General features: G+C 37.1%; 2 protein-coding genes across 2 annotated transcripts; one reads left to right on the top strand and one right to left on the bottom strand.

The window, feature by feature from the left end:
* Positions 1-50186: 50186 nt before the first annotated feature.
* Positions 50187-53943, top strand: LOC110726179 (NAC domain-containing protein 78-like). Its single transcript, XM_021905636.1, has 6 exons — positions 50187-50949; positions 51152-51429; positions 51551-51742; positions 52410-52889; positions 52967-53072; positions 53206-53943. The coding sequence occupies exons 1-6, from the start codon at positions 50778-50780 to the stop codon at positions 53625-53627; spliced, it is 1650 nt and encodes a 549-aa protein (XP_021761328.1). The 5' UTR covers positions 50187-50777; the 3' UTR covers positions 53628-53943.
* A 3206-nt stretch (positions 53944-57149) lies between these two features.
* Positions 57150-58117, bottom strand: LOC110726158. The gene is made up of 3 exons (XM_021905622.1): positions 57900-58117; positions 57404-57820; positions 57150-57319 (listed from the first exon to the last, which is right to left on the bottom strand). Exons 1-3 carry the CDS (start codon positions 57912-57914, stop codon positions 57179-57181), a joined length of 573 nt encoding a protein of 190 aa, XP_021761314.1. The 5' UTR covers positions 57915-58117; the 3' UTR covers positions 57150-57178.
* Between the last annotated feature and the right edge of the window lie 13972 nt (positions 58118-72089).

Raw genomic sequence — 72089 nt, 5'->3', positions numbered from 1 at the left:
CTTTATGGTTTTATTAATTGCGAGTGGTTCTTTGGGTCGGGGTTGTTTCCGCAGTATGTTGGACTTACCAAACCCCAACACAACCAACCAACATATGTCCAACAACCCACAAATCATTAAAGGAAGAGAAAGGAAGGATATTACCAGATATTAGATAGGTGTAAATACCCGCAAATAATCCAATTAAACCTTCTTGAAGCCGACTACCTCGAAATTGAATCTTTTTTCCATGTGTTAGCAAAACTGGAGTCAAACTTCCTTGATTATTGATCCAAACCAATGCATATGAGTATATCAAATTATGTACCTAGAACAAAGCACACAAACAATTTCCATGAGTAAAAAAACAACTATTCTAAAAAGAAAAGAGAATGAAAGCTATAAAACACAGGTTACTTCCCGATAAAGGCTTGCTTAAGGTCCAAGCTAGACCACTCTAGTAAATAATATTGCAACGAATGCAAGAGCTTTTCAAATGCACTACTACACATTTTGTAAGATAAAAAGTAGGCAAATGAGTGGAAGAGGACGTGCAACAAGGATAGTGCACGCAAATGAGGAGAGAGATGCCAAGAAAAAGAAGAAGAATCAAAAGAAAATTCAACAAAATAAAAAGAAGAAGAAAAAGAAAAAGAAATAAAACTCTCCTCAAAATGTTTTTGGGTGGTAAAATCACCCTTTTCCTCAATAATCAATGATTGGGGAGCTTGAATATCACTAATAGAAGGAGGAACCCCAATAGGCTTGTTGACGAAAGAAGGGAGGGACATAGGATAGTAGGGGATATGGTTAAATTTCCTTGAAAATGGGACATGAGAAGAGGGTATAGGAGCAACGGTCTCACAAATGAACTCTTCTTCACTACCATTCCTCACATCACCAATAAGAGCATGGAAATCAATCATTGAATCTTTAAAAGATAGACACTCATGAAATTCATATCCCTCAAAAATCCAATCCCCAAGAGAAACTATATCATCCTCCCCATCACAACAATGAACAACATTCCCTTAGAAATCCCAAAGCCCAAACCCTCAAAACCATGCATGAATGGATGCAAATTCATTTCAAACTCATCTCTTTCCCATGAAGCATTCTCAATGAACTCACTCAAAAGACTATGGTTTTTCATTTGAACCTCTCAAAATATATGGGACATAAGCTCAAATAAGTCCAAATAATCATGGATAGAAGAATCACAAACATGCACTTGAGATTCATCAAAATAAGAAGGGGGGTTGTGAATAAAAAAATCATCATTTAATTCATTCTAGACTCTCTTTCCTTCACTCATAAGCTCACTAATGTCTTCCTCACACTCTTTTGATTGCACAAAAACATCATCATCATCATCCTCGACACACACAGGGGATTTGAAAGATTCAAGATCACGCAACAAAGATGACAATTGACTTTCTAGCTCTTTCTTTTTCTTTATTACCTCCTCAATACGCTCCTCACTCCTTTTCATCATCTCCAATTGACTTCTCATAGATTTTAAAAACAACTCCTTACTTGGCCCAAAATTAGAATCAAGCTCAACACGCCTAATAAGGGATTCTAAATAATCAATAGGAGACTCACAAGATGAAGAAAATTGAGGGTTAACAAGGGGAGAAGGATCACAACCAAAATTGTAAGCGTCAACATTATTAGAAGGATAAGTATAATCATCACCTTGGGGAAAGGGGGCATAATCAAGCATATAAGATTCATTCTTGGGAGAAAAAGGTACATCACAAGAAGGCATGCTAAATAATGAAGAATATTAAAACACACCATGATCATCAACATTGGAATGCACCTCATCATCACGAACAATAGGGGAAACATAGTTGAAATCTTTTGTTCTAGGTTAAATAATGGTATCATGTGCCAAATCATGGGAATTCATGCTAACATTAGAAAAATCCAAACATTTCACATCAATATTAGAAACATGATTACCCTTATTATAAACATCCCTAGCAAACCAAACATAAAAATCCCAAGCAGCATCTATTGATAATGAACTAAAACCCTAGTTTGCTCATTTAAACCAAAATAACAAATCTGACAAGCCTCCCAAAGACTACAACAATTATGATCAAGAAATCCCTCAAGTCTATTGAAGTATTCACAAAAAGGCTCATTGTTATATTGAGGAAATGAGAAACATACAATTTTTTTATTTTTACAAAAACTAGCAAAAACAAAATATAATAAAATAAAACAAATCAAGCAAAAGTATACACAAAGACCTAAACTCAAGCAATAAAAAACAATCAAGCATTGACACCGTTCCCCGGCAACGGCGCCATTTTGATGCGGGGAAATCAGGTCATTGACTAACCTCCTCACGACCAAACAAAATTTATTATAATCCTAAACTTACCCCTAAACAAGTCTAGTGGTAAGTTCGGAGTCGAACCACAAGAAAGGTAATGTTAGATTGTTCTCAATCTAATGCTTAAGCTACGCCGAATTCGGTTATGGATATTGGACACTACAACTACACTAACACACATATAAAGACAAAGATAATTTAAAGTCTACTAGGGGCAAAGATTCACTTTGAACAATTAACAAGTTAATGAGAATCCATTTGGTAATCAATCATGCAAAGAAAGAATTAAAATGGGAATGAATTACACTCAAGAGCAATCTCTTAAATTCCTAGCCTAGATCCCTCATTGACTAGGTGCATAGAATAAATGTACCCAAAATGCAATCAAATATATAAATTCTAATTCACAACCCCTTGTCAAACTAGAACTAATATGCAATCAAGTTTGCTATCATGGGAGATCAAACCAATCTAAAACAAACAACATGCCATCATCAATTCAATCAATTTAATCACACAATTATCATCAAATTTATCTCAAATAACTCAATTAACCATTACAAAGTTTCACTCAACACCTAGTAGAAGGAAATCTACTCAAACATGATTGCTAAAGCAATTAAAGAAAGCATAAAGAGAAAAGAGAGTAAGAATGCTCATTGATATAAGATGGAGATCTTCAAATCATCAATTTCCTTCTTTGATTATCAAAAATCCATGAAAACCACTGTGTTTCTCACTTTCTCTCTCCAAAATTTGAGAGCTTCTCTCTCTAAAGACCTAAAACTAACCTAAAAGATACTGAAAAAATGAATTCCCCCCTCTAAAATGAGCAAAAAATCTATTTATACCTCTTACTAAATTGCCTAGGAAGCTCCGCAAAAGGTCAAGCAGCGCGTAGAGGAGCGGACGCTCCAATTTCATGCACGGGCGTTTCTAGCTGCAGAAAAATATGGTAGAATCATTCCAAAAAGATTGGAGCGAGCGCTCCTCATAGGGTGTGCGCCCGCTCCTATCGGACTGGGCAAACTGCTAAGCTACAAATTAGCATATCTCCCACGATTTACATCGGAATTGGGAATATGACCTGTCGTTGGAAAGCTCTTGAGATAAGCTTTCATCTCCAATTATAATCGCCCCAAAATGTTTTGTAGAACAAAATATATAGGCGTTTGAATTATGATCTTTGCAAATCAAGTGCACATTTCTTCATTACTCTTTCTTTTATGTTTTATATTTCATCAATCTTGAGCAAAAACTTGTCCAAGTGTTCCCAAAAAAAATAGTAAACAATTAAAGTTTAATCGAATTTCATAAGCCACCAAAATATATAAGAAAAGCCAAAATTGAGCAATAACGACATTTCACACACAAATAGGACAAATGTAGTAAAACGTTACTAAAACCAAGTAAAAAGATAGAAAAACTATGAAAAACTAACTAGAAACTCCTAAAAATAGTGACATAAATGACACTTATCAGCCCTCTCTCTTTTTTGTTTTTTTTTCAAGTTTTTTTTTTGGGTTTAGAACATTTTTTTTCTTTCTTTCGCATTGGGTTTTGGGTTTAGACTAACTTTGTTTCCCCCTTTTATGTTTCGTTCCCCCAATTTACTATTTGTATCTCTTTGATCCATTCCCATCCCTGGGTATGGAATATTGTAGGTTGAATAACTAAGGCTCAATTGATAAGGCTCAAAAGGGTTGCCAAAAAATATAGATTTTCTCTAAGGTTATAAACATGGGATTATATTTGTGGAGTTTCAAGTTGCCTCCTGTGTTGGTGAAATAATCATATCCTTTATTTGTGGGCCAAAGATGGGCCTCGTTAGCCAAAGCTCCTCAAGATTCTTAAAGTGTTGAGTATGTATGTCTTTTAATATTACATGTTTGTATGTATACGTTTTATTTAATTCGAGTCAGTAACAATAAAGAGATTAAAAAGAGAAAAAGATAGACGTACTCGAAAATATATTTTTTATTTATTAATTAATGAGAGTACAAAATAAGTAGATTCGACAACATGAATCTCTTACCTAGTCTATCATAAAAAAAACAAAGGAAAGAAACAAAACAAGACCTAGGGTGCTACATCTTGAATTGTTGACAACTTCTTGAGATCGCGTCTTTGAGATTTGTCCGTTTCTGACGTAAGTGAAATCCTCTCTAAAAATCAAGTCCATCTATATGATTCATGGTTTCATTTATTAAGTCCCTTTCAATTAATGTTCCCACAATATAGAATTTTTTGAAATGTGTCTAAACCAAGGTATTGTAAATGGCACTTGTATGGTGGAGACATGTTGTCTATGAACTTTGGGACAAGTTCATGATCTAGAGGTCTTTGTGAAATAAGAGCAACCTTTGATCACCACCTGGGAAGAAGTCAATGAAGCCTTCACTTAAGCAATTCGAGATTGCGCAAGGTATTTGTGAGCTCGATGTTATCTCCATATTGGGTTAAAAACGATTTTACAACGTCACTCCAAGTGCAAGTTTGTTTTGCATCAAGGTTATAACACCATGATCTAGCAGTTGGGTCCAATGAAAGAGGAAAAGTACATGCATATAGGCTTGGCTCAACCCCTTTCATTGCCATAGTTCTAATAAAGGTCATTAAGTGAGTCCTAGGATTGTCTGTGACCTTAAAGGTTGGCAAAATCCGTAGTCAAGAACTTTTCTTGGAGAGTCTTGCCACTAGGTTGTGGTGCAAGCTCATAATTGAAGTACTTATTCCCTGAGTTAGCTAAAAAGACAAGTTTCTCCAAGGCCTTTACTCTTTCGGCTCTTGCTTTTTCTTGCAGAATGTTTTCTTTTTCTTCTTCTGCTTTTTTATGAGCCTTCATTTGGGCTTCTTCATCTCATAGGGCCTTTATGTTTTGGAGTTCCTCTCTAAGTTTCTCAAATGAGACTTTGTCACCCATGATTGGACTAGTATGCAAATGTGGAAGATGATCTAGTAAAGTGTATCACGAGAAATAGAGCGCGTTCACTAAAAACCTTTTCTGCTAAGCATTCAAATAATGAATCAAAGTCAAAATTATTGTTTTATTATTTTTTTTTTTAATCCTTGTAATACGAATTCACTTTAAGCAAGTTTGTTGATGAAGAATGTTAAAAAATTCACAAACAATCATTAATGGAATGTCATGATTTGTGTTGACTTCAACAAGGCAATCATCTAAGGATTTTACTTTAAATGAATTATTATAGAAAAAGGTACAAGAGAAAGACAAGAAAGTTGGATTGAAAATGCTCATAAAATTTTTAGAAATATTAATCAACCCGAACATACTCCTTAAAATGATCAAATATACTATGGTATTTTTTGATCATTTATATTGCAATAGAGATCTATATAATTTTTTTAATTATGATTCTCATGTTGCTCATCTGATCTTAAAAAGATAATATATTACTATTTGCTTAAATAGAATAATGGCCTCTGAATGTAAAATCCAAGAAATAATTAAACCATATTCTCGATTTTATTCATTGTCTCTTTTTTTTTTTAGAATAGTAATTTTTTTTTTGTATCATTTTTTTTAAGAACGATTTTTTTTTTGTTCTTTTTCTCTTTTTTTTTTTTTTTTTTTTTGTGTGAGAACATAACAAGTAAGGTTTTCGGGATTTTCTTTTTAAACCATAGAAAAGGTAAATAAAATATACTCTTAAATCAAGATTGATCAATTACAACTAAACATTATTCTTTTTTTAATCATCATTCGTGAAAAGAAAAACCTAAACAATACTCGCCTTGTCATAAGTGATAAAATAACGATTCATTATGAAATTCTAGTATTGATTAACAAAAGATTACTATGTGAATTAATTAATTAAAAGTTTATTTAAAGTGATAAAATAACACTATTTATTCAATTAAAGTTATTTAAACAATGAAAAAAAGTTATTTATCTAAGTGCTCAGGAAACTAACCGTTCTTCTTTTATGTTAAATCTCTGTTTAATGCGTTTATGGACTTTCTTTCATCTTCATTCCTCCAAGGACATCAATAGTTTCAATTAGGGTTGGGAAGTATTTGGGAAGATAGAAGAAAAGTAGTATGATAGTTGTAGACATCTACTTTTGGCCCCCTGTCTCGATAGGAAGTGCAATGACGATGAATAAAACCATCTTCGTGTTGGATCAAAGTAAAGAATGCTTATGGATGACTGGCTAAACAGCAAAGACACAAAAAGACTAGCCTAACCCAAAACAAATACAGGAAAAGGTCCAATTAACTAAACCCGATCATAATTAGGCTTAAGCCCGTGCTTAAGACCCAATAATGACGGATTTAGAGGTGCCTAGGTTAAAATTAATGCTGTCGCAGAAAAATCCGCGCGCATCTCAAAGAGTCGCGCTGGTCTGGCGCGCGCAACTAATTCAGTTGCGCGCAACACCCTGCGCAACTTCTAGAGATGCGCTCACGGAAGATTCTGAATTTTGTAAAAATATAAAATCGAATCTTACCATAAAAGCGCGCAAAAGACATTTAGTAACGCTGCCTATAACAGCGCATCTAATTCACTTGCGCTGGGATGCCGCGCGCAACTCATTCAGATGCGCGCGACACAAGCTGCAGAAGAAGGCTTAAAACCCTAATTTCACCCATTCCCTATAAATAGGGGCTTAATACGAGGCTTAAACACACAGAAATTAACTAAAATCCTGGCAAAAACGCTTGTGAACTTGTGCTACTAAACCCTCTTGTTCTAAACACTCACCCCTCTTAATCTTTGTTACTACGGTGGAGGTTCCTGAACAAGAAGGAGTCTATAAGTGTTCTAAACGGAGATCTAGAAAAGAGAAGTGGTAAATTCCCGAGTACTTAGATAAATCACATCTACTTTTCTTGTTTAAAATAACTTTGTTCAACAAAATAGTGTTGTTTGACCACATTAAAAGGATATTTAATTAATCAATTCCACATAGAATCTTTTGTTAAATAAGATTAGAATTGAATAATTAATTGATTTATTGATCACCTAAGCCAAGGCGAATCTTGATTACTTTTCTTCCTTTCACGAATTTGAATTAAATAAAGATTAACAACTTTGCAATGTAATTCCTACGTGATTAATGCTTGTAAATAAAATCAACTAACTTAGTTTTAGGTGTCGCGTTACATATATTGTTTGGTGAAGAAATTATAAAAAAGGAATAGCTAGTTGAGGCCACACTAGGGCTAGAATAGCGATTCTTGTTTAAAAGGGAACGTTATTTTAGTACCCTCGCTCCCGAACTCATTTCTGGTTTATGTAGACCAATTTGGGCATAGGTGAACTTAAGATTTGTGCTAATTATCCCATGAACTCCACATGGGAGAAAGGCATGAACGAGGTTTGTGGGTTTTCCCAAAACTCATTGGCGACTCCTACTTGTTTCTTACAAAAAAAAAGTCATGATAAACAATTCTAATTCAAGGTCCCCCAAACAGTCAGGAATTCAAATCCTAATAAACCCTAACAGGTGTAAAGTCCTAGTCTTTTAAATGGCCATGAGTATCTAAGGAAGGACCCCCTACGATAGGAACACCCTCCTTACAATAGTAAGAGAACTTGAGAGATTAGGGTTCCGAGAATGCTAGGGTTTTAATTCTGATGTTTTGGTCCTTGTAATTCTGAACGAAGAACCCTATATATAGGAGTAGGGATCTAGGTTTAGGGTTTTAGAGTCGCGCCGTCAGGTGTCGCGTGCAACTCGCTGAGTCGCGCTGGCTGCCGCGCGCCTCATTTAAAACACCACACGAGTTGCACTGGGATGCGGTTTGCCTTATACGAAAACGTGTTTTTAAAAATTCCATAACTTTTTATTGCGAAGTCAGATTTAGGCATGTGAGTTATCTTGGAAGCTCTAAATGTATTCTTTCCAATACCGTTAGAATAAGGTTAAAATATGTTATGGATCAAAAGATATGGTCTTTGGAGTGAAAGAGTGTCGGTTTTAGGGCCCTGTTTGGTGTTTTGATTATAACTTCTTCGCTTTAACTCGGAATTGGGATTATAATATACCGTTGGAAATCTCTTTGAAAGGGATATCCATCTGTATAGGCCATGAACGGAAATATGATGGTTGTTTTATTTTTTTGGCTCAGTTTTCAACAATGTAAGATCCATTATATCGATTCCTTGCATTTGCCGCATTTTGGTCCGTTATTAATCAAGTTTACAAATTTATGAGCACGTTTTAGGCCTAATTATTAGTTGGACAAGTCTCTAAGATTACTTGGTCTCAAATATGAGTTTTAGCTTACTTCATTATGCATTTCGTAGTCCATAAACACTTCAACTTTGATCCAACATGAAGAACGGATTTTTTTAACATCATCGCACTTCCTTTCGGGACAAGAGGCTAAAATTAGGTGTCTAAACTTACTTTCACTACTTAGAAATTTTGATATCAACTTATGCTTGTTGCCTATAAAAACTTTATTTTATTATGATTTGCATGCGCTTGTGGATCCATCCTTTGTTTTCTCTTTTTTGGTTTATCTTGAACAGAATTTTATGAGAGTTGTGGGATAAGCTCTTTGGAAACCTTCACAAGATCAAACTCGTCCTCATCGGTGACCTTGAGTTTTAAATGACTTTTTGCTTACGCTAAAAGCAAATCCGGCTTTTGTTTGTTAGTTTTATCTCCTTCTAGCCTTCTTAGCTTGAGGACAAGCAAGAAGCAAGTGTGGGGAAATTTGATGAGTAGCATTTGTGCTACGATTAAGGCTCATTGTAACAGCTTTTTCCCCTTCTTGTGGCTTGTTTGCACCCTCTTTCTTATACTTAGTTCTCTTTTCTTTTATTTGTCTTCTTTCCTAGATTTTACTTCCTTTGCCTATTTTCTGCTTTGATTTCCTTGCTTGTGTCTTGTAGGAACCGGGGTTTTCAAACAGGACAAGGTTTTAGTTGAAGGGAGCTAAGGGAAGCAAGTTCAAGAGGACGTATGGTCAAAACTCTCAGAGATTCGGTCGAACTGAGGTGTGGCTGAACCTACTCAAGTGTCCGACCGAATCTCGAAGGCAGTGTCATATAAGTTTTCAGCATTTTTGCAGGAGAGGTCGAACTCCAAAAGTTCGAACAGACTAAGAGCAGGGAGGCTTGACCGAACCTACCCTTAGTTCGATCAAGCCTACCCAGATGTTCGACCGAACCTACCCTTGGTTCGACCGAACCTACCCAGAGTTCGGTCAGACCTTTTCCTAATTTCAGCCAATTTTATACGGGCTATATAAGCCTCTTTTTAGGACGGTTTAGAGATTAGATTAGCTTAGTTAAATTTTATGATTTTTTAGCTTAATCTAGAGAGAGAAACACCATTAGTTTTGGCACTTTAGAGAGAGAATGTGTGTATTACTCCATTGTTGAGCTTGGATTTGAAGAAGAAGCTTAATCAACCTCTTAGTAGAACTTCAACTTCAATTAATGAGCATTTCCTTTCTCTATTTTCTTTACTTTACTATTTTGTTTTCAATTGCTTTTGTTTTGTTAATTACTCATTAATCATGCTTTTGCTTGTTAATACCATGATTGAGTTGATGATTGCCATGGATAGTGAGTAGTTACTTATCCAAGAGTGTGGGGATGATGTAGTTGGAATTTGTTCATGTTTATGGTGTTGGGATTCAAGTTAATTGTAATAAAAGTCTTAACATGCTTGATTATTCTCTGATTTTCTTGCAAAGTGCACGTTGTTAGTTGATTAAAGGTGAATCTTTGCTACATGAAACTGAAGTTGACTAAGCTAATAATACACTTGTTCAAAGGACATCATTACTATCATCGGGCACTTTAATCATATTAACGTCAAATATATCCCTAGGGATGAGAATAAATTTTCCGATGCACTAGTAAAATTAGTTTCAATTATCAACAATCCTGATCACTGAAATATGATGTCATTATATGTTGACAGAAGAGACAAACCAGCTAATTACAACGCAATAGAGGAAATAAATGACATCGAAGGAGAAAATCTATCATTGGTATGATCATATCCTCCAATATATTACCCATGGCACATATCCTACAAATACTTCATCAAAAGATTAGCGTGCTCTAAGAACACTCGCAGCCCAATATGGGTTAGTAAATGGTCAATTATGCAAGAAGGGACCTAATGTCCAAGCTTATTGTGTATAGACCAATCCAAATCCACATGCCTTATGGAAGATACTCACAAAGGTGTTCATGGACCACACATGAATGGAAAAATGCTTGCTAAAATAATTTCACAACATGGGTTCTTTTGGTTAACAATGGAACATGATTTCATTCAATAGGTTAAGAAATGTCTGGAGTACCAAATGTTTGCTAATTTACAACACCTCCCACCATCGAACTGTATAATCTCACTTCCCTTGGCCCTTTTCAACTTGGGGAATTGACATAATTGGTAAAATCTGTCCAACAGAAGAAGGAGGAAACGAGTACGTAGTTGTAGCCATCAACTACTTTACCAAGTGGATCAAGGCCTCTTCTTACGTTAACATCAGTTCTAAACATGTCATAAAGTTTCTCGAATGAAACATATTTTGTAGATATGGAGTTATACATGAACTAATTAGTTACCAGGGATCTCAATTCAAAGCAAAAGTTAAGACCCTCTTATCTCATTATAAAGTGAAACATCATCATTCGTCACCATATTGACCCCAAATGAATGGAGCAATAGAATCGACAAATAAAAATAAAATAATTATCATTAAGAAAATGGCAGAAAATTACAAAGACTAGCTGAACAAACTACACTTCGATCTTTGAGGTTATAGAACATCCATACTGACATTAAAAGAAGTAACTCCATACTCCTTAAATTTTTGCATGGGCACAGTTCAACTTGTTGAACTTAAAATACCATCCTCACACATTGTACTAGAAAGTAAGCTACCAACATCCGAATGGGTGCGAGCCAGGTATGAAGAGATTTTATTTCTCGATGAACAACGATTAAAAGCTTTTCATCATGTACAAGTCTACCAACAACGCATTACACGACACTTTAACAAACAGGTACGACCCCGTAACATTAAAGAAGGTGACTTTGTAATAAAAAGAGGTTAAGGGTCCACCAACCAATCCAAGAGGAAAATCCAAACCTATTTGGATAGGACCACATTGTGTAATTGATTTCCTATAAGAAGGAGTCGTTCAATTAATGGATATTGGTGGCGATGAAATCCGTTAACTAATAAACATTGATCGAGTTAAAAAAATATACATATGAAAATTCAGATAAACTCGTTCATTCATAATTCACAATCATATCTCTTAGAATTCAATTAAAAGATTCTATGTGTTATGAACTTTACCGAATCACACGGAAAAATTCACAACACTTGGGGGGTAGCCACAAAATATGTCATTCAAAGTGTTCAGATTTTTTTAAGCCTCACGAAAAACTCTTCACACTGGGGGGGTTTAATAATAATGATTAAAATAAAATTTACGCTTGTAGCACAGGTGTCGCGCGAAACTAAAAGGGTCGCGCGCAAATGTCAAACGCATCCAAAAGAGTTGTGCGCTGCAGGCATGCGCAACCTTGGATGTTGCGCGCGCCACCTGATGACGAACTGCAAACCCAACATTATTACGCTCGAATAAAATTTCAATTTTTACTTGTGATAAAATAACGATGTATCCAACATTACATATACTCGGAAAACAAAAAATTAAACTTTGACTTAAAGTTTGATCAATTTTTGATTAAATTTCAAGAAGTAGGATCAAAGAAAAATAATAATAAATACTCTTTCTCAAAGAACTACGCAACACCTGATTTTGTAACACGAATACGTAGGCACTCTTTTCGATTCGCCCATATAAATAAAATTAAAAAAGCTCTATTTTTTATTCCAAACTTAATATTATTCGAAAGAGCATCGTAGAACTAGATAATAAATAATAATAAAAAAAATTAGTAGTGATTACACTTTATTAAAAAAAATAATAATAAAAATAAATAACTTTATTGTGTAACAACCTAAGGCTTTACTATGTCTTGAATCGTCATAGTTAAAGGAGGAGTAGTTTCCATCGCAGTGTTTTCGGCAACATTAGAGCTTTGTCCTTCTACCTTCTTTTTGACCCATACATTGTTCTTCAATTTAGGAATATGAGCCTTTTCAACTATTTTCCCTTATCTTTAGAGTTTGAAGGAGCCTTCTTGTGGGGATTTGATGAAAGTTCCATGATCTTTATGCCTTGCTACGTGGGTTTAGGAGCAACCTTTCTTTTAGGTTCTCTTGGACGAGCCTTAGGTGATGTAGAGAAGTCCAATTTTCTTCTCACTCCTTTGTTTTGGCCAATAAGAAGAGTAGTGGTGGCCGATTGCATGAAAGGCTTGGGTTGATTGCAAGCCAAGGCAGCTTTATTTTTTTGACAAGCTAAGCCTAGTTTAATTCTTCCTTGTCAGCTGCATTCATCCAAGCCTTGTAAAAGGAAGATAACACTATGCTTGTCGTGGGAAGGATTTTGTACCACCCACTTGGGAAGACTAGACCAATACTCAATCTAGTGAAGAATTCTCGCGACCCTAAAACTCAAATCCTTGGGAGCATCACAATCCGGTGGAGGAATGATTTGTTTCATCCTGTGTTATCTTATAACCTTGCAAGGAATTATGTAGTACTAGGAAGGCCTAAAAGACGGATATAGGGACAATTGAAACTATTCCCAATCATACTACTTATGTTCCACCAACGAATCACAAAGCATATGTTAGGAACCCCGTGATAGAAAAAAAAGGACGTCCATTCTTCTTCATTCTTGTGCTTGAACAGAAAGCGACGACTAGGGAATGTACCCACTCCGTTGGCCTCACGATTTTGTGGTTGATCAACAATTCGCAAGCGCTCCATGAGATAAATTTAGGAAAAATAGCTTGCAGCATTATAACAGCATGTGGCGCGTGCAACCTGGTAGATTGCGCAGGTCATCCCAGAGAAACTTCCAAGTTACATTGATTAAAGAAAAAAACGTTCATGTAAACGGAGTGGTCTTCCCGTGAAACCGTTCTCGTTTGGATCTCCTCTAAGACAGTTCAAGCAAAGTACGGTTTCCGCCAAAGCCAATGGAGCGGGTGAATGAAATCCCTATATTTGCTCTACTATGGACACTATTGAATAATCTCCATACTCTTTTCCTGTCCTAAATAAACAATTAATAACAAGACAAAAACATAAATCACGAATTTTAAATCTTTGTTTAGTCAAGTTGTCACTAGGAGCAACGAAGTGATAGATAAATTAAAACAAATTCACGTCTTCCTCTGTCTAAATTTTGGCCAAATAATTGTCATTCAATTCAAAAAATCACTGAAATGCAGGTTTCGAATCTGGCATGTTAAGGGCATAAGTCATAGGGAGAGTATTTGCAGGGAAGTTTAGTAGAGCCTCAAACTCACCGGGTAATGGGACAATTTCATCCCCTTTAAAAAGGAAAAGATGGTGGTTTGAGTCCTAATGATTGACCGCAGCATGGAGAAAGTCAAAATTTATATTGAGTTTCATATAACTTAATAAGGGGTCATGGTGGTATACTTCCTCCAATTATTTTTAATTACAACTTTCGGGTATTATTTGAGAAATGTAAAATATTTCAAAGTTGCAAATAAAAAGAAATCAGAGGTAGTATTTTAAAAGCCAATGTATCCTCATTACGCAGAGAAGTGACCCGTTCCAAATGTTGCTCAAAAGTTTTCACCATTGTTCACACAAGAGAGAAGAAGAAAAAAGAGAGCAATAATTTTCTTTGTGAATAATAACACTATTAACGAATGAACGTGAGATGATCAAAAGCCTATACGAAACAACGCTTAAATAGACCAAAACGGTACAATTTTTTGGCAATTTTCACCTAAAGGAAAGTTCACCGCAGGTGGCGCGCGCATCTTATGAGGTGCGCGTGCTTTCACATGTGTGTGACAGACACGCGCAACCCATGATTTTTGGTTATTTCCGTATTTTGAACTACAAAATAACTAGAATATCAACGAAATCTCATGACTAATCCATACATTTTCCTATTTTATTGTTATTTCCTTTTCTTTCCTTTCCTTTCTTATTTTTTTTTATTATTTTCCTTTGTTTTTTATTTTCTTTTTTCCTTTTTTTAAAACCTTTTTCTTTTGTTTTATTTTGGTTTCTTTTATTTTTGTATATTTTCTTTTCTTTCTCTTTCTTTTATTTTTTAAAAAAAAGTGTCATTGTCCTTATATTTTTGAGGGGGTAAGTCGGGAACCTTTCCCTCCCTTGGAAAATTTTTCCCTCGAAAATTTTGTTGCTTTTTTTAATAATTATGGAAATTAAAAAATAGGATATATACAAAAATATTACATGTACAACAATCATATAAAAAATAAATAATATACATTTTCCATAAGGTATATAAAAAACAAAAAATAAGGGAGTCAAGGTGCTCGGTGGCTCTAAAAAGGTTGTTGTACATCCTGCAAAATCCGAAACAAAGAGTAATACATGTACGTGTAATAACTTTGTAAAAAGACAAACAAAACTTATCGTGACCATCCGATGATCAGGACATGACAAAGCCACGAGGGCTCTCTGATAAGCAACTCGGAATGCACGTATAGTCTTGACGAGGGGTGGAACTAGGTCGTTGAAACTAATCCTCCCTCGATTAAACTAAATTTATAAACACTTAACAAACCTATATACTAGTATAGAGGCAAGTAAAGGATCGAACCCAAAGGAACGGTAATGTTCAAGCACTCTCAATTATGTGTCTGATGAGTGGCATTTATGCCACGATTAAGTTTCATTTTGATGGTAATTTTCCCACAATTGCGGCTTGTTTGCATCCTTTTCTTTGCACTTAGTTCCCTTTCCTATATGCATCTTCTTTTCTAGATTTTGCCCCTTTTTCCTACTCTTTATTTTGATTTCCATGCTTATGTTTTGTAGGAACCATCGGGGTTTTCAAGAGGAGGAATCTAAGCTCAAGGATTGCTGAAGGAAGCAAGATTCAGAAGAGATTCGGCCGAACCAGGGTGTGGCCAAACCTGCTCAGTGGTTCGGCCGAACGTCGAGGCAGAGTCAAGAAGCAATTTGGCAATTTTGTAGGAGTGGTCGATCCTCAAAAGTTCGACCAGACCAGGATCTGGGAGGTTCGACCGAACCTACCCATGGTTCGGCCGAACCTACCCTGTAGTTCGGCTGAACCTTCCCAGTGTTCGGTCGGACCACTCCTCTATTTCAGCTGGATCTGTACGGACTATATCAGTCCCATTTTAGAACGTTTTAATGTAATTTTAGATTAACGTAGTTTTAATTTTCTGTACATTTTAGCTTAATCTAGAGAGAGAAACACTATTAGTCTTCATTTGGTAGAGAGAGAAAGTGTGGATTTCTTAATTGGTGAACTTGGATTTTGAAGAAGAAGCTTGTTTAATCTTTTGTAGATCTTCAACTTCAACTAATGAGCAATCTCTTACTCTTTCTCTTTACTTTTGCATTTAATTTTTCTTGTTTACTTTGATTTTCCTTCTTTGCTTATTAATCATGCATGTTGGTGCTTATTGATTTGGTGATTGATATTGTTTTCAACATGATGTGTGAGTAGTCATTTAGCCAAGGGTGTGGGTATGGTGTAGTTGCTAATTGTTCATGCTTATAATATTGGGATTAAGTTAATTGTGATTAAAATCTTTGCATGCTTGATATTCTTTGATCTTCTTGCAAGTGCACATTGTTAGTTGATTAAAGGTGAATCTTTGCTAACAAGGAACGGAAGTTGACTTAGTTAAGGTTCATTACTATCGATTGTTCTTTGATTGCACCTCCCAATATATGGTTCTAGTGTGGAAACATAGAGGCTATGTTAGGAGAAACCGATTAACCCCGGAAGGCGGTTAGATTGAACCTTATATCGATATTCATGCATGTTTAGTTCACTATTGATTTGCTTTTATGTTATTGCATGATCAAGCGGCATCTACATCTACCTATTTCCCTTGGTGTTTAGTTATATTGATATTAACTCGTTTTATCTTTAGTTTAATATCTTAGTCATTCCTATCCTTTGTCCTGAGATAGCTTAAAGTTTAGTGATGAATGCGGTGTTTATGTGCTTCTCCCTGTGGTTCAACCCCTCTTCTTGCCATATACTTGTATTAGGATAAGTCGAGTGTTATAAAATGTATTTGATTTAGGTGTAGTTTTCTAACGATGCAATTAATCCTCTATCAAATTGGCGTCGTTGCCGGGGAGACGGCTTCCATTGCTATTTCATTGCTTGTTTGAGACTATCTCACCTTTTATTTGTTAGTGTTTGCTACTTTTTTTACTTGTCAGTGCTTACGTTCTTCTTAGCTTTGTTGTATGAACAGAGGACTAACCCGCTCAAGATCTTTGATTCCCGTCGATCTAGAGCTAGAGAGGTCTTTGTCCCTACTTCGAAGAGAAGAAAGAGCAAGGAGTAGAAATTCTCACACCCCGACGAGAGGAGTAAGATAATTAGAAGATACTCCACCCTCTTCACCCTCAAGTGAAGAATTAGACAGCCCTAACTCATCATCGAGTCCGGAAATCAACCCTTTCTCAACCTATAAGTTCGAGAGTGAAGAAGGTCCTAAAATGGGAGAGAATACGCCTTTGAGTCGTCTTAGGGCTCCCGAAGCCTTTAGAGCACAAAGTGGGATCCTAACTTCTACTACTCAAGCCAATAATTTCAAGATCAAGCCTAATTTGATTGCTTTGATTGAGAGTAAACAATTCTCGGGTGGAAAGTTTGAAAGTCCTTATAAACACTTAAAAGAGTTTGAGAAATATTGTGACACGGTAAAGGTCAATGGAGTGACTCAAGAATATATTCGCCACAAGATGTTTCCATTTTCTCTAATTGGGAGAGGTCTAAAATGGCTAGAGATGGAGGTGCCCCCTAATTCTCTCACAACATGGGACCAAGTGACTACGGCTTTCTTGAGGAGGTTTATAACCATAGGAAGACCGCCGAGGCTTGGTCTTTGATCCAAGGTTTTCGCCAAAAGGTGGTGAGTCTCTAAGTGCGGCATGGGACCGATACAAAGAGCTTCAACGTCAATGCTCACACCATGGGATACCCAAGTATCAACTCATTCACACTTTCTATGGAGGTCTCACACCTCAAGGAAGAAAAAGCCTAGACGCCGCGGCCGGCGGTCCAATCATGAACAAAGGAGAGGATGAAGTGGAGTGTATTATAGAGGAGGCCGCAAAGCACTATGATGATTGGTATGAAGGAGAAAGGGATGCTACTTCTAGTAAGGGTGTTTATGCATTGGAGCAAGCCAACGCAATCAACAACCTCTCTACCCGAATCTCCAAATTGACCAAGCAAATGGATGAATTGATGAAAGAAAGATCCAATCCTCATGGTAATACCTCCCCTTCAACCAAGGGAGGCAATGGTATGGATACTTCCTTCTCCTCTTCTTACAATACAATGCCCCAAGGATGCATGTTTTGTTCTAGTTGTGAAACCTATGATCATAATACCTCTCATTGTGTATATTCTTGTGAAGTTCAACCCCTTCCCCATGAACATGATGATAATATGGAAAATGTCAATGCTATGAATTTTGCTCCTAGAATGGGGAATGTAGGGAACTTGAGGCCAAACTCCAATCAAATGGGGAATTGGAATCAAGGTGGAAACCGTGGTTGGAACCAAAGTGGTGGTGGTTATGATAACCAATACCATGGTGGGAGAGGCCCTTCCAATTTCATTGGAAAAGGCTACTCTAACCAAAGGGGGTATGGTAATCAAAACCAACAACCTATTTCCCGATACCATGACCATCAAAATCAAAATTTTGGTGATCAAGGTAACATGGGAAATAATCAACAAATCAATGTTCCTAACCAAGGCACCGGAGTCAATAGGGGTCAATATGTTTCTACCTATGCCCAAAATAATAGGCCTCCGGGTTTCCATCAACCCCAACTTCCTCCGCCTCAACAACCTCTTCAACTTGAAGCCCCTCCAAATGATCCCATGATGGATAAATTAGATGCTCTATTGAAAATGCGTGAGGGGATCAAAAGAAACATGAAGAGGCCAAAAAACGCACCAATGCTCACATGAAAATGCTTGAGACCCAAATTGCTCAACTTGCATCTAATTCATCCCCTTCTTCTTCTTCTTCTTCTTCTCATATTCCAAGTCAAGGAGTCAACCCAAAACCTTTGTATGCCGTGACAACTAGGAGTGGGAATAGTTGGGAGTGACCCTTTAGTTGAGGAAGAAACCCAAGAAGAGGTGGAATTAGAGAATGAGGATGAAAAAACCAATGAGCCATTAAGTGTTGAAAAGGAAAAATATGTTGAGGTGCCAAAGGAAAAAGAAGCCACCCCCTTGCCCCTAAATCTCCAACCTAGAGATGAGAAGCTACCCTTTCCACAACAATTTGTGAGACATAAACTTGATGCCCAATTTGGGAAGTTTTTGGAAGTCATTAAGAATTTGCATATTTCCGTCCCTTTTTTTGATGTTATGAAGCAAATGCCCCATTATTCCAAATTCTTGAAAGATCTTTTGAGTGGGAGAAAGGAGTGTGAAACGGTGAGTTTAACCGCCAATTGTAGTGCAATTCTTTCCAACAAACTTCCTACCAAATTGAAAGATCCGGGTAACTTCTCCATCCCTTGTTCTATTTATGGCATTGAATTTGATAAAGCCTTGTATGATTTAGGAGCAAGTGTGAGTCTCATGCCCTATTCCGTCTACCAAAATCTTAGTGTAGGAACCCTCTCCCCCACTAACATTACTCTCCAACTAGTAGACCGTTCCATTAAGTTCCCCATGGGCAAGGTTGTGGACATTCCCCTTGGGGTAGGAAAGTTCACATTCCCGTGGATTTCAATGTGCTAGAGATGGATGAGGATGAGAGCATTCCTATAATTTTGGGTAGACCATTTCTAGCTACTTCTAGATCTATCATCGATGTGAAGGAGGGTAAGATATCCTTGAAAATTGACAATGATTCCATTGAGTTTGATTTGAATAATGTCATGCATCAACCTTCCTCAAGTGGTGAATGCTTTAGAGTAGATGTTTTTGATACCATGCTTAATGAATTTTCTCGCTCCCACTTGCATGCTACTAATGATCCTCTCGAAAGTGTGTTGTTGAATGAATCAAAGATAGGTACTCACAAAGAAGACATACAATTATATGAGGATTTGCTTGAGGAAAGCAAGAGGGAGTGCAAGGATGCGAGCATGGAAGAAGAGGCTCCCTACATTCATGATGTCTTTCAAGTTAAAGAAAGAGAAGAGAGCCCCAATGGTAAGGGAGCACCAAAGGTAAACTTGAAACCTCTACCTTTGGGCTTGAGGTATGCATTTCTTGGTTCCAATGAGTTTTTCCCCGTGATTGTCAATTCTTACCTAACGGAGGAGCAAACTTCGCTCTTGATCAATGTTTTGAGAAAACACAAGAAAGCTTTGGGTTATCTCCCGTACAAGTTGTGCCTAAGAAAGGGGGCATGACGATGGTGAAAAATGATCATGATCAACTAGTGCCTACTAGGCTTGTTACTGGTTGGTGCATGTGTATTGACTACCGCCAACTTAACACAAGTACATGCAAAGATCATTTTCCACTACCGTTCATTGATCAAATGTTGGAAAGGCTTACAAAGCATTCCTTCTATTGTTTCCTCGATGGTTACTCGCAATTCTTCCAAATCCCGATTGAACCCAAGGATCAAGAGAAGACGACTTTCACATGCCCCTATGGTACTTATGTGTATCATAGGATGCCTTTCGGGCTTTGTAATGCCCCCGCAACATTCTAACGTTGCATGATGTAAATTTTTAGTGATATGATTGAGGATGAGATAGAAGTCTTCATGGATGACTTCTCCGTTGGAGGAGCCACCTATGAAGATTGTCTATCCAATTTATCTCGTTGCTTAGAAAGATGTGAGAAGGCCAACCTCGTGTTGAATTGGGAAAAGTGCCACTTTATGGTGGAAAGTGGGATTGTTCTTGGACACAAAATTTTCCATTCCGGCATTAAGGTAGATAGAGCCAAGGAAGAGGTCATTGAAAAACTTCCTCCCCCCACCAACGTGAGGGAAGTAAGATCCTTTCTTAGCCATGCCGGGTTCTATCAGCGCTTTATAAAACATTTTTCAATGATTGCTAAGCCTCTCATATCCCTATTGCAACAAGATAAGGAGTTTTTGTTTGATGATGCTTGTCAAGCGTCTTTTTGTAGGTTGAAAGAAGCCCTTTGCACCGCTCCTATTGTCCAAGGTCCGGATTGGTCTCTTCCATTTGAGCTCATGTGCGATGCAAGCGACGAGGCCATTGGATCGGTTCTTGGGCAACGAAAGGATGGGAAACTTCATGTCATACATTGTTTGTCTAAAACTCTCAATGATGCCCAACGAAACTACACAACTACCGAGAAGGAGTTCCTAGCGGTTAATCACTCATTTGAGAAGTTTAGAACCTACCTCATTGGTTCTAGGACAATTGTGTATACCGACCACTCGGCTCTCAAATATTTGATAGGAAAGAAGGGAGCTAAACCGAGGTTGTTGAGATGGGTTTTAGTCCTCCAAGACTTCGATTATGAGATGAGAGACAAGAAGGGAACCGAGAATGTGGTGGCAGATCACCTTTCAAGGTTGGGCGGTGCAAGGTTTGAAGATGATGGTTTTCCAATAGAGGATGCTCTAAGGGATGATGTGTTATATGTCCTTGAAATGAAGTCGGAGCCATGGTATGCGGATATTGTGAATTACTTGGCTTGTAGTGCCGTACCTCCGGATTTCACTTCACAACAAAGTCGAAGACTCAAGCATGAGGCCAAGATACATTTGGGATGATCCCATTTTATTGAAGAGAGGGGTCGATGGTTTGTTGAGGAGATGCGTCCCCAACGATGAGGTTCAAAGTGTTCTCCATATGTGTCACTCTTCTCCTTGTGGTGGACATATGAGTGCTCAAAGGACCGCCTCAAAGGTTCTACAATATATGCTCTTTTGGCCTTCTCTATTCAAGGATGATTGGATTTTTGTTAAGACTTGTGATAGATGTCAACGGATGGGGAATATTTCTAGGAGGGATGAAATGCCGCAAAACCCCATCCTTGAGCTTGAAATTTTTGATGTGTGGGCTATAGATTTCATGGGCCCTTTTATTTCATCACATGGCAACAAGTATATTTTGGTTGTCGTTGACTATGTCTCAAAGTGGGCAAAGGTCGTGGCTTCCCCTACGAATGATCCTAAGGTAGTGGTTAATCTTTTCAAGAAAGTGATTTTCCTGAGATTTGGTATTCCAAGAGCCATAATTAGTGATAGGGGGTCACATTTCAAGCACCACACCTTCGTTCGACTTCTTGATAAATATGGAGTGTCTCATAAGCGGGGGCTTGCTTACCACCCTCAAACGAGTGGTCAAGCGGAGATAACCAATAGGGAGCTCAAGGTGATCTTGGAGAAGACGGTTGCTAGAACAAGAAAGGATTGGTCTTCTAAACTCATCGACTCTCTATGGGCGTATTGGACCACCTTCAATACTCCAATAGGGACCACTCCCTATAAGCTTGTCTATGGGAAAAATTGTCACTTGTCCGTAGAGATGGAGCATCGAACGCATTGGCCAATCAAGCAAATCAACTTTGATTTCCATAGTGCGGGTTAGCAAAGGCTTCTAGAGCTACATGAGTTAGAGGAGTTGAGGATGAATTCCTACGATAGCGCAAGCATATACACGGCACGGACTAAGGCTTGGCACGATGCTCAAATTGTCAATAAGGAATTTGTCAAAGGCCAAAAAGTCCTCCTATTCAACTCCCGCTTGAAGCTTTTCCCGGGCAAGCTTAGATCAAGGTGGAGTCGACCGTACATTATCATGCAGGTGTTTCCATATGGCTCTTATGAGATTTCCCAAGATGGGCATACTCCATTCAAAGTGAACGGTCACCGGCTCAAGCCCTACTACGAAGGATTCCCAAGTGATGAACTAATTTTTGTGACTCTTCTTCATATGCATCATCAGTTTAACCCTCCTTGATCGATTCAAGGAACGTCGAGCTAACGACGTAAACCAAAAGCGCTTCCGGGAGGTAACCCGAGTCTCTAACCCTTTTCTCTTTCTTCTTTTCTTGATGCTTTGTTATTTTCCTATCTACAAAGTAGGATTGTTGGATTTTTTAATTTTGATTGTGTTGGAATTTTTAGTATGCTTTGCCTTACCATGATGGTATGATGTTTAGTGTGTTTTGAAGAGGGGTGTTTATGCATATTGTGTTGCAAAATGAGCATTTTTTTGAAAAAGCCAGGTGGTTCGATCGAACTCCCTGAAGGTTCGGTCGAACCTTTTGAAAGGTTTGCCCGAACCTTCTTGAGTTCGGTCGCACCTCCTCTGGAACATAAATTTGAAAACTTTCTGCCAGAATTGCATAATTAAGAATTTAGAGTAGGTTCGACCGAACCTTAGGGGGTTAGACCGAACCTTGGTTCGCCCACACAGCACTGAGTTCGATCGCACCTCTTCTGCAATCAAAAGTTGGAAAGTTTCTGCCCATTTTGTGATTTTGGAGTTAGAGAGCAGGTTTGACCAAACCTTGAGAAAGTTCGGCCAAACTATTTCAAGAGTTCGACCGAACTTACCCAAGGTTCGGCCGAACCTTTGTCGAATTTTTAAAAAAATAAGGGGGTTGCTCTTCTTTTCGACCTTCATTTCATTCGGCCCTCTCTCTCTCTATTCTCCTACTTCTCACTCTAAACCCCATTGCAATCCCCTCCTACAACCTCAAACCTCCATCAAAATCACTCCAATTTTCTCTTTTTCTCACTTATTTTCCATCCTCTACTCAATTTCTACAATCTCCACCAAAAATCCCACACAAAAATCCCATCTTTTCATTTTTCCCCAATTTCTAAGGTTTGAGTGCTTTGGTGTTTTTGGGTTTCTACTTACTTAAAATCAATTGTGGTATGGTTTTCCTACCTTTTGCAAGTTCATTTATTCAATTTCTCATAGTTTTACCATGTTTTGCATGTTTAAATATGAATTGTGGTATTCTTGAAATTGTTAGTAATAACATGTTTTATTCTTATGGTTCTTTGGATTTACTTGTTGCAATTGATTGGTAATTGATAGTAGAACATGTTGTTATCATGATTATGCATGTATACCTTGGTTTTATTTTATCTCAATGTCTTTGCTTAAAAATGTTGATTTCATGCTAGGGTGTTCATGCTACTATTTGATGATTGAGAAATTCATGAATTGGATGTTGTTGGATATTGATTCTTGTTGTTTTTGGTTTGATTTTGATGGTTTAATGAATGATTATCACGTAATTAGAAGACATCATGCCAAAATTCACCTAGAATTTGTTAGGACTTATATGTGAATGTCATAGGGTTTCTTGACCATGCCTTGGTTTAAATGTGTCCATTTATGCCTTGAATTGTATTGTTGTCATCCTCTACATCTATTTCATAACTCTAGGCAACTACTTTCATGCATACACTTTTACCGTGGCTAGCTTCTTATGTCATCTCTTATCAAATTGTCCTAATAATAGATCTTGGTAATTTTGTAGAATCATGGTTTTCGGCAAGAGCAAGTCAAAGAGGAAGAGAGTGGGTGAATCTTCATCAACGAGTTTCCCGCCTCCTCCCGGCATAAATGATCATAGCATAATTACTCCAAATGAGCACTTTTGGGACGTCTACAAAGCCTTCATCAATCGTCCCATCCGTTCAACAATGTTCTTTTGTCCTACAACATTGCAAAAGCTCGGTATCTTGGATGAGGTAGTCCGGTTGGCACAAAATTTTGGATGGGGTGACTTCATCCACCTCCACGCTCACACCTATGAGCGAGTGACTTTGGAGTTCCTTGCCTCTCTCCGCAAGGAAGTCATAGAGCCGGAGTTTAACGATGAGGAACCTCAGCTTATGATTCATTTTCGCATGTTCAATGAGGATCACTCCCTCATTGAGAGTGATCTAAACGAGATCTTCCATTGGCATGCGACCGGGATAGATCATCCTTGCGAGATGACTTCCACTCACTGCATCCCCTACAATGAGCAAGAATGGTGGAGGAGCATATCCACCAGGGATAGTTTCCGAACTAACACATCTAAGGTCAACAACATCATCCACATAGCCATGAGATACTTTACTCGGCTTCTCCAATATGTCGTGTTCTTCAAAGAAAACCTCGGCTCAATGGTTAAGGATGAGGTAGCTTGTCTATTTTTGGCCGACAACCCTCAACGCCTCAAGTTCCAATCGTCCTCCACCTTCATCCAAAGGCTTTTGGATACTCGGAACAACCGTCTTGGTGATGACATTTTTATGGGGGGCATAATCACTATCATTGCCCTTTCCTTAAAGAATGGATCTTACAAGGAACAAATAGAAATGCTCCCCTTTGTGCGCCAAACCCGAGAGGAAGTCACCGACGAGTTTCCTCCCTATTCTCTCTCCCTTAGTGCTCTCTGTCACAACCGCTTCATCGACTACTCCACAAGCAAGCGCAAATTCATCCTCTTAGTGGATAAAGAGGTTGAATGGTATGTCCCTCCGGACCCATATCTCACTACGGTGGACCACTCCTCTCCTCTCAAATGGAAGATCCCCCGGCAGCAAATCCCCAATGAATTGAGAAGAACACGAGCCCGGGGTGCAGTTCCTCATCCTCCACCGGTCCACCGCTAGGAGCAAACCGTTCCCCCCCTTAGCGGGGGAGGTGAGACATCTTCCTCTTCCTCCTTTCCTCCTTTTGATATGAATGCCCTCCGTAGTACCCTCGAGGATATCCGTCGGGATAACCAAGCTTCCATTGAACAATGGGGGTACTACGGGAGGATGAATTACGATAATCTTGTACAAGCGGACATCCAAGGGCCCTATGTTAACTACCCCTACCACCCTCCTCAAGAGGGTACGGTTCCTCATTGGGACCCCTATGACCCCAACAACCATACCCCCAATAACTACCCTTATTGGGAAGGTCCCATCGACCCTTCTCAACGTATTGGCACCCCACCTTACGATCCTTATCGCCCGGGTGGGTGTAATCCGGCTTATGATCCGGCTCGCACAACCACCCCAAACCCTTTTGATGGTGGTTAGGGTGACCAGGGGTGGCCCTATGAGCATTTTAACCAACCATTCCACCCATTTATGGACACTCCCGGGTATGATTTTGAGAACCCCCATCGACCTAGAGGGCAAGGAGAAAGAAACCCATAATGAGGGTTCCCTTCCTCCCCCCGGAACTTCTAACTTTAACTTTTGCTCGGGACGTGCAAAAGACTAGTGTGGGGGAGGATGTTCCTTTTAGGTTGGTTGAAGTGTACATAGGAGGGTAGTGTGGTAGGGTAGTGGCTTGTACATGAGGAGGACTATTGAGGATTGTGGCCTTATTGTAGTTGATGATGTTTTGATGATGATGTTGTGATGATGATGATGGTTATGTGATGATGATGATGATGATGTGATGGTGATGATGGTGATGTTTTTATGATGTTTTTATGATGATTTTTGCTGATTTTTGATGATTTTTGATGATTCTTGAGCTTTGTGTAGGCGAAGATGCTCCCAAGGAAAAATCCAAAATTCCCGACAATCCAAATTCCCTTAATCCAAACTTTGTAGATAACTTTTTATTTATTTTTCTTTTTATTTATAACTTTAGTATTTTTCTTTGGTTTCTAACTTTTTTTTTCTTGTTTTGTCTTAGTTTCTTTTGTTTTGGCTCACCTTTCTTGAAGCTTGAAAGCGGAGACGAAAGAAGTTAAGAAGAAACACAAGCTCCGATCCCTTGGTGAGATTGTATGAATTATCTTGTCTTCCATTTCAAGCGGCATTTGGTGATACCTTTCCTCTCTTTTATTTCCTCTTTCTTTGAGTGTTTAGTCTAGGTTTAGCTTAGGAAGAAGTTGAATGGTTCGAGGATGTTTGCTTTTGGTTCTATGGAACCTGGGATCGTTGATGTTGTTATCGAACGATCACTTGTATGACGATTAGGATTTAATTGGATTATATGCCTCGTGTGTGAACCTTTTTTATTTCTTCCTCTTTCTTTTGTTTTATTTTTCCCTTTTTGTGTTACAAACATGACTATGACAAGTTCAAATGATTTTTGATGTGGAATGTGCTCATTCATTTGGTTGTGTATGCCTTTTATGATGTTGCATCTTTGAATGCTTAAATTATCTTCCTAATTGATGAGGGTTTGCACGGTTTGAGAATGCTCAGGGTTGAGTTAGACACATTGTACGCTAAGGGTAGCCCGGTTTAGAACTTTTAAGGACATTTGAACCCCTAGTTCACGGGAAAGTGGTAAGATGGAGTTGCTCTCTATAGTGGATAGGATTCCCTCTAGTTAGTATTTGTTTTTTTTTTTTATCCCATATGAGCGTCATTTGTTCTAGCCTTCATCATTCTTGTGAGCGGCATTTTGGATCCTTAACTATGCATGTCTTAATCTTTGTGTTGGTATCTAGCTCCCGAGATCGTGACCAAACAACTCTAGAGGAGGAAGAGGGCATTTCTTCTCATTTTTCTTTGTTTTCTTTATGTTTTGTTACAAATTTGGTTTTCATTTTTGCATCCACCTACTTGCTAACCAATTTGAGCCTTATTTCCTTTTCTTGACTTAGCCATATTAAAAAACTATCGGCCTATGTTCTACCAACCCTTGTAGTTAGTGAAGCATTGGCTTGTGAGGTTCGAGTTTGAGAGTGTTGATTTTGAACAAGAAAGTTGTGTAATCGGTTCAAGTAAGGTTATGAAAGTTGGTTATGAAAGCAAAAAGTTTGTGAAGAAGGTTGCAACACATGAAAACCAAGTGAAGTTGAAAAAAAAAATATATATATATATATATATTCATATATATATATATATATAGAAAATATATATATATATATATATATACGACGAAAAAAATGAAATGAAAAGAAAAAAAAATGATGAAAAGAAAAAGATGAAAGAAATGAAAAAGGAATAAAGTAATGTTGTGAGGTTTGTATTGAAGGTTGTAATTTGAGGTTAGGTTCAATTCTTAGGTTGTTCTTGAGAGATGGCCACTCTTTTGGTTCACTTAGGATTTGCCACCAAAATTTTCAAATTGATTCCTAACCTTAACCCCTAGCCATGACATTACAACCCTATTTAAGACCCTTGGACTTAGAGGAGCGCGATCAAAGACCGGTGGAGGGAGATAGATTTCAACCCTATGGAGAGAGTATGCATAGTTGAGATGTCGGGATGACCATATGATTCCACATAAAAATATCTTTTTCCGGTTCCCTCGAGGAATCATGAGGAGCTAGCTAGGGGATGAATTGAACTAGTGGAGAGAACGTGAACCGTCTTGGTTAGGGCTAGGGCAGAGAGTGAAGTCATTAGTTCTCTATGCTTAGCTTAGGTTTGTCTCTTTCAAACTCGAGCATCTTATAACGTGTTTTCCCTCATTGAATTGAGAAAGGTGAGTATTCTATGGTGCATGTCTTTTCGTTCGAGTTCAAATGGAGCATTTTCTAAATAAGTGCTTAATTGGTTTTCCTTAAGCCTTGTCATGTTATGTTTGTTGTGACTTTCTCTTTGTTTTGGCATTCCTTGCTCGAGGAATAGCAAGAGGCAAGTGTGGGGGAATTTGATAAGTGGCATTTATGCCACGATTAAGGTTCATTTTGATGGTCATTTTTCCACATTTGCGGCTTGTTTGCATCATGTTCTTTGCACTTAGTTCCCTTTCCCTTTATGCATCTTCTTTCCTAGATTTTACCCCTTTTTCCTACTCCTTATTTTGATTTACATGCTTATGCTTTGTAGGAACCATCGGGGTTTTCAAGAGGAGGAAGCTAAGCTCAAGAAAAGCTGAAGGAAGCAAGATTCAGAAGAGGTTCGGCCGAACCTCCTGAAGGTGTGGGCGAACCTGCTCAGTGGTCCGGCCAAACTTCGAGGCAGAGTCAATAAGAAATTTGGAAATTTTGTAGGAGTGTTCGAACATCAGAAGTTCGACCAGACCAGGATAAGGGAGGTTCGACTTAATCTACCCATGGTTCGGCCAAACCTACCCTGTAGTCTGGCCGAACCTTCCCAGTGTTCGGTCGAACCACTCCTCTATTTCAGCTGGCTCTGTAAGGACTATATAAGTCCCATTTTAGAACGTTTTGATGTAATTTTAGATTAACTTAGTTTTAATTTTCTGCACATTTTAGCTTAATTTAGAGAGAGAAACACTATTAGTCTTCATTTGGTAGAGAGAGAAAGTGTGGATTTCTTCATTGATGAACTTGGATTTGAAGAACAAGCTTGTTTAATCTTTTTTAGATCTTCAACTTCAATTAATGAGCAATCTCTTACTCTTTCTCTTTACTTTTGCATTTAATTTTGCTTGTTTACTTTGGTTTTCCTTCTTTGCTTATTAATCATGTTGATGCTTATTGATTTGGTGATCGATATTGTTTTCAACATGATTTGTGAGTAGTCATTTAGCCAAGGGTGTGGGGATGGTGTAGTTGCTAATTGTTCATGCTTATAATATTGGGATTAAGTTAATTGTGACTAAAATCTTTGCATGCTTGATATTCTTTTATCTTCTTGCAAGTGCACATTGTTAGTTGATTAAAGGTGAATCTTTGCTAACAAGGAACGGAAGTTGACTTAGTTAAGGTTCATTACTATCGATTGTTCTTTGATTGCACCTCCCAATATATGGTTCTAGTGTGGAAACATAGAGGCTATGTTAGGAGAAACCGATTAACCCCGGAAGGCGGTTAGATTGAACCTTATATCGATATTCATGCATGTTTAGTTCACTATAGATTTGCTTTTATGTTATTGCATGATCAAGCGGCATCTACATCTACCCATCTCCCTTGGTGTTTAGTTATATTGATTTTAACTCATTTTATCTTTAGTTTAATCTCTTAGTTATTCTTATCCTTTGTCCCGAGATAGCTTAAAGTTTAGTGATAAATGCGGTGTTTATGTGCTTCTCTCTGTGGTTCGACCCCTCTTCTTGCCATATACTTGTATTAGGATAAGTCAAGTGTTATAAATTGTATTTGATTTAGGTGTAGTTGTCTAACGACGCAATTATTCCTCTATCAGTGCCTGAGCTAGGTCGAAGACAAAGATAAAGAGAGAACACTAACAACTAATAAACAAAGAAACAAAATCAAATAAAGCACTAGGAACGGGATCAACAAGCAATCATGACAAATATAGTAACTCGGAAATAATATGCAAATCAATGATTGTGAAGACTAATGCCAAGCTCAATCAAAAGAGTCAACAAGCTATCTCCTAGAGGTCAAAGTAGCGCCAACTACGAGAGACTCTAACTAGGAGCATCACTAATCAAGCTCCATCAACAATTGCAATTCCTAAATCAATGGTCCGTATCATTAGAAACTATAATGCAATCTAGCATAATTCTCAAGGCCTAATCGAATTACACACATGAAAACTTCCAATAATCGATTTAATCTCAACAATTAATCAACATAATTCCCAAATGAAGCACAATCAATCAATCATACAAGTTTCACCCATTTCCTAGCAAACAACTACTCTAACATCATCATCTAATCAACTAACAACTAAAGAAATCAAGAATCAACAATATATGAAGAACCACTAGACAAATCAACAATCAAACATCAAAATCAAACCAAACAAATATGAAATCAAACAAAGCAATAAATGAGATAGAGTTAAGAAATGCTCGTTGATAATAGGATCTCCAACACAATTATCACCATTGAATCTTCAATATCTCAATCACCATTGAAATTCCTCACTCTCTCTCACTAAAATCCACTCCTAAACTAACCCTAAAACTAGAGAGAGAAGCTCTCAACTAAGCTAAAATTATGATCAAAATCTAAATGAAACTTATTCTAAACTTGCTTCAAAAATCGGTTTACAAAGGTATTTATATAGGCGCAAACACAAAAACTGAGCAAACAAACACCCAGGACGGCGCGCCCGCGCTGCTGTGGAGGCGCGCCCATGCTACAGAGGTGGCGCGCCCATGCATGCTGGTGGAGCGCCTGCGCATCTTTGGGTTTCTTCGATCTTCTCGCAGCTTCGTGCGTTCGCTAAGGTCTTCGAATGAACGCACAATCATGATGATGATGAACACTAAGTGAGGTAGTCCCAAAAGCACATAATTGTGGGTTCAACACCCCATATTCATGAAAGCACGGTTGGAGAGCGCAAGAGCTAGAACTTGGAGAATCCACTTCCTTGCATCTTAAGCTTTCCAATTGCCATGAGCTTGCTCCAAAAGTTTCCCCCACCTTAGTAAATGGAAATTTTGTCAACAACTATCAATTATAGCCTCTTTTTTGAAAACAACTACCTTTTAAAATTATTTTAAAAAACAACTACCATAAAAATTTTAAAAGTTAGAGTAGCACTACCACATTAGTATTTCCGACTAGAATCTCCGGTGATAGGGGCCCACTTTTCACCTTTCCCTCCAATATGAGTTTATCTCTCCTCTCTATATAACTGTTTATATAGGTGAAAAGTGGGCCCCTATCACCGGAGATTCTAGCCGGAAATACTAATGTGGTAGTGCTACTCTAACTTTTAAAATTTTTGTGCTAGTTGTTTTAAAAAAAAAATTAAAAGGTAGTTGTTTTCTAAACAAAGGCTATAATTGGTAGTTGTTGACAAAATTTCCTTAGTAAATCACCAATATCAAGACCCGAACCTCGTACAATACCTACAACCACGAAAATAGAGCAAATAAAGGAGAACAGACTAGAAAAACCATAGAAAAGCACAAAAGCTACAAAATAAGAGAGGAAAGGTAAGACTAAGACCAAAAGCATAAAACTAAGCATTTATTAAGCATGAAAGCCATGAAAAGAAGGTAAAAGCAACCTAAATGCTCATCAAATGGGTGCCATTTATGACACCCATCAAATACCCCCAAGCTTACCTTTTACTCGTCCTCGAGCAAAACACGACCAAGGGAGAAATGATGAGCTTATTCAAACAAACAAAAAGAAGAGAAGAGACAAGAATATACACTAACTCACTTTCGTAGGAATCAAGGTCAATTTTAGCAACTAAAGACAAGCCATTCAAACCCCTAGATCACCCTAGAGGACGAGTGATGCTCTCGTAAAGGTTTCCTAAGAGATTAACCTATAACTCTCGTAATAATACAAACAAGGCAAAGCACGAAAAAGAAACCAAAATACAATAAAAGCAAACAAATGTTCATGAAAGGACTTTTCCAAATGTACGAGCATAAATGAATGCAAATCTTTCTAAACAAGTAAGGGAGTGCATGTTTCAAGATACCCGAGGTTTATTGAAACATAAATATGCTAAGCATGGGAACTAGAGAAACGCAATCCACTTTCACCCCAAAAGGTCTTACCGCGTTCTCCCTACTAGTCTCATATCTTCCCCTAGTGAGCATCTCAAAAGTTCCGCGAAGGAACTGAAAAAAGAGATAATTTTGGGCTACTCGACGTCTTGACAAAGCATCCCCTTTCCTTTGGCTTTAACTCATAATGCCCTCCCCCGATATATGACTCAACCTCTAGGTCGAAAGGTCTTTCCCAATGGTTGTAACGTAAGGGCAAAAAGGGTTAGGGGTAGGCTAAAATTTTGTGGTACACCTAAGTTGTGAAGCAAGATTGGCCAAATCTCAACGCCAAAACAAAGAGAATACCAAACAAAAACAAACTAACACCCCCAAGCTTATTCAAAGCCATAACAACAATCATATATACAAAAAGCATAAACGCTTCTCTCCCAAGCTTAAAGGAAGCATTGTCCTCAATGCTTGAAAAGGGGAAAAGAATCACATCAAACTATTTTTGATTTTTCTTTTTTTCATTTCTTTTTTTTTCATTTCTTTCAAAGCAATTGTCCATGCCTCTTTAACTTAGGACGGCTTTTTCAATTTTTCATTTATTATGTCCTTGCCTCTTTTGACTTTGGACAGATTTTTCCAACTTTTATTTGCCATTATTCACAATATATATAAAAGACAAGCTTGCTTACAAAAAGAACCAATATCCAACCTTATATACCACAAACCCTAAAACATCACCATTTGCTTCACAAAAACCAAAAATGGAACAAAAAGAAACAAAAGGCTCAAAATTATAAAGATGTGGCTTGAAAAGAAGGGAAAAGGCTCAAATGGTTAGCAAGAAGGAAAATGTAAACCCAAAGAACTAAAAGAATAATTAAACCTAGAAAAAGCAAAATAACAACCCCGAAAATATGCCTTTTTCCTCCCTAGATGGCTCGGTCTCGAGTTTGAGAATTATGAGTCAAGATTCTAGATTAGGTCCGCAATAATCAAGGATCCATGCCGCTCATGCAAATATATGTTGAAGGCTTGAAAATTAATGAACCTCACATGGATGTAGCAAAAACTCACTATTTATGTCAAATCACTTATAGGGAGCAACTACCAACATGCCACAAACAAGTAGAATCCGGTTTCATGGTCCCACTAGTTCTAACCAACTACCTTAGCATGCTGTATCCTAGAATCAACCAAGCATACACACCTTTACCATTTAAGAAGAAAATCATTTAATTATACAAGTCCAAAAGTATTATTTCCAAAGCAAAAACAAAACAAAGACACATTGCAAATTTGCCTTGATAGATACAAAAATCTTTTTGGAGTTTTTTCAAAATATAAGAACATGGAAAAGCATATACAAAGGTGCATAGAATATGTGAATCAACATCCCATCAAACATGATAGAATACCCTCCCCCAAGCTTGAATGAGACAATACACTCAAACATAAATCATAGAAACCATTGGAGGGGAAAACAAGGAGAGCAATCCAACAAACCAACATACGTCCAACAAGTCATCGTCCACCTGAGAAAGAGCAAGGAAGGATATTACCGGATATGGTGGGTGTAAATACCGGCAAATGACCCAATTAAACCTTTCAAAGCTAATTTCCTCAAGAATTGAACCTTGCCTTCCATATGCTAGCAAAAATAGGAGTCAAACTTCTTTGATTCTTGATTCAAATCGAAGCACCAAAGTATATCATCAAGTCATGTATCTAGAAAAAGGCACACAAACATTTCTATGAGAGAAAATCTATTCTAAAAAGAAAAGAAAATGAAATCAATAAAACACGGGTTACTTCCCGAGAAAGGCTTGCTTAAGGTCCAAGCTTGACCGCTCTAGTAAAATAGTATTGCAACAAACGCAAGAGCTTGTCAAATGCACTACTACACATTTCATATGAAAGCAAGTATGTACATGACAAAAATAAGGCATGCATTAAGATTAGTGCACACCTATAAGGTTGAGAAGAGGAATGCCAAGAAGGAGGAGAGAAGGGAAAAACAAGAATATAAGAAAAAGGAAGAGAAATAAAAGAAAAAGAAGAAAGCATACTCTTCTCAACAAAATATTTTTGGTTGGAAATCCCACCATTGTCCTCAAAAGTCATCAAAGGAGGAAATTGGGGGACTAAAGGTTCTTCAAGAGGAGGGGATATGAGAAAAGAAGGTAGTGACATGGGATAGGAGGGAACAAGATCAAGCTTTCTTGAAAATGAGGTGTAAGGTGAAGAAATGGGAATTGGTTGCTCACTTACACCACTATCCATTGGAACACAAGCTCTCTCATCCAAAGGACTCACATCCAAAGGGCTCTCCTCCAACTCGTCATTATTCAAATTTAGCTTATTCTTAATCACATCCTTCTCATAAACTTCACACCATAAATGAGCTCTCAAAAGCTTTATATCATCATTAAGGTTCAAAGGAAGCTCATCCAAGGGTTGAGGGTCAAACTTGGGAGGTAGCTTAAAATAAACATGAGAAGTATGATCTCCCTCTAAAAAGGCCTCACCATTCTCAATGATGGAAAATATAGAAGAGAAGGGATCATCAAAGGTAAAAGAGGAAGGTAATGGTTTAGGATATTAGATAGGGATTGGAGACTCAACCTCCCTAAACTCTTCACTCTCATCTTTATAATCATCAAAAGTAAGCTCTACCTCCTCAACCTTATCATATGGAACCTCTTCTTCATCAAAATTATTTAAGCTCAAGGCCTCACCCTCAAAGAAACCATGGTCATCATTCAAAGGAGATGGGGTGGAAGAAGATTGGTTTTCAAAATTAAAGAATGGAGGAATGAAATTACAATCAAGGGAGGTGGGTGGGGGAATTGACTTATCAATTGGTTTTTCAACACTCAAAACCTTTTGGTCTTCATCACCCTCAAACATCCAATCTCCCATGGAAACTACTTCATCCTTCTCATCCTCACTCTCTTTCCTCGCAACTTCTCCATGCTTCAAAAATTGCAATGTCCCATCCTCCTTGACTTGAATTAAAGTTTCCTCAAAATTAAGAGAAGCCAACATTTTTGGTTTCTCTTCAACTCCATCTAAAGGCTCAATGGAACGAAATTCAAATTTGGAAGGAGGTTCAAAGTGCAAACTCTCTTTTGGAACATCCATATCCATACCCTTTTCCTCTCTCATAGGATCTCTAACATCCTCCTCACACACCTTGGAGCTCTCAAAACAATCATCATCATCATCTTCCATATCTACCAAAGTGGTAGAAACTTCATTTACTTTCATCATCGATGACAATTGATTCTCCATCTCCTCATCCTTCCTAAGAACACCCACATTACTCTCTTCCAACATTTTCAACAATTCCATTTGGCTTCTCATAATCTTCGAAAGTCTCATCTCAACTGGTTCCAAATTAGAATTCATCTCTAATTCTCTCAATGAACCACGAATTTGATTATGAGGAGACTCAAAGCTAGACTCTAAAGATTGGAAAGATGAAGAGCATTGAGGAGTATCATGGGGGAAAGAATTATGTGCAAGCATACGAGAATCAACGTTAGAGATATGAGTGGCATTATCAAAATGGGGAATAGGGGCACAAGAAGGCATGCAAGATTCATCATTTATGGAACATAGAACATAACAATAATCAATAGAAGCATTTGAATAACCATGACCACGTTCATAACTATCTCTAGCAAACCATACATATAAAAGTCCCAAGCATCATCGATTGACAATGCCCAAAATCTACCATTAAACATGCTTTCAAGAATGTCTCTAGTTTGCTTAGTCAAATTATGATAACAAATCTCACAAGCCTCCCAAAGATAATAACCATGGTAACTAATGAAGTTCTCTAGTCTATTAAAGTACACCCAAAATAACTCATTCTCAAATTGAGGAAACGAGGTATTTCTCATTTTTTTATACAAAACAAACAAAAATCAAATAGAAAAGTACATAAAAAGACCTAGACTCAAGCAATCAAAAACACTCAAACATAGACACCGTTCCCCGGCAACGGCGCCATTTTGACAAGGGATGGAATTAGGTCATTGAAACTAATGCTCCCTCGATCAAACTAAATTTATAAACACTTAACAAACCTATATACTAGTATAGAGGAAAGTCAAGGATCGAACCCAAAAGAAACGGTAATGTTCAACCGCTCTCAATTATGTGCCTAAGCTAGGTTAAAGACAAAGATAAAGAGAGAACACTAACAACTAACAAACAAAGAAACCAAACAAATAAAGCACTAGGAACGGGATCAACAAGCAATCATGACAATTGTAGCAACTCGGAAATAATATGTAAATCAATGATTGTGAAGACTAATGGCAAGCTCAATCAAAAGACTCAACAAGCTATCTCCTAGAGGTCAAACTAGCGCCAACAACGAGAGACCCTAACTAGGAGCATCACTAATCAAGCTCAATCGACAATTGCAATTCCTAAATCAATGGTCCATGTCATTAGAAACTACAATGCAATCTAGCATAATTTTCAAGGCCTAATCGAATTACACACATGCAAACTTCTAATAATCGATTTAATATCAACAATTAATCAACATAATTCCCAAATTAAGCACAATCAATCAATCATACATGTTTCACCCAATTCTTAGCAAACAACTACTCTAACATCATCATCTAATAAACTAACAACTAAAGAAATCAAGAATCAACAATGTATGAAGAACCACTACACTAATCAACAATCAAACATCAAAATCAAACCAAACAAATAAGAAATCAAACAAAGCAATAAATGAGATAGAGTTTAGAAATGCTCATTGATAATGGAGATGATCTCTAACACAATTGTCACCATTGAATCTTCAATCTCTCAATCACCATTGAAATTCCTCATTTTCTCTCTCTAAAATCTACTTCTAAACTAACCCTAAAACTAGAGAGAGAAGCTCTCAACTAAGCTAAAATTATGATCAAAATCTAAATGAAACTTATTCTAAACTTGCTTTAAAAATCGGGTTACAAAGGAATTTATAGAGGCGCGAAAACAAAAACTGAGCAAAAAAATACCCAGGAAGGCGCGCCAGCAATACAGGGGAGGCGCGCCCGCACTGCAGGGGTGGCACGCCCGTGCATGCTCGTGGCGCGCCTGCGCATCTCTGCGTTTCTTCGATATTTTCAAGGCTTCGTGCGTTCTCTAAGGTCTTCGAATGAACGCACAATCATGACGATGATGAATACTAAGTGAGGAAGTCCCAAAAGCACGTGATTGTGGGTTCAACACCCCATATTCATGAGAGCACGGCTTGAGAGCGCAAGAGCTAGAACTTGGAGAATCCACTTCCTTGCATCTTGAGCTTTCCAATTGCCATGATCTTGCTACAAAAGTTTCCTCCACCTTAGTAAATCACTAATATCAAGACCCAAACCTTGTACAATACTTATAACCACGAAAATAGAGCAAATAAAGGAGAAAAGACTAGAAAAACCATAGAATAGCACAAAAGCTAAAAAATAATAGAGGATAGGTAAGACTAAGACCAAAAGCATAAAACTAAGATTTTATTAAGCATGAAAGCCATGAAAAGAAGGTGAAAGCAACCTAAATGCTCATCAAATGGGTGCCATTTATGACACCCATCAAGTCCTCACCATGTCGTTCACGTTCTCTCGCGAGAACCGTTCACGTCCCTTTTCGCCATTTTCGAACCTTTCTATCTCTAGAAAGCTTGTTTTCTTGCGATTTTCGAAGCTAAGGGAAGTAGATCTCGCTCTTAATTCTTATTTTCCATAATTCGTTCATTCTTGGCTGAAATTGGGCGATTTTCAAACCATTAAACCCCAAATTTTGAATTTGGGGGTTTTTTATTTGACTTGTTTTTATGAATATGTTTGTTTGTCGTTGTGACATGTTTAAGCAATATATTGCAACAAATTTCATGTGAAGTGATAAAGTATTGATCCTATATGAGCATGTTAAACATATATGTTTTTTTTTGTTCATTCTAATTTTGACTTTTTGCTTGAACTTTATTTCCCCCTTGTTTTGCTCACATAGACTATACTTGTTAATGTAAATTGAAGTGTTTAGATTAACAATTATGCATTAAAATTATAAATGAAATTTTGAACTTTTATAATAGCATGAATTTGTTCTTGCGACTTGTGTTTATTTTTCATGCGTATGTTGCAAAATTGGCTTTATTAATGATAAAAATAACTGATGGTTATTATTATTCACTTATAAAACCGTGATTTCAAGATTTTCACAAAAATAGTTAGTTTAGGAAATTCTTGAAGAGATCATCGAAATGGTGTAGCTTGGTTATATTTCGGGTTCGTAAGCCCCCATTTTACATTTTCGAATGTTGTAGCCCCCAGTGTTGGGTGACTTCGAGGATTTTCTTGTTGTCAATAACTAGACCCTTTCATGTTGCTTAAAATGGGTCTATAAATCCCGTGTTTTGTCTTATTATGATAACAACTAGGATCTTGGTTAATCTAGTGTGTTTAAACCGTTTTTTGTAGTTTTAACAAAGAAAATTTGCTAAGTCTAGTAATATTGGTCATTCATTAAAACAAGTAAGGGGAAAAATGAAATGTTGTTCAAATTTTTCATCTATTCTTGCTACTTTTGAGTTCTTTCTTTTAAGTTCAAATTTTGTCACTGTTTTGAATCTCGAGAAAGTAGATGTTATCCTCCTTGCGAAATTCCAATGTGTGCAACAGTGGTGAATAATTTTAAATGAAGATTCCTTAATTTAGAATTTAGGAGCCTTTTGTTTACATTCTAACTCATGAAATTGTTTGTCTTATGTTAATAAAGTGTCTTGATACAATTTTCATGATGAATGATTGAGTACTAAACTTTCGTATGAGCAAGTATGATTTTATTGCTCTACACTAGTCATACTCTCTAATTTCTAGAGTAAATTGAAGTATTGAAACAACAATTATGCACTAAGATTCGTTCTTGAAGATGAACATGAAAATGGCTCAAATATGTAACTTGTTTCATGGCCAAGTTCAGTTGCAAACTTAGTTTTCAAAGGAACAAAATGATTATTAAATCATTGTGATGCATTTGAAAATTATAAGGCTCGAGATCTACAACTATTTAGGCGATTCTCGAAAGTAGCTCGAATGGCATGAATATCTTGTTTTGTTTCTTTGTGGATATTGGAGCCCCCATGTGTCGGGTTATGCGCATTCTTGCTATTTCTCAAGTCTTGGAGCCCCCAATTTGGCGTGGTTCTAATTACTTGCTATTGTTTAGACCATTCATATAATCATGATATTGAGATGGACCTATGTGTATGTCCTATTTTTGTTTTGAGATATTTAGGACAATGACATAGCTTTCACATTTTAGTTAAAGTCATCTTCAAGAAAGCAAGTTAGTTCTTTGCTTGTTTATAAACCAAAACAATTGTGTTTAAGGTTTAGTATATCATACCTAATGTCTAAATGTTTGTAAAGATCATTGTGGTCATTTTATTCTCAAAGTTGATTTAGAACATCAAATATTTTCTTTGTTCTTATCAATCATTGATTTTGGTCTTGTAGGTGGTTTGTTTACCATCCCTTAGCCAATATTCGCAGGAGAACTAAGCGAGAACAAGTTTGAGTCAAGAAAAAGTCGAATCTTAATTCATTCCTTTTGGAAAAATAAATGTATTATCCAAACGGTTATAGAGAATCATTGATTGTGTTTTTTTTTTAAAACTGATAGTCATCTCATTTTTCTTTGGCAAAGGATATGGAAAACATCGAATTTAGTTTGATTCGATTGCTTTACTAACATGATGTAATCAAGTCAATGGCTAAAAAATCATCCAAATCATTTAAATTTTTTTTATATGATCTTGTAATCATAACTCAACACTTCATGCATTTTATGTATGGGTATGACTACTTAATAGTAGGTCCATATGTGCAAAGGCCTAAGATTGGCCATATTTTCATGGAATGATGATTTTGGTATATGGTTATGGTCTGCCTCAAGGAGGGCCTTTCCAAGGTCGTAACGTGGCTAGGCTTGGGGTTATGAACAATGGACAGGCTCAAGTATACTCCCAAAATCCTTTACTTTTGGTGCTTATCAAATTAGAACCTTTCTGCTTTGTGTGACAACTCCTACATTAGGTGCCTTTTCCTTGTCATCTCTCCTTTCTTTTTTATTTTTTTTTACAAGTTTTGTTTTGGGTTTAGAACGATTTTCTTTTTTCTTTTGCATTTGATCTTTCCTTTTGGGTTTAGACTAACTTTGTGTTCCCCTCTTATGTTTCGTTCCCCCAACTTCCTATTTGCATATTTGCACCATTCCCATCCCAAGGTATGGAATAATGTAGGTTGAATAACTAAGGCTCAATTGACGAGGCTCAAAAGGGCTGCCAAAAAGATGGATTTTCTCTAATGTTAAGAACATGGGATTATATTTATGGAGTTTCAAGTTGCCTCATGTGTTGGTGAAATCATCATATCCTTTCTTTGTGGGCCAAAGATGGGCCTCTTTTCGTTCGATAAATCTAGTAAGCCAAAGCTTATCAAGATTCTTAAAGTGTTGAGTATGTATGCCTTTTTATATTGCCTAATTGTATGTATACGTTTTATTTAATTCAAGTCAATAACAATAAAGAAATTGGAAAGAGAACAAGATAGACGTACTTGAAAATATATTTTTTATTCATTAATTAATGAGAGTACAAAATAAGTATATTCGATAGCATAAATCTCTTAGTCTATCATAAAAAAACAAAGGAAAGAAACAAAACAAGACCTAGAGTGCTACATCTTGAATTGTTGACAAATTCTTGAGATTGCGTCTTCGAGCTTTGTCCGTTTTTGACGTAGGTGAAATTCTCTCTAAAAATCAAATCCATCTATATAATTCATGGTTTCATTTATCAAGTCCCTTTCAATTAATGTTCCCACAGTATAGACTTTTTGAAATGTTTCTAAACCAAGGTATTGTAAATGGCACTTGTATGGTGGAGACATATTGTCTATGAACTTTGGGACAAGTTCATGATTCGGAGGTCTTTGTGGAATAAGAGCGACCTGTGATCGCCACCTGGAAAAGAAGTCAATGAAGCCTTCTTCTTCCCCTTGCTTAAGAAATTCGAGATCGCACAAGGTAGTTGTGAGCTCGATGTTATCTCCATATTGGGTTAAAATGCTTTAACAACGTCACTCCAAGTGGAAGTTTGTTTTGCATCGAGGTTATAAAACCATGATCTAGTAGTTGGGTCCAATGAAAGAGGAAAAATACATGCATATATGCTTGGCTCAACCCCTTTCAATGCCATAATTCCAATAAAACTCATTAAGTGAGTTCTAAGATTGTCTGTAACCTTAAAGGTTGGCAAATCCGTAGTCAAGAACTTTTCTGGGAGAGTCTTGCCACTAGGTTGTGGTGAAAGCTCATAATTGAAGTACTTACTCCCTGAGTTAGCTCGAAGGACAAGTTTCTCCAAGGCCTCTACTCTTTCGGCTCTTGCTTTTTCTTGCAGAATGTTTTCTTTTTCTTTTTCTGCTTTTATTTTAGCCTTTTCTGCTTTTTTATGAGCCTTGATTTGGGCTTCTTCTTCTCATAGGGCCTTTAGGTTTTGGAGTTCCTATCTAAGTTTCTCTAATGCTGCTTTGTCACCCATGATTGGACTAGTACGCGAATGTGGAAGATGATCTAGTAATGTGTATCACGAAAAATTGAGCGTGTTCACTTAAACATTTTCTGCCAAGCATTCAAATGAATAACCAAAGTCAAATGATTGTTTTGTTTCTTTTTTTTAATCCTTGTAATACTAATTCACTTTAAGCAAGTTTGTTGATGAAGAATGTCAAAAAATTCACGAACAATCATTAATGGAATGTCATGATTTGTGTAGATTTCAATAAGGTAATCATCTAAGGATTTTACTTTAAATGAATTGTTTTTGAAAAAGGTAGAAGAGAAGACAAAAAAGTTGGATTGAAAATGCTCAACAAATTTTAGGAATATTAATCAACCCGAACATACTTCTTAAAATGATCAAATATACTATGGTATTTATTGATCACTTAGATTGCAATAGAGATCTATATCGTTTTTTTCAATTATGATTCTCATATTGCTCATCTTTAAAGGATAATATTTTACTATTTGCTCAAAAAGAATGATGGCCTCCGAATGTGAAATCCAAGATATAATTAAATCATTTTCTCAATTTTATCATTCATTATCTTCTCTCTGTTTTTTTAGAATAATATTTTTTATTACTTTTTTTTGTATCGTACTCTCTTTATTTTATTTTTTTTAAGAACGACATTTCTTCTTTTTTTCGTTCTTTTTCTCTCTCTTTTTTTTTTGTGTGAGGCAATCATCCCAAGTAAAGTTCTCGGGATTTTCTTTTTAAACCATAGAAGAGGTAAATAAATTATACTCTTAAATCAAGGTTGACAAATTACAACTAAAAAAAAGGATGAACACGAAAATAGGCACGTTTAAGAATAAACATATTGATGACGTCCTATAAAGGGATGTGAACTTCTAATGACGAACCTCATAAGAAGTAATGTCATTAGTTTGATTATGAAGTATGTAAACGAATCATCATAATTAAAAATAATATCGCGCGCAATTTTCCGACTTGCTCTAAGGTGGAAAGTGCATCTTCAAGAGTAGCATCTACCACTTTTTTTTTTTTTTTGCGAAAACGAAAAAAAAAAACATTTTTTTGATTTTATTTTTTTGCAAAAACGCAAAAAGAACGATAAAAAACATGTTTTTGGATTTTTCGAAAAAAAAAGACGATCATAGTAAAAGTTAGAAAACGTTGTTAGCCAAAGAGATATTTTTAACACCTACTTAATGATTAACCTTGAAGCGGTAGTATCGTTTTCTCCATATGATATTGCTCGTAACGAGTCAAAGTCAACGTTGAACAGTGGGCGCGCGCAAAACACAGTGTTGCGCAGAGGTGTCGCGCGCAACTTCTGAACTTGCGCTAGGAGGGCGCGTGCAACTTTGACAGTTGCGCGTGCCACCTGGTAGGTTCGACATTTTTTTAGCGAAAACGCAAAAAGAACGATTTTTTTTTTTTTTTGCGAAAATGCAAAAAGAACGATAAATTTATTTATTTATTGTCAAACCATAATTTTTGCTAATTTTTTTTAATATATCTCTAGGTAACAAGTTGGAATTAATTAGATTAGACACGAAGCACATATTTATGTAGTCCCATAAGCACATAAAAAGAACCGTCAAAGTATACAATGCCATTCTAAGGTCAAGGCTTGAGTGTCCAAAGGTACCATATCTTAAGGGACGATGCACGAACCAATCACTCAACATGTTGACCCACGACATAGCCCTCCCAACATTTTGTTGGCGATATAGATAGGATGATTGTTATTGATTTTGGGATAGAAGCCTAGTGTTGGCAACCCCTAGTCAATGAGCCAATCCCCAATGGTTAAAGTGTGCTATGCTTATGCATGATGCAATGTTGCTTGTTTGATTTTTACTTTTGTGAAAAAGGAAGATATTATGCGTTCAAGTCTCACTCTCTAACTAGAGATTATCCAAGTTAGTTCTCGTTACAATCCATAGGCAACCTAGTGTTGTAAACCTTGAACCATAACTACGAACTAATCTTGTAACCTCTAAGTCCCCAGCGGAATCGCCACTATAAGGAGGGTGATCCCATCGTAAGGGGTACTCTCCTTAAATTCCCTTGGCCACTTAAAGCCTAGGACTTTACACTTGTTAGGGTGTAGTAGGATTTGAATTCCTGACTGTTTGGGGGACCTTGAATTAGAATTGATTCTATCATTGCGCTTTTTGTAAGAAACAAGTAAGAGTCGCCAATGAGTTTTAGGAAAAACTCATAAACCTCGTTCATGTCTTTCTTCCATGTGGAATTCATGGAATAATTAGCACAAATCATAAGTTTACCCATGACCAAATTGGTCTATAAACCAGAAATGAGTTCGGGAGCGAGGGTACTAAAATAACGTTCCTTTTAGAGGGGAATCGTTATCCTAGCCCTAGTACGGCCTCTACTAGCTCTTCCTTTTTTACAATTTCATCACCAAACAATATATGCAACGCGATACCTAACACTATGTTAGTTGATTTTATTTACAAACATTAATCCACGTAGGAATTACATCGTAATGTCGTTATTTTTATTTAATTAAATTCGTGAAGAGGACAAGAAAATAAACAAGATTCGCCTTAGCTTAAGTGATTAACCAACAATTATTTAATTCAATTCTAATCTTTATTTAACGCAAGATACTATGTGGAATTGATTAATTAATTATTTTAAAGGTGATCAAACAACACTAATTAATTAATTAAAGTCCTTTAAACAAGAAAATAAAGGTGATTTAACTAAGTGCTTGGGAATTTACCACCTCTCTTTGCTAGATCTCCGTTTAGAACACTTATGGACTGCTTCTTGTTGGGGAACCTCCACCGTAGTAACAAAGTATCGAAAGGGTGAGTGTTTAGGAAAAGAGGGCTAGGTTGCACAAGTTCACAAGTTATTTCACCAGAGTTTTAGGTTAATTTCTGACTGTTTAAGCCTCGATTTAAACTCGTATTTATAGGGAATTATTAGGTTTAGGGTTTCGAGCATTCTGCCGCAGCATGTGTCGCGCGCAACAGATTGAGTTGCGCGCGGCATCCCAGCGCAAGTGGTAGAGGCATAGCAGCGCAACTAATTGTCTTGCGCACGACTTTATGGTAAGATTCGATTTTATATTTTTCGTATAATTCCGAATAATTCTAAATCTTCCGCAACGCAACTCTGGAGGTTGCGCTGGGTGTCCCGCGCAACTGAATTAGTTGCGCGCGGCAGCCCAGCGTGACTCTTTGAGATGCGCGCGGCTTTTCCAGCGGTAGCACTAAGATTTAACCTAGGCACTCCTAAATCCGTCATTATTAGGGTTTAAGTACGGGCTTAAGCCTAATTATGATCAGGTTTAGTTAATTGGACCTTTGTTTTGGCTTTTTCTTTAATTTGGGCTAGTCTTTTGTGTTTTGTGGCTTAACCAGTTATCCATAAGTATTCTTCACTTCGATCCAACACGAAGATGGTTTTATTTATCGTCATTGCACTTCCTGTCGGGGTAGGAGGCCAAAAGTAGATGTCTACAATAACAAACCCTAACATGTCACTAAACATATAAAAATCAAAGCTTTAACCCTAACATGATACTAACATGTTATTAGGAAAGAAAATAGGATGCATCATAGAAATCATAATTGATATAATTAAGAAACTTATTTTTACCCTAAACATCATACTAAGAAAAGCATCCTAGCATGATATTAGGAAGAAATAAAAAATTCTAACACGATTTGTATATCATAATATCAATGAAACAATTAAAGTACTTACTTGGATGCCTCGTACCTCTTTCTAATAACAAAATACACACATTAGTAACTTGAAGGAAATTATTAAAACAAAGAATTAAATTAAATAATTGAAATAGAGAATTAAAGAAAGTTTAGACTAGATTTGGGACCAAACCCTTAGAAATCAAACCTTTCACGTCTAGGGCGAAGACAACTTCGAACTTGGCTAGGTGTGTCTAGATCTTGTGAATGCGGAATTTCGTGTTTGTAAAAGGGCTAGTTTAGAAAAGAGAGACAGAGTATCAAGAATTTCTTGATGAGAGTTGGTGATTAAAAAGGAGTTTTAAGGAGGCTGTTTATAACGAAAATCAGCCGGAATATGATAAAAAAGAATCAGAGTTCCAAAAAGAATAAAACACGACGTTGTCGCCACACACGCCCCTGTTAAACAATCAAACTACACTATTATTTTATGTAGTTTGTTCCAAAAAGAATAAGCTATGACATATTTTATGTATTCTTTGTCAAACAATATTTATATATCTAGTGTTGAAAAAGCTTTTCGTATCGATTTTTAGGATTTAGTGGCGATTGTAAATGATACGATTTCTCAAAATTATAAAAATGTGTAAAAATAGTGTGGATATGTATTATTATGTTTTCCATATCAATTTTATGTGGGAAAACCATGGCGATTGTAAAATGATACGACTTCCTTAATTATTTCACAAACATACTTGCATATTGTAGCGAATGTACAATCGCTACGAAATAATCGCTACGAAAAGACATTTTTCATGTAGTGGGTGTTCCATTGTTCTCTATCACGACATCGTGCTCTGCTTGTTCGAGGGTTTTTGCTTGGGATATTTTTGGTGATCATGCGGTGTTTTGTCCTGGTATTGTGGGCGTTAAACATCGGCATAATGTTGTTCGGGATACCCTTGTTGATGTTTGCTATCGGTCAGGGATTTCAGCTAGAAAGGAGGTGGACATTGGGTTATCTGGAGGGAGCGACGAGGTCCTCAGAACTACAGATGTGTTACTTTATTCCTGGGATCGTGGTCACGATGTCTGCGTTGACTTGACAGGGTCTTCTCCTTTGACACAGTTTTGTTCTTGGACGAGTAGTGACTGATGCGGCCAATCGGAAGCGGGTCAAGTACGAATCCAGTTATCGAGCAATTGGATATGGCTTCCTTCCTTTCTATTTCTCTTCTCTTGGGGAGTTAGAAAAGGAGGCTATTGCATTGCTGAAGCGATTCAAGAAGTTCTCGAAGACTCAGGACATTGGGGCACGTGCTGCAGCTCATATCTTCACTAGGATAGGATTTGCGATAGCTAGAGGAGTGGGGGCCCAGATTGTAGCTCGGCTTCCCACTAATTTTTTGTAGGTTGTATGACTTTGTCTATTTTTGAGATAATAATAATAATAATAATAATAATAATAATAATAATAATAATAATAATAATAATAATAATAATAATAATAACAAATTAAAATAAAGTTGAGTTAGATCTTACAATGACGCTTCAATTGCTTTCCCAAACTTATAATTTCTCGAATTTAAATTTAAGAATATTTTTATTTTTTTAGTAGTAGACTAGTAGAATTTTTTTTTCTTTGCACAAAATAGAGTAAGATTGTAGGAATTAGAGAATAAGAGAATTAGAGAATAAGAGAGGAGAGATGAGTTGATGAATTGTGAAAATTTAGAAGGAAGAAATGGGGTATTATAAACCAAGAGAAAAGCATATTATTCACATTTAAGGCTGAAAAACATAAAATAAGACAATAATAACTAAAACAAGACTAAAAGTACTAGAAATAGCAAGAAAGACCAAAATAAACCTAAATCTAAGGGACAAAGCCAACCTAAAATATGTCATTTTTTTTTAGGAAAACCTAAAATGTGTCATAAATGACACTTGTCATTGGAAATGACACTTATCGAAGAAAAATTGCTTGGATTCAAACGCCTATAGCTTCTATTCTAGGAATCTTCATGGGGAGTGTGAACTATCATTAGAAATATTTTTAAGTCTGGTTTCCAACGCAATTTGAATTACTTCAATATGATCGGTAGAAATCAAGTTATGATAAAAAGAGTGAGCAAAGGTCAGATTTGACATATTGTTCATCATCATTTAAATTTGTTTCTAACTCAAATTCATTTCCGAAAGATGCATAGCGATCCTTGTGAATTCTATATCCATTCCTCATACATATAAATCTCAAAATCAACATCCACGAACATGGGATCTTCGATTAATAAACTCAATTCACCGGCTTCATCTAAATTTCATTCAAATCAACTCCAAACACTTCAAAAGTGTTCAAATGACTATGAAATCACCTGAATCATTAAAAAAAAAGCACAAACGGGGCGTAATAGAGTACAAAACAATCAACTTAGGCATTTGCGACCTAAAAAGCAACAAAAGACCCTAAAAGCAACTATAAAACTAGCATAATGTGCCTATAAATACTATATAAAAGTGATTCATCACTGCTGTTGACGGCTGCTTAGAGCCGACTCTAATATAGTTTTTTTTTTTTTTCAGAGTGACTCCAGATCTGTTTGACATGCTTCCTTCTCTTTGCTCATTGGATTCTTTGGTTGTAGCAAGGTCAACCACCTTGATATTTTTTATAGACTTCCCTTATTTGATCAAGGGTTATCTCGTTAGAAGACATTTGAAAGAAGTAAATAACTTAATTTGAAAAAAGTAAATTCATAGGGGTGAGGATTTTAATCTAGATGTAGCCCCACAGACGAGGCTAGGTTAATTCAAATTTTGTAAGATATGTGGTTATAAAGGTTGCGAAATAACTTAATTAAATCTAACAAATGTAAAAATGTGTAAAGGAAACAAGAAGACAAGAATTGGTACACAAAAAACCCAAAAAGTTAAAAATGAGGGTTTACCAAACTTTCATTATAGTAAATAAATAATAGAAGGAAAAGTATAATGATGATAGGATGTTGTGTGTTCGTCCAAGGAGGAGCCGCCTCTATACAAAACAAGCTAGTTTTCTACTAGCCGTTGGAGTGCGGAGTGAAGATTGGGAAGAGTTTCTTGATTTCGGCCAATTTCATTCACCCTTAGGAAATTTGTTATTCCCATACTTATTTTTTTTAACAGAGTTTTGTGAGACAGGACGTAGATTTGACCTTGAATAATTATCTTTCCTAAGAAATCGGGAATCCGTTGTTGCCTTTGTCGCTAACAATGACTTCTATTGGTGACGATACAATATGTTGTCGACTCGTTCCTTTGTTACACTCACTTAAATTACCTATAGAGAGCAATCTAGCTATCCTTAATTTAAAATAACTATCCTAACAGGACTTGCTTTACATTCATAAAACATCCCAGGTTAAGTAGAAAGCACATTTCAGACCTTGTACAATGACTCATTTTGAGTATAATTGATAAAGTAGGAAGAGTTGCTCTCCCTTGTCTCTCTCCATTGTTAACTCAGTTAAGCCTCATAATTTTACCCCTTCTTCATTTGCTTCTTAATATTGTGACATTTCTATGATGTGTCTTAGGAACCTTTTTAATACGGTCCCTTGCTAGCTCCCGTTCATAGTTTTGCTACATATGATACACGAGGAATCTTTTGTGGTGGTCCAGCCCGTTGTCACTTACATCCCATTTTTCTACTGTCGTCAACCGACTATATTTGAAAATTTGCCCTTAATAGATATTGAGTCTACATGATTATACTTTTTTTGACATGAAATCACAAAAAGTAATCAAAGCAAATTAGGTGTAATAGTGCACAAAGTCAAACCAAGTCATTTACAATGGATGAACTACTACCTCTGTCCCATAATACTTGGGACCTTAGGATGGACACGTAGATTAAGAAAATCACAAGTGGTTCTTTTTAGAAAAAATTACTTTTAATAAACCAACCTTTGCTCCATTCTCCAAAAATAAACCAACTTTTGGATTATTTCAGATTTTTTTATTGGTTTATTTTTTAATTTACAATTTTTCTTTAAAAAAAAAATCACCCAACTTCTTTCTCTCTCCTCTCTTTCTCCAATATCCATGACCACCTCCTTCCTCCTTCACTACCACCTTACCTACCCTGCCACTTACCCACCAACAATACACAACAACCACCATGAATCTGGCCCCAAATCCCCATCCCATCCACCTCCATTTTCGTCACCCCCACCACAAACCCACAACAACCACCATGAATCTGACACTTACCCACCGCGTGTTTCTCGCTCCTCCCCCACCACCATTGTTGTCAAAATTGCCCTCACGCTATTCTCCCTCATCCTCCTCCTTCCAAAGTACAACCACCACCTCCACGCCGCCTCTTACCTCATGCACCCCTTCTCTTTATCACTGCTTTGTCTCTTTTTTTTTCTTTTTTTTTTTTTTCGTGTGTGTGTGTTTCAATTCTTCACCACCATTAAAGCTCTCAAGTGTGAGGTTTTGATGGTTAAATTTAATTACCAAAACTCTAGATCTAGAGTTTTTATTGTTAAATTTAACCAAATAAAACCATAATTGAAAGTTTGAAAGGTAAGTTTGGGGTTTAAAAGTTTAAGGGTGGTCCGTGGTGAGTAAGGGTGGTGTTGACAGATTTTGATGGGTGCAGGGTGGTTGTTTGTTGTTCGTTGTGGATGGGGGTGGTGGATGGTGGGAGTTTTGATGGTGGCGAGCTGAAGTTTGTGATGTTCTTATGTTTTGGTGGGTGAGTGGTGGAAGAGGCGGTGGTAACGAGCTAGTCATTGCGTGACTGCTGCCGATTGGTGGGTGTTTGTGTGGCGGCAGGTGCTGTGTTTAGTGATGATGGTGTCTTGAGTGGTGATGTTGGTGTGTTGAGGTGGTTGTAGGTGCTATTAATGGTGGCCAAAGGTGTATGTGGTGGTTGTTTTTGGTATAAGGTGGTTAAGGGTGGTCAAAACGAAAAAAAAGGAAATAAAAAAATTTGACCTGATGCTTAGGTAGCAAGTCATTTGGGTATGATATGGGAAGATAGGGGTAAAAGGTTGGATTATTCTGGAATAATCCAAAGGTTGGTTTATGTTGGGAGAATGGAGTAAAGGTTGGTTTATTAAAAGTAATTTTTCTTCTTTTTAAAGCATTTGTTTATTGTATAAAAAAATCTCTTTTGTATTTTTATATTACAAGAAAACAACAAGTGATGTGGGAATAGAGTAGGTGAGGACAGAGAAAATGTGAAAAAATATTTATTTATTAGTGGTTTCATTCTATATTTAGTACGTCAACGTGTTAAGAATTGTTTGACAGATGAAAAATGGAAACTGTGTCAAGTCTTATGAAATGAATAGAGTATGATTTTTGTTGTTTTTATTTTTTTTTAAAAAAAACCATTATTTTTGTTAGAATTGAATAAAATAAAAGTTGCCGTCAAAGTGACCTACACCCTGAAGTTGAATCCTCGGCCGATAATCTCCCAGTCATGCATTCAAATATAAACATGCAAGTAAAGTACGAAAAAATGAAATAAATATTAAATAAAAATAAAAATAAAAATTGTATTAAAAAAAAGTAAATAAAGGTACACAAATTAAATCTCCCAAACATTCTCCCAATTTCCCAAACCCTTTACAACAACAATGGCACATATCCTTGTTCGACCTTTCGACTGACCCGAAAACCCTAATTCCCAAATTCTCAAATCTCATCCATTTTCTCTGTCTTCAATCACCCCAAAATTCTTCTCAAAAATTCAAGCACAATCGCAATTAATTTAATCCCTGTTTTACTTTTTCCGATTTTGATTCGATTCAATTCAATTCTGTTGGATTTGATGGGGCGAAATTCTTCAGCTTCAACATCTCTTGCGCCGGGTTTTCGATTTCACCCGACAGATGAAGAACTGGTATGGTATTATCTGAGGCGTAAGGTTAGCGGCAAACCCTTTCGTGTCGATGCGATCTCTGAAATCGATATTTACAAAGTAGAACCCTCTGATCTTCCAGGTTACCCATTTCTCGAATCTCTTAATTGCTTCTATGTTTGTAATAAATCACCAAAATCATAGAATTTCATAATTTTGGGCATTAATTTCTGAATTTCGTAATTTAGTCCATTATTGATTGATAAATGATTGTTTTGATGATTTGATTAGTTATTTTTGGGTTCCTTTGAATATTTTAAGGTTATATTTATTGATTTTATTAGGATTGTCGAAGTTGAAGAGTAGAGATCTAGAGTGGTATTTTTTTAGTGCACTGGATAGGAAATATGGTAATGGATTGAGGACGAACCGAGCGACGAATGAGGGTTATTGGAAAACAACCGGGAAAGATAGGCCTGTTTACCATAAGTCTCGGGTTGTTGGGATGAAAAAAACGCTGGTTTATCATAAAGGTAGAGCTCCACGCGGCGAGCGGACCAATTGGGTAATGCATGAATACAAACTCAATGATGATGTGCTAGAGAAGGCTGGTCATATGCCGGTGAGGATATATGTTTGCTTGAATTTGATTAATGGGTTGGTTTGTTTCTTTATTATTAATTTATATGTTTTAGTATATGAAATGCACTATGGTGTATTGATATATTGTTTACTGCTGGCAGGAAGGGTTTGTTTTGTGCAGAGTGTTTCAGAAAAGTGGAACAGGACCGAAGAATGGGGAGAAGTATGGAGCGCCACTCGTGGAGGAAGAGTGGGAAGATGACAGTTTGGAAGATGTGGTGCCTGCCGAGGTGTCTTTTGAAGATCCCTATGTTGATGATGATGCATACATTGAACAGAATGATCTAGAACAGGTTTGTCTTTTATCTACTATTTTGTCTTTTTGGTCGGATTTTTTCACTAAGAATGTTTAGGAACTTACAGAGTAATTTGTTTTGATGCCCTATCAATACTTTTAAGATAGCTACTTAGCTTTTATTTTGGTGCTCAAAGGACTTGTTTTGACAATCTATTCTTTGACAACGGAGAATATCTGCTTTTTTGGGTACACAGTCAGCAAGTGAACATTCGCTAACATGAAGATACCCGATAAATCTTTATTTGAAAGAAGTTCTCTCTGGAGGATCTAACTATTTTGTTGCTATGCTTATTAGTTGCCTGCTATTTGTGAAACTATGTCATGACAAATCTTGTGGTATAACTGTACCTGCTTTATTTGATTGGTAGGATTTTCTGATTTTGATGGTATTGCGAGCTTTGTCCATGTCTCTTTTGTTTGATGGCTGCGGCTGAATTGACTTGATTTCATGCAAAGCGCATAGATTTTACTTTTTTGCTGTTTACATTTAATTTTTAATATATGGTCACGAAGTCATGATTTTGTTTTTTTGGATAGAAATATGGTCATTTTTGGATAGAGGTACGGCCAATAGTTAATACTGAGCTGTTCTGAATTTTAAAAATGTTTTCTTTTTGTAATGGCATTGCTGTTTGCAAGAGTTTTGACATCGCTAGTGCCAGGTTGTTGATTGCCAACTTCCAGCAAATGTTCCCTTTCCTGTCAGCTTCAACCCTGTTGATAGCAACTACTATCTTGAATGTTCCCAGAATGTGACTGGAGCTGAACAAGCTTCCGTTGTTGAGGAGTCTGAAGGTAAGTGTGGTTTGCAGGTTCTGGATGACCAGGAGTTTTATGATCTTGGGCAAGATGAGAACACTGCATTTCTTGTGAAAAATGAGCATATGGCTCAACCAAATGACTTGAGTAACCAGGCTCCTGGCGATTTGCTGGATGATCTACTCTCTGGTAATGCACCCCCCAAGGATGGGCTTTTTCTGGATGCTGTTGACTTTCTAGAACCTGTTCAAGAAGATATCCATGATTTTGATGTTCTTGGATCATATCTGGAAGATGATTTTGATATTGGACCATATCTTATTTTTGATTCTTCTCCAGAACAGATCGGTATTGATGCTGATCAAAGTTTCTCCTTCAAACAGGTAAGCAATGCTGCTTAAACTTAACTGTACGTTAATAGATTATTATTTGCAAGCTCTAACTGTTTATTGTTCTGCAGAATATGATGGATACAACTTGGCAAGTTCCTTCAGGAAGTCAACTAAACGAAACAGGTGATGTTGATGACGTTGCATCATCTTCCAAGGCTAAGCCATCTAAGACTGGTGCGAAACTGTGGATATTGCTTTTATATGGCTCTGTTTTTTAATCCTGCATTCTAATATTCATTAATTTCTGCTGTTTTTCCTGTGCTGATTTTCTCTCATCTAAATGTTTTTGGTGAATGTTGTTGTGCAGATATCCAATATCCTTTCCTGAGTCAGGCAAACCGATTTTTGGGGAATATCCCTGCTCCACCAGCATTTGCTTCAGAATTGCCTTCCAAGGACGTGGCTGCACGTTTGAGCGCTGCAGTGCAGGCTTCTACCACCCCGAATGTGACTGCTGGTATGATCAGAATAAGGGACTTGCCTATTGGGGTCATCAGAAGTGGACTGGCAGGACTACATTGGTCCTTTGACAAGACTGGTAATGTCAATGTTCTCCTTTCCTTTGACCTTCCTGAGGCTGTGAACCCTGTGGGACTAGAATCATTGACGGGCTTGTTGTCGAGAAAGATTTCTACAGCAAGTTCTCACGGATGGTTAAGCTTTATGTTTTTCCTGTTCTTTGCTTTTGCTGCAAGCGTCAAAGTTGGTTTATACATCTATGCAAAGTAACAGCAATTTTCCAGCAGAATTAGAAAAAAGAGAATTATGCTTTGGTCTTTATATTTTAGACTTCGGGTTACCCTTAATTTTATATACTTTTGCCTTAATGGCCTAATGTAGAGTAAAGATTGATACTCTCAGTTCTTTTATACTGTTTCCTTTTGACACATTCTAGTTTATCCTTGATTTAGTAGCTGTCATGTGGTAAAACACGGTGTATAAATCTGCAGACTGCAGCTAATATTAATAGCTACCATGTCTCATGCTAATGTGAATTTTAAAAATTCATATAATAATTCATATAATAATTAGGTGTTTGTGTTAATTCATTTTATGAGGTATTCGAGTTGATTGATGTAAATTCTACGTAGTAGAAAGGTCCTTGTACGTAACACCTCATGTAGACACCTAAGATTGTCTCCCCAAAATCAAACCCGATGAACAACCTTTTACCGCCATTATTGGTCGGCTTGAGTATTTAATCTTTGGAGTGTTTAAATCCATGTTTCCATTCAATACATTTTATAAACCAATCCAACTCATAATTCATTCCCTTAAACCATAACTTACTATTAACTTTTCGTGTTCACATAACAAAACCGAGAGAAACTGATTTTGTGGCCTTATAATTTTGATCCAATTATTATTTGGTTGGATAGGACTTGAAATAAGCTTTCCAACAATATATCATAAGCGCAATTCCGATTTAAAACGAAGAAGATATGAGCAAAATATTAAACTCGGCCCAAAATTGATATCCTTTCAGTAAAACGGTCATATCTTAAATTTTACACATGATTTTGACCTGATTCCAATAGGGTTGGCAAGTAGACTTGATAAGCTTTCCAATGATATATTATTTGCCTTATTCCGAGTTACGGATCAAAAGTTATCATGGTTTTAAAAACGCTTAAAAATTGGAATTACTGCGCACAATGTTAAAACACCGTGTCACGGCAAATCTGACGTGGCACGGTGCCTGGTGCCGAAGTGCCGTGCCACGGGAAATCTCGCCGCGTCACGACATATTTTCCCGTGCCACGGTGCCCATGCCGTGACACCGGATTGTTCCGTGTTTTCTCCGCGTAATTTCTTCACGCGTTTTTAGTTTCCGTAGGCTAATACTTTCCCGTGTCACTCCAAGTCTCCCCGCGTCACACTAAAGTATACCGTGTCACGACATAGTTTGCCGTGTCGCGACAGTGTTTTTTTAGGGTTTTTATCTTTTTAGGGTTCCGCGTGTTCCCCCTGCTCATTTATCCCTATAAAAAGCCCCTTCCTTTCTACAGTTCGGGGCACCAAATCATTCTCTCTTCCTCTCTATTACACCAAAAATCACTCCTCTCTCTCTCTCTCTCTCATACTCTAAGCCTTAAACATATATTCCTAATTACACCATTCTACCCTTAAGCACTCCAAGGAGTCCATATATACTCGACCCGAGTAACCGTCCTTAAACCAAAACGTGAAAGGTATAATTGATTGAGGGTTTGGACCAACCAAATCAACTCTACATTTATTTAATTTAATTTCCATTTGATTTATATTTTTTTTATTGAAGTTACTAACAATTTATTCATGATGTAGCAATTTAAAGGAACGCGCGGAATGTGAGTAATTAATTAATTTAATTACTTATTTTATTTTAATATTGCTATTATCATGATTAGGTTTATTTATATTTGATTTGACTTACGATATTATTGTTAAATTGCTTCCAATATTAATGTTGATTTTACTATATTTATTGATCACCATATTGCATGTTTAAAGGGAATATGTAATTGCAAATCACGCCTAATAAGATAATTTGGACAACTGGTTTAAGATCCTTTTTAATCTTGTTATTAAATCAAGTGATCACTAATATTTTAGAATTATATGTTGCATTAATATTCAACCAATTTAGCATAATAATAGTTTGGAGCAAATTGAATTTTTGTTTGTATGCCTTTGATATCGCAAGAATCACTTTTCATTATAAGAATCGAGTAGAGGCCAATACGGGCGAATGTGACTCTATGACTCACTTCGTACCATCATCCCCGATCCTCCTTTGTGGTTCCGAACCATATGGAGTTAGTAATCCCATGGATTATGAATGGGGTGTAACCTTCACGGGTCAATTGTTGCCTATCGTTGTCCCTTTATTCGTGGTTACCTTTTATGATCCGTGAATGGTTTACCAGTTCCTTAAAAACTTGTTGGCAGCTCTCTACTTTCCTTGTCTCTAATCGTATAATGTCAATTCCCACTGCCTATGAGTGCCAAGCATATTCACAACATGCTAACGTAGGCGCACTTTAAACGACGCCTACACCTTCCAACTTCTACGGAGTTTTAATTGTGCTAATTTTGTTCGGGGGTAATACAAATTATAAGGCTGATATATCAACCTTTAATTTTGGGACTTGTTATTCATCGCCCGCAAATCTCTACATAAAGCCCACATTTTATAAGTTTTTGACAAATTTGCCCTTTTTATAATTTTAACGGAAGATAAATTTTTCCCACTAAAAAAATGTGGAGCAGCACCGGATCGCCGAGGATCACCGGAGAATCGCCGTCGTCATCGGAAAACGAGGTTCGTAACGCATCGTAAGGACGAAATGGTGGCTGGCGCCTAGCCAAAAGGCCATGCCGTGGTTGTGGCGCCTAGCCAGGACGCCGCCACCGTGGTCACGGCGCCTGGTGGAGAAGCCTCGACCATAGTAGTGGCGCGTGGCCAGGACGCCGCAGCCACGGCCAAGGCGCCTGGCCACCACGCCGCCACCATGGCGGCGGCGTCCTGACCAGGCGCCCCGGCCGTGGCTCCGGCGTCCTGGCCAGGCGCCAGTAGGGGAATATTTTTTTTTTATTTTTTTATTTTTATTTTTTAATTTAATCCCCTTTTTTTTTTTTTTTGTTTGTTTTTGTTAATTTAATCTTAATGTAATTATATTTATACGTTATATGTTATTGTTACAGGATTATGGTGGAGACGGAAATGATTACAGTGGGATTTTTGTACATGATGGCCTGTTCGAAGATGCTCAACAAGCGATTGATTGGGCAAAACAGGTTGCAATTAGATCAGGCTTTTGTTTAGTAGTAGCAACTCATAAATCTCAACGGGATGGTAGAATGGATCGCATTTTGAGATGCGACCGTTATCGCAAAAGAGAAGAACGAGATTTCAGTAAAGCGATTCGGTTTGACTCAAAGCGGAAAGGTTGTGGGTGTCAGTTCCGAGTTAAGGTTCGACAACATCTACAAGTGTGCAGTCATGCATTTCGGCCTTGGTTTACATAGTCGAGCCTATTATCCATGTACAACGGTTCTGCCCTGGTGTTCGCGCGAGACCGTCACCATACCGGTAAGGGACGTTGCTATTGGATTTCTTGGGCCGTCAATACTATGTCATTTCTATGTGTTCATTTTTAAAAGATAATGTTTCATTTTAAAAACTAACAACAATAATTTCAAATATTACAAACTAAAAAGATAATATTGAATTTTAAAAACTAAGAACAATAATTTCAAATATTACAAACTAAAAATATAATGTCTAATTTCAAATATCAGTAATCCCTCTGTGACGCCCACTGCCACTGCTCAAGGGTCCGTTCCAGATCGTCAATAACAGCTCTGCCTGATGCACTCGTCATGCAGTCCCTTTCCTCAAAAAGTCGGTGTCCCAACTGCATAATCTTGCCCATCCACTACACAAAACAAAAAACATGAAACGACGTATTATACATATATATATTAAAATAAGAGAACAACAAATAAAAGATGAGACGTACCGCATAAGAGGCAGTGGCAGGTGGCACATCGTCATCATCTGCGTCGTCGATGTCTTTGATCAACCTCGGGTGCGAGTGCCGGATGTACCATTCCATGTAGTGCTGGTCACACATGGCAGTCACCCCACTTGGCGGCCGCTGCAGCTCCGCCGTCCATAGGCGGGCAACCATCGAAAACTGCTCCCACATGGATATCATGTTTGACGGCCATTGGACGACGTACTCCTTCGACGACGCAGATCGTACCGCCTTACTGGGCCATGCCGGTGGAGGTGGGACAACTTGGACAAATCCAAGCTGGCGAAGACAGCGCTGCGGCATGTACGCCTCTACGATCTCGCGATACTGAATCAGTCCAGTGTAGAGGGTCCTGGGTACCCTATTACTAGGGTTCTGGCCGAAAGGCATCCAGTTCACCTGCACATTATTTAAAATCAGTAACAGTCATAAAATAAAGCATCAGATTGTAAAAGTAGAAATAATTTAATCACTGTACCTCTAAGGGGGACATCCTGTCAAGCGATAACCGTATGGAGCGCAGGCGGTCAACGGACTTCTTCTCGACACGCGGACTCCACGCACAGGCACGTGGCTGGCCATCACCAATGGGAACCGGGTCGCGGTGTGGTCGAAACGCAGGAAAATATTCGTATATCCAGGTCTGTAACAACGTCAGACATCCAGTGATACCTGCTGCATCAGCCCGGCTCGAGAATCCTAACTGGCGATACAGATACGCCAGCGTAGCCGACCCCCAAGAAAACTGGCCTACTCTGTCGGGCTCACACGCGTAACTATGTCGCGTGGCCTGAGCTTGTTCCCGCTCTTATCCGGAAACAAGGTACACCCGAGAAGAAGAAAAACATATGCAGCCAGCTGTGTGTCCTGCGTCCTACGTGCCGTAGGGTGCAAACATCGCTGCAAGACGGCTGCGATCTTAACGCCGCCGTGATCCCACACACCAAGTGCCGATGTGTACAGCGCAGCCCTATCCACCGCCAACAGCTCCGCTAGTAAATCTGCCTGATCCGCATCAGTGACGACAGATGCTCGGTTTCCCTCCACGGGAATCCCAAGGATGGCCTCGACGTCATGCAACATGATCGTCATCTCACCGAACGGAAGGTGGAACGAGTTCGTATCCGGCTGCCATCGCTCAACGAAAGCCGTGATCAGCGTCCAGTCAATCCTGTCGTGCATGGTGGCAGGAAGGTGACTGACTCTAGTGGCCCTCAATCGCCCGACCATCTCGCTCTCCTCCGGCCAAGCATCAGCCCAGCTACACAAAAACCTACAAGTCTTTTCCCGGGTTTGGCATTTCAAAATGCCTGTATCCAAAGCCCTCTCCTGGTCCTCCCAAATACGGGTAGCGATGTGTCCTAAAAAGCTAGGAATCACACTCCCGTCTATAGGTCCCCCGGCCACCTCACCCCTCACCATCCAAGAATCATTAACGACCCTCGACCGTTTTCTGCTACCCGCAGACACAGTGGACGCAGATGATGTGCCAGATCTACTAACAAACCTACCATCTCGACCCTTACGCACATCTACCCTATGCGTCTCATACGTATCATCAAGCCTCTGACTGAATGGACCGTAATCATCATATGGTCCACTCTGATCGTCGACATCCTCATCTGCATCATCCTCGTCCTCGACCTCCTCCTCCTCCTCCTCATCATCATCATCATCATCTTGATCGTCCGCAGAACAGTGCACCCGTTCTCTGCGGGCCGAGGCCGAAATACCACGGGATCTAACGTGTCTGGGCCCCGAGCTCTCCATTGAGTAGATCGTACTCCTCACGACGTCAATACTCTTCCCCGCACCAGGTCTAAATTGCGATGCCTAACTCCAAGTAAATAACGAAACATAATAACGAAAACAAATTAAAAAAAGTCGAAAATAAACACAAAAGCAAATAAACAAGTCACGGAAATAAAATTATAAACATAAAAAATATAAAATTAAAACAAATAAAAAAACAAAATTTAAAAAAAAAAAGATTGAAAAAAAGGGAACATACAATTTAAAAAAAAGAAAAACAAATTTTTTTAAAAAAAAAAAAAAAAATCGAAAATAAAATTTAAAATTAAAAAAAACAAAAAAATTTTTTTTTAAAAAAAAAGAACGAGGCGCCTAGGCAAGACGCCCGTACGGTGGTGGCGGCGCCTAGCCCAGACGCCACTACCACGGCCGTGGCGCCTAGCCTCTGCGCCGCCGCCGTGGTAGTGGCGTCTGGGCTAGGCGCCGCAACCACCGTACGGGCGTCTTGCCTAGGCGCTTCCTCCGTGGTGGTGGCGTCTCGCCTTGGCGCCCCACCGTCGCCGGAGGTTTTTTTTTTAAAAAATAATTACAAAAATTAAAAAAATTACCTTCTGGCCGGCAAACCGCCTTCCGCCCACCGCCGGTGCCGCCACTTCCTTGCCGGGCCGCCTCGACATAGCTCTGGAAATAATTTAGAGAGAGAAAGTGGAAGTAGAGAGTAGAGAGAGAAATTGTGTGTTTTTTAGTATGAGGGCAAAAGTGTCATTTCACTCTTATTTTGTGGGCTTTATGTAGGAATTTGCGGGCGATGTTTAACAGTTCACTTAATTTTAAGGGAAGACCGCTATTTGAAGCATTGGTTTACCCTAAAAACACTATCTAAAATCACTATTTGAAGTAGTGGTTTTTCCTTAAAATTGAACTTTGATATAGAAAGTTCATGTCAGCCTAATTAACTAGCTTTTTTGAGTAGTGCTCATGCGTTCTCCTAGTGACCTTTGATTTTGCGGCGTACTATGCAAGTTTACAGCACACAACTGTGGAATTTTAAGACTAGCTAAGATTTTGGATATCTTTTTGCCACGATATGTCATCAATATTGTCCACGTTAGTGGGAATAGAGAAAAGAGTTCGGCAATTTTAATTTGCTTGAAGGTGATCTATTTGATGTACTTGGAATTACCTGGTTTTAGATAAAGATAAACTCAACATTATACTGTGAATTTAGGTTGTTACGTTGGTTTTAGTTTTGTCGATGAAAAAATTAGTCATAAATCAAACCAGATGTTAACTGATTTTATTCGGGTTAATCAGGTCATATTGGCTTTGGGTCAAACTAGTCCAAGGTGTATAATTCCTCCATTTTCCTAAGGTTGTGACACTTTTCATTTCACAAGTGCTAATGTTATAATTTTATCATTAACATCTTTAACTATCAATATCTCCCGTTTTTATTACTTGTAACTTTCATAGGGATTGCGGACTCCTAAGCAAAAGATCATAAGCATGATTGCTGAAAAATAAGGATATATACTTAAGCATTAATTACCCCCCTTAAAAAAAACATATTCAACTAAATTTAAAATACATAACCCACCATCAAACACCACCACCTACAACCGAACCCACCAAGACACACAGAAACCGCCACCACCGCCTACCTGAACCACCACCTACCACCGAACCTAAAAACACCACCTACCGCCACTCCTAGCACCACCACCTACTGCAACTCCCAGCACCACCACCTACCATAGAACCCAGGACCTAGTACCGACGTACCTAGAAACGCCAAACCCATCACCGACGAACCTAGCAACCATCGAACCCAGCACCGCCGAACCCAGCAACCCCGAACCCCCTAACCTACGAACCAAGCAACCGTCGACGACCACCCAACACCCACAGACCCCAGCTTCTGTATTTTTTGGAAATTTTGCAAAAGACCACCAATTTTAAAAAATTTTGTTACGACTTACCACCAGTTCAATGTAAAACAATTGTTAATTCGGCTAAAAAAGTGGTAATTTGATCATTTTTATGAACAACACGGTGACACACATGTCAAAATACAAATTTGACCATTTTTTTAATTATCAATTTGTAAAGGTCATAAAAATTAAGAAAATTCTTAGTGGTGATCCTATACTTTTACTACAGTGAATTATTAGCTCTCCATTTTTATTTTAGTTTTTTTTTTTATTTATACAAAGTGACCAAAATAAGATAAATAAAAAAACCTTTACGTAAAAATTAGAGATGGCAAAAACTAACAGGACATGACACAAACTAAACACAAAAAAATTGGGTTAGTAACAAGGGTTTTGAACACATTTAATTAAACGAGTCAATACAACACGACACGTTTAATTAAACAGGTTGGGTTAGTGTTGAAATTCTCAAAACGGAATTAACACAACCCAACCCACATAATATAAAAACCCAATAATTTATTGAATTATTGATAAATATATTGAATAAGACTAATATTTTCCAATTCAACACGACAACAAGACACTAACCGAATACGAAAAAAGCGGGTTAGTGGTAAGGATTTTCGACACGTTTAATCAATAGGATAAACATGACACGATTAATAAATAGGTCAGGTAAGTGTTGACCTTCCCCACCCGTGTAATTTCAAACACGAAAACAAACACAACACGATTGCCAAGTCTAGCAAAAATTTACTAGATTAGATCTTAGAAAAAAAAAAAACTTACCTATCTACAACCACCTACCATGCCACCACTCCCTTTCTTACTTTCGCCTAGCTACCACCAACCCCCTTACCAAACCATTACCTTTTTCGTCATCTTTCCAAGCATGTGGACAATTTTTCCACTATGAATACATGTTGTCAATGCTCCCCAACAACCAAGAAGTCCACGAACAATACTTTTATGAAGAAGCCATTCCACATCCGTGAGTGTTGCCCTCCTCTGGAATTCTTGTCCAAAATTTGAGAGAACCCCTTCAAAAAAGTGTCCAAGACACTCTCTAGTTGTACTTGCCGCAATTTTGAAGTATTAGTCAACCGTATCGGCTACTCAACCATAAGCTAACATCCTCATAGCTGCAATGCATTTTTATAATGCAAATGCACTAAGTCTTCCGGTAGCATCATGCCTTTATCGAAAGTACACATCACTTTCACTTAGTGTTGTAATAATGCGCTGAAAAACATGTTTACACATGTATAATAGTGTTGGGGACTAAAATAGTCGTTATATAACCTTGAGTTGACATCATCTTCACGATTGCTTAGTACACACACCCTTTTTTTTTTCTTTACAACAAGAGTGAATAGGAATTGAAAAATTGAGGTAACAAGAGAGACAACTACGTAATTGATAGCTTCCTCAATCAATTCATCTTCTTTATGTCGTTGATTGATTCATCATTCCAATAAACATAATCGTTCATGTACCATGTATTCAAAAACTCTTGAGCTTGATGAACTAGATGAATTTGAATCAATGTCCATTTCTAGATATTTGCTAACAATGGAAACTAGAAAGTAGTGTTTAGACTTAGGTTTTGTTTTGTAACAAAAGGTATTTTTATATGTGTGTAATAACAACAAAGGTAAACCGCTCTATATAGACATTCATAAGATATATGGGCCTATGGGAACACAACTTTAAAAGGTGAGATTTTGATAAGGTATCCAGATTTCCATTAATAACAATTTAATTTTATTGCACATTAGACAATCATATGTTAGATTGAGTATTAGATTTCAGATAAGATTTTTGATCATGTATCTAGATTGCCATCCAATTACAAAACTATGTCTGACATCCCATTTAGAAGGTGGGATCTCCCTTATCATCAATAACTAAAACATGAACTTTGTTACCATAAGGGGAAAGCAACACAAAAGACTTATATTTAAATAACATTAACTAATTAGCACAATCATTAAATATCTAATAAAAGCATTACAATATAAAATAAAAGCATTAATTACAACATAAAAGTAGCATCAACATTAATAACTAATACACTAAATAACATGATTGAAGACAAACTACAATTTTATGCTTAAACTTATATAAAAGACACCCAAACAAGCATAAGAGGTTTCTAAATTTTTCCTTTCGTTTTTGAATTAGAAGTTTTCCATCGTCTTTGATGAGGTGTGATTTTTCATGCAAGTAGAACATTGAATAATTTGTACCTCTTTTTCTCCTTCTTTTTTTTCCCTGTGTCTCTTGATGATATCTCGCTTTATATACATATATATATATATATATATATATATATATATATATATATATAAGCAACGAATTTACCTTTTCTTTTGTCCATTTTCACCCCATTGGGTCATCCATGCCTTCCAGTACTTGCTTGTTTGTTGGCCTCCATTTATCACGATTATCTGGTTTTAATCTTTTGGAGCTATCACTTTCATTGATTTTCGATACTTGCTTGTTTTTTGGCCTCCATTTATTATGATTACACAACTATACCTATACAATCATTAAAGTGAATCATGCTCCATCACATGTTGCTCTATATATTTCTTTAGCATCAGTCATGACATTATTGTTGTTGGCACCACTCTTATTTCTACGTCAAGCTGCTACGTAGAAACCAACCCACACGTTCAATTCTTTGCTTTTTCTACCCCAATGACCTTTCGTAACTGATATATGTATTTTATATGCTATGTTATCCCTTGTCTCACGGTCATTTTTATGCATATTTGAGCTCTTCGGGGCTATTTTCGGTACTAATGTGTGGTTTTGAGTGTTTTATAGAGTTGACATTCATTTTGTAGGAATTTCACATTTTTTTGGTGATTCTATGGTTCAGCCACTACAAGATATTGGAGTCTATGATCACATTCACGAACATCTTTCGTAGCACAAGACCGAGGATTTCAGTGTATGGGCTTGGTTTGTGAAATTGGTCTAAGTAATGGACCAAGGAAGAGGAAGAAGATTGGGCCGAGAGTTATTGAAGCCCAATGAAAAAGAGAAGAGAAACTTGGCTAAGAACAATACTGGACCAGGTCGAGCTTGCCCGATCAGGTGCGTGTTTCCCAGGGTGTTTTAGGAGTTGTCGTTTTTTGTTAATTTGGGGGGTTTAGTATTTTAACGATTTTGTGAGCTTTTATTAGCGACTTGCAACTTTCATTATTAAGTTCTTAGAGTGATTTTTAATTGGAGATTATTGTTGAACTCAAGTTTTTCCCTTTTAGTGCAATTTTCATATTTCTTTCATTTAGTACTATTTCTCGTCTCTTTTATTGCTTTATTTGTCGTTTTGATTTTAATTACTTTGTTTATTATTACTTTGATTTTATTCATGTTTTCTTTATATACTTTGATTAGTTTAGATTTAAATATGCGTGAGTAGTTTAATTCTAGGGTTTTTTGGGGATCCGTAATTAATATGAAGGGATACTTTGTTATTTTTTATTATTGATTTTGCATGATACTCTTTTATTGCTTTATTTGTCATTTTGATTTTAATTACTTTGTTTATTATTATTTTGATTTTATTCATGTTTTCTTTATATACTTTGATTAGTTTAGATTTAAATATGCGTGAGTAGTTTAATTCCAGGGTTTTTGGGGGATCCGTAATTAATATGAAGGGATAATTTGTTATTTTTTATTATTGATTTTGCATGATACTCTTTTATTGCTTTATTTGTCGTTTTGATTTTAATTACTTTGTTTATTATTACTTTGATTTTATTCATGTTTTCTTTATATACTTTGATTAGTTTAGATTTAAATATGTGTGAGTAGTTTAATTCCAGGGTTTTTGGGGGATCCGTAATTAATATGAAGGGATAATTTGTTATTTTTTATTATTGATTTTGCATGATAGTTTCTTATTGAATTGTTTTAATTATTTACAATTAGATTATGAATCGAGCACATGTGAATTGATTGCATGAGTATAGTAATATTGAATTGATGAATTGAACAAATGTCAATATGATATTAAAGACTATTTTCAATAGTTACTTAAGCCTAGTAAATTACAAGAGCCTGTTACATCTATGTTGATTAATAAATTACAAGAGCCTATTAATCATGTTATGTTGCAATGTTAATCGTTGATTGTTATGTTTTATCCCGAAGTATTAATTATTGGTGACCTATGACCCTAAGCCTTTTTATTATAGATTGTTCCCTTATTTAATTATTGTCATAGTATAATTCCTCACAATCTTACTTGTTCCTTAATAATTCGGATTATAATACTATTTCTGGTCTTTAATAATTGACATGTTACATTTTGACACACATATTAAGAAAGTGAATGAAAGATAATAAAAGATAATAATACCCCAAAGAAAAATGTTCCTCCCAACAGTGCATTTCTGGTGTGGCCAGCCACATGGTGCGACAAGGTGCCACATCAATAACCCCTCTAGTAACCTCACTTAAGTAACCCCTCAAGTAACCCCCCAGCCTGACTGACTTAGTAACCCCTGACCAAGTAACCCCTCACTGGCCTAGTAACCCCCGACCTAGTAATCCCTAGTAACCCCAAGTAACCCCTAACCGACCTAGTAACTCACGACCTAGTAACCCCTAGTAACCCCTGACCAACTTAGTAACCTTGGACCAAGTAACCTCTCTAACCTAGTAACCCCCAACCAACCTACACCACTTGTTGCACATTCACTCCCATATTCACGCCGCCAACAACCACGCCACCACCAACTGTCGTACCCACTGCCCTACATCACCAACACCGCACCACCAACAACCACACCACCACCAAAATTCATCGAACCTACAACCAACCACACCTAAACCACATCTAACCAGACCCACACCACGACAACACCCAAACCACACCAAAATCACACCCAAACCACACCAAAACCACACCCAAACTCTAAATCCAACCGAAAAAAAATTAAAAGTCGTTAAAAAAATAAAAAATCGTTAAAATAAATTAATTAAATGAACAAATACCTTAGAAATTTATAGTGACTTTAAATTTCACTTCGAATATGGTTAAAAAGGAAAAATTCGACCATGAAAACTCTAGATCTAGAGTTTTCATGGATGAATTTAACCTTGAAAACCTCTAGCTTATTTTATGGCGACGGAGTACGAGAAGCTTTCTCCACCACTACTGCTGCACCAAATAACTTTGTTTGGGTGGGATAATTACCTAATTAGAGAAGATGAAAAGAGGAAAGAGAAAAAAGAGAGAGAAAGAGGAGAGAGAAGATGAAAAGAGGAAGAGCTCGTGAAAAAGGATGTAGGGGGTGGGTTTGGGTGGGAAAACTAGAGAAAGAGAGAGAAGAAGAATTAAAAAAAAAAATTTGTGGCTGGCCGCACGGTGCGGCCAGCCGCATGTGAAATTTTGTGTCCTCCCAAACTTACAATTGTGAGATTTGTGACAAATAAGACAACTTGCTCCACCACCCCAAAATACCACCGTCTTTTTATTGCTACAACGTAATAATCAAACTACCACCATCACTTGCAGCACTAGCAGAATGGATTAATTACTACCAAGGCTCTACCATCAAATTAAGGTAAATTTTGAATTAATAAATCCATGAAAACCAACTTAACCAAATCTAAAATTACATGTTAATTTTTTTTCTTGAAGAAATCAAATATATCCCATAACATCACAAAGAGAGGAGAAGAAAGAGAAAATTGAACCTTCCCCGACCACCAACGTCAACATGAGTTGTGCTCATGCAATTTTGTGGTGTTACTCCTCGAAGTACACCCGCTCACACTATTCCACGACCGGATCGAACACTAGTGCTACAAATCAAAATGTGGGTCAAGGTGCTCTAGTTGGTTTTGCGACTTGAAGGTAGTGAAGATAGACTGAAATTTCAGACGACGGTGGTTGTTCCTCTTAAGAAGATGATTGTAATGATGGTGGTTGAGCGAGTCTACAAGGGTTATAGAGTAGAGGAGAGAGAGTCAAAGAGATTGAGATGTTTAACATGGTGATGGCTGTTAGGGAGGAAAGAGGAGAGAGAGTGAGTGAGTTATGGAGGAGAGAGATTGAGTGGGTTATGGAGGAGAGAGACTGGTCTATTGTGGGGGAGGAAATAAAGGAGTGAGGGTAAACTTGTCATTTATCATTACAAAGCTTACCCAAAATAGAAAAGTGTTAACTAAAAAAATTCCCAAAGAGGAATACGTGTCACCTAAAAAACACTGAGGTAGTAATAGATTAGATTTAGAATAACGTTGTTTCCCTATGGATTCGATCCTGCTTCCCTATCTATTTTATTTAGAGGAATTTAGGAATTAATTTGATTAGGTGATACGACTTTATCCGATCCTGTCAATAACCCTCAAAGTTCTACGTTGGATGGTGTGGGAATATTTCAAGAATCCCACACTTGAGCCCCACTGTGATCATACACTTAAGCACGGTGGCGTGCAAAGGTAAGGAAGCTAGAGCAAAAGAGTCACCAACAAGTTTTAGGAACTTGTAAACCGTTCACAGGGTTAAGGTTACACCACTTCACGATCCATGACATCGCTAACTCCATAGTGGTCTTGAACCATGACTGAATATTCGGGGATGAAGGTACAAATCCAACCTAAAAGAGATTGAACCCGCCCTGAAAACAGGCTTCTACTTTGTTCTTCTCATATTCATGTGCGCTTTTTGACTAACATACAATCAATATATTAATCCTAAGCATATTTAATCTATGTTGGTTGAATATTAATGCACAAACAAATCTGTTATTGGCGATCACTTAAATTAAAATCATATTAGCCTAAATAAAAATTATTAATTATCTTATTAAGAGTGATTTCAAGTACATATTCCATTTAAACCTGCAAGAGAGGGCGTGATCAAGCGATAACAATAATATATCAAGCAACATAACAATATTGATATAACAAATCATCATAATCCCAATTTCAAATAAAGCATAATAATATTATTAGCAAGATCCTAGGTATGATACTAACATGATTAATAACAAATCCTTACATGTCATTAAACAATAAAAAATTGAAGATTTAGCTCTAACATGGTAATAGCATGATATAAGAAAATAAGAAGCAACCCAAACATGATAATAGAAAGCAATAAAAGGCATCCTAACGTGACACTAGGAATTAAAATAGTATAAACATGCTTTTATAAAAATATAACAATGAAATTACTCACTTTGTTGGCTTGTATCTTTTTCTATCAAAACAATACACATGTTAGTAACTGCAATAAAAATATTAAATCAAATAATTAATTTAAATAATTGAAATTAGATTTGGGACCAAACCCTCAGAACTATCAACCTTTCACGTTTAGGGCGAAGGAAACTTCGAGCTTGGCTAGGTCTGTCTAAGTCTCGTGATGGACGTATAGTGTTTTTGTAAAGGCTAGGCTTAGAAAAAGGGAGAAAGAATAAGCTTCTAACTTAGAGAGAGAGAGAGAGATAGAGAGAGATGGTGATTATTAATTATTGTTGGTGATTGAAAACGGGGAAAATCAACCCTATTTATATGACCGTATATGATTAGAGAAGAATAAAAATTTGAATCGGATTAAAATTCCTTTTATCGCGTCGTGATGTCTAAGATAGTTATTTTGCGGATTTTTTTATCGTAACTTTGATTCAGAAGTTCAAATATGACATATAATATTTCATTGGAAAGATCTTGAATTCTAATTTCCAACCCAATTAGAATTTGATTAAAATCTTTTGTATAATAAAAGATATGGCTGAAATAGTGGAAGGGTGTCAGTTTTGGATAAAGTATAATATTTCTTTCATATCTTTTTTTTTTTGTTATAGCTCTGAAATATTATTATAACATATCATTGTAAATATAATTTCAAGGACTATCCAACCATATAAGATTTGGATAAAAATTATGAGGCACAAAAAAAAAATCTGACTGTCTTTGAACGTCTTTCATTTCGAATAGAATTAGGACTTTCAAAAAGAGAGTTTTATTCAATTTCAAATTCTTTAATCTTATCTTTTCAAAATGATAATTAAGATCTTTTAGAAACTTATAGAAGCTTATATTTAATCTTAATTGGTTTAGAAATATAATTAATATTAATGGACCCTCAACATGATCATTGGGTCGCACATAAAACTCATTTTTGGCTCAATTTAGTATTTTGACCATAACTTCCTTGTTATAACTCAGAATAGGGCATATAATATATCGTTGGAAAGGTCATTTCAAGACCCATTTAAATAAAAAATTATTATACCCAAATTATTGGACTATAATAAACTTTATTGGACGTTTTTTAACAAATAGGATACGAAAAGAAAGGTTTTCGAAAACCAAAGGAATTATTTTATAAAAAACAAGGGGATTCACGAGACTTTTTAACATTATTTCACCTCGTTTGATAATAAATGACGTGAAATTTACTCATCACTGGGTTTGGATTTTTGGGAGGTACAATTTGGTGTCTACAGAAGCCCCCGCTTTGACTGAGTTTGAAGAAACATAAATTTCAAAAATAAAAGTCAAGGTAGCAGTAGGGACGAAGAATGATTCAGAATGTTCTTCAATCCTAAATCATTCTTGTAACGCCCATACCTGAAAAACTAGTGTTAGTTAAACAGATAAGAGAGTTAGAAACGCGTATCTTGCACCGTCGATTACTTGTCTCTAATGTAATTGATTTTGTTTGCTGCATTTGTTGTGATGACCTCCACAAGCTAGAGAATATCTTGAAGATCGTTGCCTGTATCCATCTTCAGTTTTGCTATGACAATCTTCCATATCCTAGGGAACATCGTCAAAGACCGCTGCTGTTGATGTTGTGGTCGTGCTTTGCCGCCGTAGATGCTACTCGTCTCTAAACAAAAGAGCTTTCTTGAGGAATGTTCACTCGTCTCTGAACAATAGAGCTTTATATGACATGTCCACGTGTCTCTGAACAAAAGAGCTTTCTTGAGAAATGTTAACTCGTCTCTGAATAAAAGGGTTTGAAAGGAATTTCCACGTGTTTCTAAATAGCTTTGATAGGATACCCACGCGTCTCTGAGTAAAAGAGCTTGAAAGGAACGTCCACGCGTCTCTAAACAAAAGAGCTTGATGTTGTGAATCCTATAAAATAAAAGATTGCCAAAGGACTTTGCTAGTGGTTTTCTTAGGATTAACCTAAGGCTTGGAGCGTTTGACTCATTGTGATTAGTAGACTTGAGGTTGACCTAAGGTTTAGTGTTCTTGTGACTCGATGTGTTTAAATTAACTCGACACAATGTGTTGTGACACGACATGACTCAATGTACATGACTCATGTGTGCATTGTATTGTGATTGTGCTTGTACGACTTAAAAATGCAGAAAAAGAAAAACATTTCCGTTATTTTTGTGGAGGGTCTCGACTTTCTCTCGAAAAAGAAAGACGCAAAAATGAATCGAAGTGAGTGTTTGAGTGTGCATGTTGAATGATCTTAGTCAAATGTATGCATTGATGTTGAATCTCATGGTGCAAGGATTATAACATCCTAGGCTATCCTAGTTTATAACTCGTTGATGAAAGTATTTGGGAGACTTAGGTGCGGAGGCTAAGTACTTTTTTACGTTGTGATGCAATGATGTTATGAGTGATGAGTGATTTTGATATGACAAGGCATGCTCCAACGTTGTGTTAATATTTCATGACAAAGGGTTTATAAGGGAAGGATTATTTGGTCATGTATCTGTGATGTGTGTGAAAGTGTCACTAAAGTTTGGCCGCAAGGGCTAAGTGTGTGGAAAAATATTTTGAAAAGAGCTAAATAATGGTGACTCTAAAGCTGGGTAGGCTAATGAAGTAAGGATCAAGCCCCCAAGTCTAGCTCTGAGTGGATTGGGATGGGCATTGGAATCCCCTTGATATGATCATGATGTGAGTATATGAATGTATGAATGCATTTTATTATGGCCGCACCTCAATTTGAGGTTGCCTATGTATCCGTTAGGAATCAGGCCGAACATAACTCTAGCCGAACCTCCCACAAGTGTGTATATACCTCAAAGAGGTCTTTTGAAGGGTTTTAACGGGGTTAGGCTAAAGGTTGAAGAAGAAGAGATAAAAGATCATGACCAAAACTATGCCTCCAAGTTGTGCAACCTTGCTTTTGAATCTTTGTATTTGTATGCTTAAGGTTTCCTCACTTTTGAACTCTCTTTTGTTTATATTTTTGCTCTTTTTTTTTTGCTTTAGCATTTTTTATTTGAATAAGTGTGGACAAATCCGATCATTCGATCTATCACTCACTTGGAATTCATGTTTCTCACGCACGGTACCGAGCACTCAATAAGAGACGCAATCTGAGACGTGTTCTTATCAAAGATATGTTTATATTCAAAGAAATTGGAAGATTTTCCCTTTTACACACTTTTGTTGTAATTTAACTTTTGAAATTTTGGTAAAATCACTCAAGCTTTTTATTTAATTTTAAAAATTGTATAAATTACACACCATCCCATCCCAAGGTTAGGTAGATGTGGGTTGAAGAAAGAAAGATCAGTCGTTAGACAAGGCTCAAAGTGGTTTATCAAGAAAGGGATTGTAATTCAAAGGGTGAAAGTGATATAATATGGCTACAAGGGGTGGCTAAAATCATTAGTATACCTTGTGCTTAGTTTGGCGTAGATTTTATATTTTATTTTATATTTATTTTATTTTTATTTTTTAATGCAATGCGATGCAATGATCATATTCAAGAAAATATATACTCATTTTATTAAAGGGTAAAAAGAAAAACCTATGGAATAAATCTAAGAAAGACAAAGGGTGCCTATGATAGACTTATCAAGGGGAGGGGAAATAAAAAAAGAAAGAAAATAAAGCATCATGGAATCTTGTCGTTGAAGCCCGCCTCGTGTCTTGCGCTCATAATCACTTGGTCTTGTTGCCACCTGGAGGGAATGGAAGCTTGTTTGCTTCAATGAGGTCATGAATGAGATTTTGAAACTTAC

The sequence above is a fragment of the Chenopodium quinoa genome, unplaced genomic scaffold, assembly GCF_001683475.1.
Source record: "Chenopodium quinoa cultivar QQ74 unplaced genomic scaffold, ASM168347v1, whole genome shotgun sequence".
Lineage (NCBI taxonomy): Eukaryota > Viridiplantae > Streptophyta > Magnoliopsida > Caryophyllales > Amaranthaceae > Chenopodium > Chenopodium quinoa.
The sequence above is the reverse complement of the archived record's forward strand: the minus strand, read 5'-3'. Positions and strand labels throughout refer to the sequence as shown.

Coding starts and splice junctions, on each gene's coding strand:
- LOC110726179 (XM_021905636.1), top strand. CDS start 50,778: ATGGGGCGAAATTCTTCAGCTTCAACATCTCTTGCGCCGGGTTTTCGA. Junction 50,950..51,151: donor AGAACCCTCTGATCTTCCAG/GTTACCCATTTC, acceptor TGATTTTATTAG/GATTGTCGAAGTTGAAGAGT. Junction 52,890..52,966: donor AAAGTTTCTCCTTCAAACAG/GTAAGCAATGCT, acceptor ATTGTTCTGCAG/AATATGATGGATACAACTTG.
- LOC110726158 (XM_021905622.1), bottom strand. Junction 57,320..57,403: donor CTGCCACTGCCTCTTATGCG/GTACGTCTCATC, acceptor TGTTTTGTGTAG/TGGATGGGCAAGATTATGCA.